The 72089-nt window shown below is 42.0% G+C and overlaps 1 protein-coding gene and 1 non-coding gene across 3 annotated transcripts; one reads left to right on the top strand and one right to left on the bottom strand.

Moving 5' to 3' along the window:
- Positions 1 to 14665: 14665 nt before the first annotated feature.
- Zbtb10 (zinc finger and BTB domain containing 10) lies at positions 14666 to 58118 on the bottom strand. Of its 2 annotated transcripts, XM_006977902.3 has the most exons (6): positions 57128 to 58114; positions 36628 to 37510; positions 21950 to 22048; positions 16687 to 16863; positions 16327 to 16499; positions 14666 to 16071 (listed from the first exon to the last, which is right to left on the bottom strand). In XM_006977902.3, the coding sequence occupies exons 1-6, from the start codon at positions 58088 to 58090 to the stop codon at positions 15766 to 15768; spliced, it is 2601 nt and encodes an 866-aa protein (XP_006977964.2). In that variant the 5' UTR covers positions 58091 to 58114; the 3' UTR covers positions 14666 to 15765. The 2 variants fall into 2 exon arrangements, with proteins under 2 accessions (XP_006977964.2, XP_076419909.1); XM_076563794.1 differs by lacking the exon at positions 16687 to 16863 and having other exon boundaries at positions 57128 to 58118.
- LOC121827678 (U6 spliceosomal RNA) lies at positions 19875 to 19979 on the top strand. Its single transcript, XR_006069997.1, has one exon. It is a non-coding gene; the product is annotated as a U6 spliceosomal RNA (small nuclear RNA).
- Positions 58119 to 72089: the final 13971 nt, after the last annotated feature.

The raw sequence follows: 72089 nt of genomic DNA, 5'->3' as shown, positions 1-72089 counted from the left end.
GGCCTTGAACTCACAGAGATCCACCTGCCTCTGCCTCCTTAGTGCTGGGATTAAAGGTGTGCACCATCGCCACTCGGCATACTTTATTATTTTTTTTATTTTTTCCTGGAGCTGAGGACCGAACCCAGACAGAGCCGTGCGCTTGCTAGGCAAGTGCTCTACCGCTGAGCTAAATCCCCCAAATGTTTCTTTAATACACAGTTAAGCTTTGCTCCCTATGAGCGCCTGATGCTGGCACTGGAGAGATGGTTCAGCAGGTGAGAGCACTGGCTGCTCTTCCAAAGGACCCTGTTTGGTTTCCAGCACCCACGCGGCAGCTCACAACTGTTTGTAACTCCAGTTCCGGGGGGTCTGACGCCCTCTGCTGGTCTCTGGAAGCACAGACTGCACACACTCAGACATATCAACAGGCAAATCCCCATAAAATGAGATGAATAAACTCCCCCCAAAAGGTTTTGAATGCCAGATACTCCCAAAATGAATTATGTCAATAAAAGCAGTAAGAGATGTACTTTTTTAAAAAATGGTGTATCAAAAAGAACAGGGGCTGCAGGTGTAGTGCACCCACTGTGAGTAAATTGTGGGTTCGATCCTCAGTGTGGCAAGACTCACGGGCACTCCCAAGGGACTCATGATTGATTTCAGAAACCATGACAAAGAGTGACCCCAGGAAGTTCTCCAGCCAAAGCCTTTTATTGGCACGCATGATTCCAGCACGAACCACATAACACAGGATCCAACTAGGCTTGAACCCCTGAAGAATGAGAATGCCCTGTTACTTCTCAGCCACACGCTGTGACCCACCCTGGTGATGTGAGCATGGACAGGATACCTCAGCATCAAGATGATTCAAGTTAGGGTATGTTTCATTCTCCTTGCCTGCCATCTGTACCTCTTCTAGAAGCCCTTGGATCTTACCGTCAAAAGAGACTTGGTCAAGCCGGGGAGATGCCTTGGCAGATCAAGCACCTGCTCTGCAAGACGGTCAACCTGGGTTCTGATCCCTGAAACCTACATAAAGGTGGGAGGAGACAACAGACCCCAAAGCTGACGGGCTGACCCCCACGTGCACCGCGGTACAGGGAAACCCAACCACCCACAATAATGAATGAGTGAAATTTTAAAGAGGGATGGTGGCAAAGCTCATATAAAAGTAAACTAGTAGTAGTAATAGTAGCCAAGCAGTGGTGGCGCACACCTTTAATCCCAGCACTCAGGAGGCAGAGGCAGGCAGATCTCAAAATTCAAGGCCAGCCTGGTCTACAGAGCGAGTTCCAGGACAGGCTTCAAAGCTACACAGAAAAACCTTGTCTTAAAAAACAAAACAAAATTATTATTATTATTATTATTATTATTATTATTATTATTGTTAGTAGTAGTAGTAGTAGTAGAAAGGGCAGAAAAAGAAATCAGGGTATTGAGAGCTCTCCTAGTCTGCACAAGGCTTCCGGTTTGATCCCCAGTTCCCAATCCCCCACCCCCACCACACAAAAGCAGGACAGCAGATGGGTGCTGTGGCCCAAATCTATTAATCACACACTCAGGAGACTAAGGCAGGACTTCCCTGAGTTTCAGTACATCCTGGGCTAATACTGAGTTCCAGGCTAGCCTACCAAGGCTCTTTTAAAAGGAAGATGTCTTAGTTAGGGCTTCTATTGCTGCAATGAAACACAATGACCAAAAACCAAGTTGGGAGGAAAAGGTTTATTTGGTTTATATTTCCGCATTGCTGTTTATCAGTGAAGGAAGCCAGGACAGGAACTCAAACAGGGCAGGAACCTGGAGGCAGGAGCTGATAGCAGAGGCCATGGAGGGGTGCTGCTTACGGGCTCGCTTCCATGGCTTGCTCAGCCTGCTTTCTTTTTTTTTTTTTTTTTTTTAGTTTTTCGAGACAGGGTTTTTCTGTGTAGATTTGCGCCTTTCCTGGGACTCACTTGGTAGTCCAGGCTGGCCTCGAACTCACAGAGATCCGCCTGCCTCTGCCTCCCGAGTGCTGGGATTAAAGGCGTGCGCCACCACCGCCCGGCTTCAGTCCGCCTTCTTACAGAACCCAGGACCCCCAGCCCAGGGATGGCACCACCCACCGTGGACTCGGCCCTCCCCCACTGATCACTAATTGAGAAAATGCCTTACAGCGGGATCTCATGGAGGCATTTCCTCAACTGAGGCTCATTCCTCTCTGATGACTCTAGCTTGTGTCAAGCTGACACACAGAGCCAGCCAGTACACAGGATATTAATATATGATTATATATATTAATATATGATATACTTGAAACATCATCAAATCTGACTTTTTTCAAGTTATTTTCTGCATGCATGTAAGAAGACCTTTTCAGTGGTAAACTAGTTTAATCCATCTTGATTTGCTTTCTGCCTGCCTACATGATGTGTGCTCATTTCCCTCCAAGAGCCACTTGAGTCTAGAGTCCCAATGCTAATACAAGGCTCCGTCTGCGTCCCTGCCCGGCATGCTGAAGCCTAGACTAACTCCCTCTCACAGCCATAACAGAAACCCAACAAGACGCAACCATATTCTGAAGAAATGGCTTACACAGAACTTAAAATCAAGGAGTGCCGGGAACTTGAGAAAAACCCAAAACAAGCTTAAATCCAACCATCGTCGCAGAGAGTTGTCACGCTCTAGTACAACAGGCTGCTTCTTTCGGAGTCAGAAACTGCTGGAAACGGCAGTGAGCACCTTGTTCTAGCCAGGCCCGAGGCCCTGCAGGAGCTTTGTTTGGTTTGCCCCGGATTTCGCCCTAGCCTTGGATTCGGTGACGGTCGAGAGGAAGGTGAAGTCTGTGGCAGTCTTTCAAGTGGAGTGCAGTTCATCTTGTGGAGCACATTTAGAGAAGCCATTGCCGTGACATTTCCTAACCCACATTTTACTTATTTATTTATTTATTTATTTATTTATTTATTTATTTATTTATTTATTTATTTATTTTGAGGTAGGTTCTCCCTTATGCACCCAGCCTGTACTCACGATTCTCCTGCCTCAGGGTTTCCTGAGTCCTGGGGCTACAGATATGTACTACCAAGCTCAACTTGACCCATATTTTTGAAGGTTGAAATTTAGAAATATACTGAGCAATAAATAACTTCAGGACTTAAGCTGGCTATGGAAACAGGCAATGCCGCCATTCTCCCATCATACAGACATGAGTGGCCTATACTTACATCTTTTTCAAAATGGTATAAAATTAACAGTTCTTTGTGGGAGCCCACAAAGGTTTCCTAGTGAGATCTGAGCTTGCTTTACACAGCAGGGCTGCATGGGGGGGGGGGGAATGGACTGACCACGGGCATGGTCATGAGATCTTTGGGATGGTCTGCATTTGCTGTGCTGGGGGGAGGCCTTTTGCCCCACCCCTTGGCATTCCTATAAAAGGCTTTAGTAGAGACCGAAGGGGCTGGTGGGTTTTGACCCAGGCCCTCCCCAGCTGTCCTGTGTTTTCTGTCTGTCTCTGTCTCTCTGTACTTCTATCTATAACTTTCTCACTTCTCCCTACTCAAGAGGACCCTGGGTCATAAAAGTGGCGACTGGTCCACCCCAGTTCTTCAGCTGCACAGCAAGTTCAACAGCATCAGCTCTATGAGACCCTATCTGAAAACAAAAACAAACAGGAGGCTGGAGATGCCAATGGGGTGCATTCTTGCTGTGCAAACACAAGGACCTTAGTTCAAATCCCCAATACTCACATTAAAAAGCCAGGCATGTGGCCGGGTGGTGGTGGCGCATGCCTTTAATCCCAGCACTCGGGAGGCAGAGCCAGGTGGATCTCTGTGAGTTCAAGGCCAGCCTGGGCTACCAAGTGAGTTCCAGGAGAGGCACAAAGCTACACAGAGAAACCCTGTCTCGAAAAACCAAAAAAAAAAAAAAAAAAAAAAAAAAAAAGCCAGGCATGAGGCTTTGCCCCTGTAACCCCAGCTTCTGGGAGTGGGGACGGAAGGACGGCCGGCTGTCAACCTTGGTTTAGGTTTGGGGAGAGATCCTGTCAAGGGAATCAAGTGGAAAGTGATAGAGCAGAACACTGATACCACGTGCGATAGACAGGTGCTTACAGGCATACTGTCATGCACATGTCCATAACCCCCGTGCCCAAAGCACACATGATAAAAATAGCAAAGGACGCACACTTGGAAACAGCGTGAGGACGGGGCATGGTGCTTTTCATACCTGTGTGCTTGGAAGGCACAGGCAGGCAGATCTTCATGAGTTTGAGGCCAGCGTGGTCGACATAGTGAGTTCCATGATGGCCAGGGAGGCATAGAGACAATCCGTCTAAAAAAGTAAAGAAGACGGGAGTGGGGAGGTGGGGGGTGGGGGTGGGGCTTGAGACTTTGAAATTTGGTTTCATAAGTATTTAATGTGAAAAATAATAATACTTCTCATTTCTTTTAGACTATGATCTGAAATGCAAGTGGAGAAAAAAGCCTCCCATCTTCTGTAATATATATTCTAGAATGAATTTAATAATCAAATGTGTATTAGAATTATGCTGCATTAACCCAATTATTAAATTCTTATATTTTTGGTTGTGAGTCTAGCCTTTAATAGCTGAGCCATCTCTCCAGGCCCCAATTATTAAATTCTTTTTTTTTTTTGTTTTTGTTTTTGTTTTTCAAGACAGGGTTTCTCTGTGTAGCTTTGCGCCTTTCCTGGAACTCATTCTGTAGACCAGGCTGGCCTTGAACTCACAGAGATTTGCCTGGCCCTGCCTCTGAGTGCTGGGATTAAAGGTGTGCACCACCAATGCCTGGCTCCAGGCCCCAATTAATAAATTCTTGAAGCACATATACATTCTGATTTTAAGTTGCAAGTTTAATATGAAATTAAGCTTGCTTTTCCAAGAGCTAACCTAGTACAGTAAATTAACATGCTGTTTATAAGAGGTCATTCTAGATGCTATTCTGTAAACTCTCTTGGGCATAATAGTTTTCTTTTTTCATTTCTTTTCTCTCTCTCTCTCTCTCTCTCTCTCTCTCTCTCTCTCTCTCTCTCTCTCTCTCTCTCTCTCTCTCTCTCTCTTTTTTCTTGAGACAGCGTTTCTTTGTGTAGCTCTGACTGTCCCGGAACTCACTCTGTAGACCAGGCTGGCCTGGAACTCACAGACATCTGCCTGCCTCTTCAGTGCTGAGATTAAAGGTGTGGGCCACCACCACCCGACTTCTAGGATTATTTCCTAGGTGCCATGAACTGCTAAGGGCCCAAGCATGCCTCAAACACATTGTACCGTCTCCCTCCTTCTGCTTATGTTACACACGTGAGAAAACATCACCTCCAATACAGACTTCTGGAGATGGAAACATTACCAGTGGGTTCTAAGAAAGGCAGATTTCCACTTGACTCAGTTCAAGGAAGACTTCGGCTAAATGACATGGTGTGAGGCACTCACGAAGAGGCAAGCATTTAAGAGTTTAACAGAGGCTGGGGGCTGGTCTATGGGAGCTTTTCCAGTGTCCTTCCCTGTATAGTTACAGAGACACAGGTGATGGATTCAGTTAGGCACATCAGTGCTGTGGGATGTCTTTCTGTATGCTATGAATATGTGTTACTCTGATTGGTTGATAAGTAAAACGCTGATTGGCTAGTAGCCAGGCAGGAAGTATAGGCATGGCAAACAGACGAGAAAAATTCTGGGAAGAGGAAGGCTGAGTCAGGAGTCACCAGCCAGACACAGAGGAAGCAAGATGTCAAGGCAGAACTGAGAAAAGGTACCAAGCCATGTGGCTAAACATAAGAATTATGGGTTAATTTAAGTATAAGAGCTAGTCAGTAATAAGCCTGAGCTAATGGCCAAGCAGTTATAATTAATATAAGCTTCTGAGTGATTATTTTATAAGGGAGCCATGGGATTGCGGGGGCCTGGTGGGACTGGAGAAATCTTCCAACTACACACCAGGGTGGCTTTGAACTTACTACACAGCCCCTTGAACACTTTAGGCTCCCTGCCTCCAGTTTTGGCGCCAGGATTACAGCTGTGCACAGCCATGCCTAGTTTTATGCCATGCTGGAAATCAAACCCAGGGCTTTGTGCATGCTAGGTACACATTCCAACAACTAAGCTACATTCCAAATGTGGTTAATTTTTCTCAAAGTGACTTTGTCATGTGGTTATCAGTTCATTATAATCACCATGGAGTAAAATATAAATCTAAAGACCTTTGACAACATCCAACAGAAACTAAGGAACTATTACCTAAATGAAGGTTGTGCCTCAGGATCCTGTGTGCACCAAACGATACATGGTGTCATCTAAATTTTTGTGAGCTCTGAAGAGAGGTTAGGGATAAATCAAAAGATTACTGACTGTGGTCGTTGAACTGAAGAATACCACAGAAAAGAATAGGAGGGATGTCCATCTTTCCTTCTGCTTTGTACTGGGTCTCACTATGTAGCCCAGACTGGCTTCAAACTAGATCTTCCTGCCTCAGCCTTCAAAGTAGCTGGGATTACAGGTATGGACCACTGGACCAAGCTGGCACTGCCAATTCTATGGGGTCAAGCAAAGGAGTGTTAAGGATGTTGTCATTACAATGTTTAATGGTGCAGAATGGGTGGACTGGCAATTAGATCTTAGAGAGCTTTTTAAGAATGATTCTATTTAACTAACTATTGATGCCAGAATCTAGGTTGTGATGGGTTGAGCAGTGTGTGATACCCATATAATAACCTCTGTCATTCCTAGTGATTATGCTCACAGCAGAATTCTACGATGTCTATTCCGATTACATTTGACATTCCTGGTGGAAGTCTCACTAGATGGAAGAGAAGCAGAACTTTTCATTTCTTAAATGTCTATTGATATTTTGCCTGTGTGTATGTCTGTGTGTGTCAGATCCCCTGGAACAGGAGTTATAGTCATGAGCCACTATGTGGGTGCTGAGAACCGAACCCAGGTCCTCTGGAAAAACAGCCAGTGCTCTTAACCACCGAGGTATCTCTCCAGCAACAGAACTTTCTAGTAGATCCTTTAGAACCAAACTGATGAAAATTCTGGGGGTTGAGCCCAGGGCCTGTACATGTAAGCCAAGTAATCCTTACTGAGCTACATCCATATTTTACCCCTAAATTTAAAGGGGCAAAAGACTTACACAATCTGAAAAGAAACCATAGTCCTTGACTGTAGTATTAATATGAAGAGAAATTCATGGGCCAATTCTAACCAATGTCAAATCACGTGGTTTAGTTTTAGTGCTTTTGAAACAGGGTCTTATATAACCCAGGCTGGTCCTGAACTCATGTAGTTAATGACTTGGAACTTCTGATTCCTCTGCCTCTACCTCCCTCATGCTGGTTTACTGGCCATGCATCACATATGGTTTTGAAATGTGTTTTAAATGGAAATGTGTAGAAAGATCCTGTCTCAAAGAATTTAAAAAAATTAGCATGTATTTATTGACAGCACCACAGAATGAGTGTCCATGGTGTGGGCTTACAATGGGAGATCAGTACATCTGAAAAGAAAAATGTCTGATTCAATTTTATAGTCTTTAGTGTTGGGAATTTATTCATTCAGCAGCTGGACAGAATCTGCAGGTCACATACTTTGACTCACAATCGTATGTTCTCAAGCTCTATCAAGATGGCAAGTCTGATTTAGTGGTGACACATTTTTATGAATATAGATATTAATGAAAGCCTGACATGGAAAGTCAGCAGTACAGTACTCAATCATAACTGAACCTAAAAAAGATGGCTCAGGGCTAGAGAGATGGCTCAGTGGTTAAGAGTACTGACTGCTCTTCCATAGGACCTGGGTTCAATCCCCAGTACCCACATGGTAGCTCAAAACTGTAACTCCAGTTCTAGGGGATCCGACACTCTCACACAGACATACACGAAGGCAAAATACCAATGCATATAAAATAAAAATAAGTACTAAAAAAAAAAGATGGTTTGGTTGGTAGAGCGTCTGCCACACAAACACAAGTTTAGATCCTAACATCCACATAAAAGGCCATGTGCACCGGCATCCCCAGCATTTGGGAGGTGAAGACAGATCTCTGTAGCTTTTGCTGGCCAAGTTTAGCAATGGACCCTGTCTCAAAAGGTGATGAGTGAGTGAGGAAGGTACTTCTGGCTTCTATACCTACACATGCATGTGTACTGGTTCACACTTGTAATTCTAGCACTTGGGAGGCTGAGGCAGGATTGCCACCTGTCCTGGGACAGCCTGAGCTAACAGGGAATTCCAGGTCAGACTGCTATAGTGAGACCCTGTTTTTATCAGCTTGTAAGTCTCATTATGTTCTGAATGAATTTCTGAACTTGAAGTATTGGTGATTTTCTCTCTTGGGAACCAGGGTGTCAAGACAGAGAAACATATTGGACAGCAGGGTACAGAACCATTGGGTTCCTATTAAGGTCTGACTGCTTAATCAATGCTGGGAGAGTAAAGATCTTTGGCTTGTCAGCTGAAATAGTGCCACTCTCTTGCCACTGCGGACTTCCAACTCCAGAAAGGCTTCATTGCTGTTAAGAAGGCATGGCATTCTTCAATGTACCATCAAAGGGAGAAGACATACTAATCTGGCCCACTGCTCAGGCTGGTCGGCATTAGGACATATTTGCTCAGGGCTACAGCTGGGTCTATACTGCTGGTTGGAGTGGTCTCATGGCCAGAATCACTACCTGTTTCAGTTTTAGTTCCTACACAGATCAGAATCTTGACTAAAAAGCAAAATACCTGCCTATGCATGCACATACTGATGATTGAAATTGGGCAAATATATTAATGAATGCTACACACATCAAAAAAAAAAAAAAAAGTAAATAAAGGGGGAGGGCACAAAGAGAGTGTAGTGTGGTGGGGCACACCTGTAATCCCAGCACTACGGAGGATCACGATGAATTCATTCCAGGCCAGCTTCAACTCCAGAGCAAATTTCAGACTGGCTGTAGCTACTTAGCAAGACCCTGTCTCAAAAACTTTTAACTGTGCTGGGAGTTGACTCAGTGGGTAAAGGTCTTTGTTAGTCCTTAGGACCCAAGTTAACCCCTGGAAGCCACATAAAAACAGAGAGAGAGCTGACTCAACTAAGCCATCTCAAACTTTCATATGGACCACAGCATTCATGCCCCCCCCCCCACACACACACACAGTATCACCGGAATAGACGGGGATACTAAGCTTCATCTTAACTTTCACATTATGTCTCTCATATATGTGACAAACATAAATGACAAGACCCAACACTCCTCTTCACAAACAAAACACTGGCAATGAGAGTATCCGGTCAATCAGGCTTGTAGCAAACGGCTAATCCTTTTGAGCGCTGTAATGCCGGAGACAGTGTATCTCAGATATTGTTAGGGGCGGGTTAGGTTTGGTAAGTATGGTCATCCACGGTGCACACTTGTTAGGATAAAGGGCCCCCAAGCTGTCGCCATATTTCACAACTGGCAACACGTCCAAATGGACCGAGTTCGACACAAACACTGAAATGTGGTTTCGGGAGTCCCGGGCCCTACGGCTCTCTGCAACGTCACTGTAATGGACTCTCCCGGCCTTTTCTACTCAGTTTCCATTGTCTTGAAGCTGTTTCAAATTGTTCTCTCTGCTGTGGTGTGCGCCAAGAAATCAGTCTTCTGTCCCTCACTGAGATCTAATAGATAGCAAGCTACACTTGAAAGGTTTTTTTATTGCCAAATTCAAGACTGACCATATTGTGAAAAAACTCAACTGTGTCCAGTTGGTAGGGAAGATGCATACAGTGAGGAAGACACCATGCTGTTAGGAGCCAGTGTGGGACACTGAGTCCGGCTCCGCCATGCAGCCCCGCATGCCTCATCACCCGAGTGCTGGGGGGTGCTCCGCCATGCAGCCCCGCATGCCTCATCACCCAAGTGCTGGGGGGTGCTCCGCCATGCAGCCCCGCATGCCTCATCACCCGAGTGCTGGGGGGGGGGGTGCTCTAGCGCAGCAGCCTAGTGTTTTGCTGCAGCTGTCGTCCAGCACTTTAGTACTCCAGAATTTACTGACTTCAGAATGACAATTATGGCAAAGACTAAACTCTACAACTAAAGAGTTCTTGTTTTTTGAGACAGGGTCTGTCTTGGCTGCCCTGAAACCTGCTTATTTAGACGAGGCTGGCCTCAACCTCAGAGATCTTCCTGTTCCTAACTTCAGGGATACTGGAATTAAAGTCATAAGCCACCATGCCAGGCTCAGTTCTAAAATCAATCAATCATAAATCAAATAATTTTTCTTTGACAGTTCTCAAACCCTGGTCTATCACAACAAAAAGCTTACAGAGCATTTTTTCATAAGGCTAAACTTGACTCTTCCAAACTGTTAGTGTCAAAACAAGCTTCTTTAAATATTTGCACATACATAGTACATGATTTATCAATTTTACTTCATGTACTACCCAAGGAGATAAAATGTTGGTAACTATGTTGGTCCTAACTCTTTAAAAAGTAACAAGACTCAATGTGAAACAAAAATGTTTGGCTAATACTGCTTTAGCCAAGGTGACTGTCAACTATCTTTTATACATCTAGAACATTCAGTGATGGAATCCCCACAGCCCCCAAGCAGCCCCATTTTACCTTTGGAAAACTTAAAACTGTTCTTTAATCTTAAGTGTTCACAATCATTCCCTCTTGGAACCCCATAAAACACATCTTCGTTCTGTTCCTGACAGTTCACAATGACATTTGCTCCTGCCTCCCACATCACCTTTGCCCATCACCAACCTGAAAACTCACTTCTCTAGGGAACTGGAGTTTGGTGGCTATTCCGAGTTCCTCTGCTCTACCAATGACTCCGCAAGTTGGGTGTAGTGCATGACAGCAACCATCTTGGCATTCCGAGGCTGGGACGTAAATACATAAGGACCTTGAGAGTTTGAGGTCAGCCTACACTACAGCGAGGCCCAGTGAGGAGGGAAGGAGGCAATGTCAACTGCTGTATGCATTCTCTATATAAATAAATTTCAAAGACTTGAAACTTATAATCTTATATATTTACTTGTAATCAATTTGTCTAATATACAGTATATACGGGATAGTGTTTCACCTTTGATTTTCAACCCATTTCCAAGAGAAATCACCAATGTGAATTCGAAAGCCTACAAAAATTCTAAAAGGTAAGTATAACGCATACAAACCACTGCTGTCCATTAATGAAAGCAGTCCTGCAAGAGGACTGGGAGGTAGTCTTATTTATGCACTTCCATATAAAAAACCAGACAAACAGAAAAGCCTCATCAGTCTCTACAATTCTAACTTGGAAAGTCCAAGTACAAAGGCATTTGAATGTTCCAAGTTTACAAAGGTGTTCCCCCTTACCCCAATGAGTCTAAACCAGCACACCTGCAAATAAATCAGAATTAAATATTAATAAAATTCACAAAGCCAGAAGCAGTTTAGTGCTCACAAGTTTATATTTTAAGTTGATAAAGATTCTTGTGTATTTTCTAAATACACAGACAAACAGGTTTTGGAGGTTTACATACATGTCTCAGGACACTTATATTAGGTAGGTAAATTACATTTAAAAAAAAAAAATTGGTCTTTGTAAAAGCTCTTCCCAGAGAGCTTTTACAAACAGCAGGCAGAAAAAGTGTTCTGTTTACAGTGTTTAAGATGCTGATTCTCCCACATCATCATAATGGCCTCAATCATCCCTTTCCTAAACCCCAAATTTTGTTCTTAATAGCTAGTGTATTCCAAATTTAGTACCTAGATACCCTAAAATTCAGGGCTAGAAAACTTCTTTGAAAGTGTGCTTATCCCTAATATCTTTTAAACTACCTTGTTCAACTTCACTTGAAGACTGGATACAGCAGGGAGGGAACAAAATAAATAATCCTATTTTAAATCCTAAATTGACTAAGAAAACATCTGGTAGTTCTAACTGTAGATTAGGTACCATAGTTAAGCTTAAGGATCCGGGTGACTGAACGGCACAAAAACTGAGGCTTACATCTAATTCTCCAGATTAAAAAACCATCCTTTTAAAAAGTGAAAATGTCACAGCCACTAGTAACACCGACTACAATGAGGTTGAGGTGTGTTTAAGTCAAAGTGACAAGAACAGCTCTAGCAGAGGACAAGTGTGGTAAGGATGCTCACTGGGGCAGAAAGGATACAAAATTCCTATGCAGCCGTTTTATAGGGAGGATATAAATTTACAAAAAAGGTTGTTTTGAGGCACCAATAGAGCCTCCTAAAAAAGAGCCAGGGCTTCAGAATCAGACCTGACCAAACCCAGATCTGGTAAGCTGTGGTAATTCGGCAAATGTCTGAGTTTTTATCTGAAAAATAGAATAGCACCTAGAGACTAGAAAAAATAAGGCAGACAACACAAAAGTGTAGGCATACCAAAAAGTGTGGGAGCTTCTGAGTCCTGAATCAGAGGCATGATTCTCAAGCTCTCACGCTGTTCAGAGACTTGAGTTCTCCGAGCTTGTCACTACTTCCCATTTTATACTCGAGTCCTCTAACTCCTCACTTCCCCCTTTCTACGAGCTTGTACTTTTTCCTCCTGGCTCACATCTGTACTAAACTACTTAGTGTGCTCTAGTATTCTAGGAACTGCAAGGAGTTACCCCACTCTTCACCAGGATGGCTCTACTTAAGACAGATGGTGTTTAGCCCCCCAAATTCAAAACTTCTGGTTATTGTCCAGTTTCCTCTTCCAATACTGCATACCCCCAAGCTCCTGATCCCTAGGGTGCTAAAATTTAGCAACTTGTTTAGTAAATAAGAAAAAAATAAGAGTTAGGAACCATGACAAATGAGGGACCATATGGAAGTGCGTCTGGGAGAAATAACACATGATCTGAATTTATGACATGGTATTACCACTGTGGAATATGAAAGTGTATGCTCTTCCCCTTCATTAAAATTAAAAACTCTAAAAATATTTTATTTAAAATATAAATTACAAGAAAAACTTCACCAAATGTACAACATAACTCTGCCAGACTTCCAGACAAAATTATGAGTATTCAATCCATTACCTTTCTGAGACCAATCAAAAGTTCTTAAGCGATTTATCAACTTCCTGAAGTTGTATTGTCAGAAAAGGAATATACTTAAAAAAATAGAAACGTCCAGTAGTATACCTTAGTACTAAAACTATTTTTAAAAAAAGATCTAGAAGGGAAAAAGGCAATCCCTCAAGATCATGAAACAAAATAACTTAGGCAGTCAGCGAGTAGAAAAATCTGTCAATTCTGTTTCTGGTAAAGTGTTTACTTACTTCAAAGGAACTTTTATATAGGCTGAGGCAAATATATATTCAAGAGTATAAACATTTTTTTTCCTTTGGATTACCTAAAAACAAACTTTTTAAAGTATACTTCAGATGACTAAAAATATAGCCAAATCTGTCACAACACGACATAAAAGGCAATGGACAATTATAGAATATTTTAAATTAACAGTAATAAGTCATCTACATCAAACCTGTTTCCAACTAAAACCAAAACAAAAGCACAACAATCCCGTAGTGTACCAAATGTGTATTTCAATTCACTGTATGCAATCTAACAAAAATTTGGTCATAATTTACCAGATATACATAAATGATTTAAGTAATAAAAGAAATTCTTTCTGTTTCAAGGTAAGGTCATATCTTGAGTAAAATAAAGTACATTAAGAATGTAAAGCCAAGTCCAGTTTCTATGCAATAAGTGAACTACTGTCTAATAAAGCAGATTTAGGTGATTTTTTTTAAATATATATATTTGCTCTTTAATATATATTTATATATAGACAGATCTACCGATTGTAAACTATGGTTTATTTTAAAGGAAGGGGATAAATGGGATGAAAGAAATCTTTATACTATACTTACATATTCACAAAGCAGAACATTTTACGTTTAAAATACTTTTTCATTCATAATATTTCTGCCCCACTATGTCTACTTTGGACTTCACTAGAGTTACATTGTACTCATTTGTTTCAAACACTGAGAATAAGGTGTACTCTTCATTTCCAACAAAAACCAAACCCACACTACTCTTCTGCCAGGCTCGCAGGGGTGCAGAGACTACCACACAATTTAGAGGGCCACGGGTACATCTCACACAGGACGCCAGCCTTTCGTCTCTGATCTACCCACGCACAAAGTCCCTGTCCAATCTCAAACCATCATTCTACTGAAATCAGAGGCAATGATCAAGTCTGTCTCTTTAAATGGAAATCAACTTTTCAACTTTGACCAGACGGAGCACCAAAAAGATTGTGTCTGTCAAAGCAGCTCGGTGGTTTCTTCCACACAACTGGCCTAATTTAGTTACTTGATATAAAATAGGAAAATATACTCAATTTGTATTTAAAAGAAAGTTGAAAATATGCTGTCTCTCAATCTTATATAATATACAATATGCTCCTGATACATGTCATCATGATAGCAAGTAAAAAGCTCCGAGTTCCACTATCAGCTAATTCTTCTATCACCAGACAAAATAAACCTAACAATTTCAACTCAATGAATCACTCTTTGACTCCTGAAGAATTTAGATAATGGAACAATAAAGGCTCTCGACATTTTATTTGTAATACTTTCGCAGATTGTTGAATCACGGTGACTATCAAGATTTCATCAAGGTGTGGTGACTTTTAGGAATGGAAAAATAAATTATCAGCCACAATTTAAAAAACACTCAATATCCCGGTAAGTATGAAACAAAAGAGAATGCACATTTTGTGTTCATTTTAATGATAAAAAAGGGCACAGGAGAAAAATCCTGATATTTCACTTATATTGCATAACAAGCTAACCAAACTGGACATGGAGGATAAATTATAAAACAAATCATTTTACGTATTTTTCTATGACTTTTCTTCAATTAGACTTCTGTATTTCAAATAAGGCTGAGGTATAGTACACTGGCAAACATATAAGAGGCAAACAAGAATAGTGCCAAAGTAACAGATACCCAAACCAAAACCATGTCAGAAAACATCATGTAGTAACCATTTATCAGATTAGAGCAGCAGGAGAAAGTCACTTCTAAGTCATAATCATTTTAGTGGTATGTGTCAGCTTCACCATGGTAACTTCGCAACATCATTCTTCATTTGTGAAGTAGTAAAATTCATGTCAAAAAAGGAAGGGAGGACAGGGGAGTCAGTTCATTCCAATAAATTACCTCTCCAGTTCTTATAAACATATGCCTATCAGCACAAAATTAAGAAATAATATCTAAGACTAGAAGAGACTTGGTTTAAGTTATGAAGCAAATAAAATGAAAAAAAAAAATACAAGAAAATAGAACCAATGGGGTTGAAAAAGCCCCTCACTGAAAATCTGTATTAAAAAAAATAAAATTAATAAAATAAAAATAGAAACAAAACTCTACTAGTACAAACTAGCCTGAGTGGTTTGATTGACAGAGTGATTGGGTCAACTGTCACTGTACTTCCATAAGTGAATTTTCTTCATTCATGTTAAAGTGGCACATGAATGTAAGCTCTATAAAGGACAAGTAGTATATTTTCATAGAACCCAAATAGTTAACTGTATATCCTATAAATAAAAAATATTTTACTTTGATAACTGACTGAATATGTGGGGACTCCATGTATCCAACCACATGGTTGTTTGCTGTACAGTCCTGTGCAAATATAAAAAAAAATTTTTTTTTTTGCTATAAGGCTTTAACCCTACAGTTTTTCACAGCAACATAACTACCATCCAGCATGTACCATATTTTGCAAGCCTTCAAGTTCAACAATCCAAATTGTCGATTCATAGTATGTCCAAATGCAGCATTCTTGAGGAGTATAGTAGGTCAGTTAATCATCCAGAGACATACAAACATCTCCTGATTCATCCCATCGAGATGCATCATTCTGATCTTCTCCATTCTCAGGCAGCTCTTCATCGGGCTCCCCGCCTTCATTCTCCTCGTACTCTTCATCCCGAGGGAACTCTGTATCCTGTCCCTGATCTGCACCTTCTTGCCCTGCTGGCTGTGACTTATCTGCACAGTCCATACACACTCCATAGCGTCGAGATCCATGTCTTATTCCAACACTGGCTGCTAACATGAAGATCTTCTTACACACCATGCATTTGTATTTTTTATCCTTTTTATGCACCTAATTGAAGGGAGAAAAATCCAAAATAAGGATAGTGCAGATAACACATTTGAGCCATTCAAATTAAGCCCTACACTTAGTAATGAATGGATAGCTAATTAATATTTTTTAGATGAAGTACAGTATCAGCTCAAAAATAATTCTGTTCAAAGCAACTCCACCATACCTCTTTAAATTTGCAAATAAAATGCTTGAAACATCACTGGCATAAAAACCCTTATCTCCATCATTAGCACTGAGTTTAAGGTCACTTACCAGGGAATGTCTTTTTACATGTTCTCTTCTAGTAAACAACTTTCCACAAATGTCACAGCTAAATGATCTTACTCCAGTATGAATGAGCAAGTGCCTTTTTAGTGTTCGTCTGTATTTGGCTACATAGCTACAATGAGGGCATTTTAACTTGTTCATGATTAGAGATGAGTCACCTTAAAGGGGAAAAAAAGTATTGTTTAACATAAATAGATCATTAAGCAGAAACCTTCTATCAATACTTCTATGTCCAGCCATAAGAACAGCAACTGTTAACCCCGCTGCTTATTTTTTAAAACTCAGAATACAGAAGCCTTTAATTAAAATTTAGAATTTTTACTTGTATTTGTTGATAATACTTGCCATTTTCCCACGTTTCTTGTTTGGACCAAGATTCTGGCAAGAATCCATACTTGAAATCATTCGAAGCACCCGGTATCAATCCATATTTGTAGTCATTTGAAGTACTTGTTAGTAACCCATACTTGAAATCACTTGAAGTGCCAGCCATCAAAGCATACTTGAACTCATGTGATACTCCTAGTACAATTGAAAAGTGATTTTGAGGAAATGTTTGGGGGAAAAAGTTTGTTATCTCTTAATTAGAGCCTGAGAAAATAAAATACAATTATAAGAACAACGATATAGATCTAATTACTATACCATGTACTGGCTCTCACCTGTGCTCCTAGCACTTGGGAGGTTGGGACAGGCCAGGAGTTCAGGGCCAACCTTAGATACACTATGAATTTGGAGTCAGATATGTTATCCTGTGTCTCAAAAACTACCCAATTCCCTCACTCTGTCTTCACTCTAAAACCTAAATAAAAATACCAGACCTGAGATTCAATTCCCATACTGTAACAATATAAATACAATTCCTGAATCTCCAAAAGTGTGAGCTTAACAACAAAAGCCTAGTCTATATAGTAACAAAACAAGGCAAATACACAGTCAGGAATTATCTCTTCCTGGATTCAATTCCATTTTACTTACACACACACACACACACACACACACACACACACACACACACACACACACACACACTCTTTATTGGGTCAAAGAATGTTTTTCTGTATGTAAGTATACAGAATCAGTTTTTGGCACTTGATCCCATCAACTATCAGTTCTAACATGTGGGTTCTTTTTCAGTGCCTGCCAACTTGCTACTCAGTTCCCGCTCAGTCACAATTCCATTTCCCCCCTTTGACACATGGTCTTATGCAGTCCAGGCTGGCCTTGAACTTGCCATATAGCTGAGAACAACCTTCAATTCAGCACCCTCCTGCCTTGGCTTCCCAAATGCACCACCACACCTGCCAGAGATTCTTTTTTAAGACAATAAAATCACAATACTGGGGAGGCTGAGGCAAGATGACACAAAGCCAGACTAGGTAAGAAATAAGACCCTGTTTCAAAAAAAAAAAAAAAAAAAAAAAAAAAAACAAATCCCAAACAAACTAAATCAGAACCTGTCAGGCTGCAAAAATCAAGGGCTACCCACCTAACTCACAGTGAAAAGTCTACGCTTTCAATAAGGGATCAAAGACCAACTTGATGGAGCCCTTCCTTCAGGCTTGAGGAATATAGTCAGTCAGTTAATCATCCAGAGACATACAAACATCTCCTGATTGAGCCCTTTGGGCTGCTCCATTCAAAATAAAGACCTCTGGGAGGTTTCTCCATGCATGGTAAATAGGCTCCCATTGCAAGGCGCTTGTAACTGACTTCCCTGACACACACCCTTTCAATATAGGCGTGTGCAGAACTCATTTATGTAGTAATACAGGTAGAACAACACTAATCTATAAAATCCCACAATCTCAAATGCTCACACATCTAGAATGTTTTTAGAATAGCATGTTGTGCTCAAAAAACCTTTTCAAGTTTTTAGATGAGGGAGGGATGTCAACTTCTATTGCAGCTCCTCCTCTTGGTGCTGAGTTAGCCATGCAAAATATGTCAACTTCTGAAAGACTCCAACATTTTAAACACATCGGGTCCCAAGCACTTCTGATAATTTTCTCCCCATCAATTCCTTTAGTTTTCATAAACCAGCTAAGTTTCCATTTACCATAAATATTGTCCCTTTAAAAATTAGAGTAAATGTATTTTCTTTGGTAAAAGAATATACAAGGAAGTTCAAAAGATCTCTGTGGGATGTTTTTCTAAAATGTACTTCATTACCATTATATGAACTGTCTTGAATTTGGAATATATTTATTTATTAGTCTTCTTTTTTTTTTTTTTTTTTTTTTAAATTCAAGAAAGCCCTCTGAGGCTATAACTGTAAGTACAATGCTGTTGGTTAAAAAAAAAAAGTTTCACAATTGTAAAGTGAGAACATCTGCAAACATGTGGGACAGGGAGGGGAAGGGGCAGCCTGGGGCAGTCAGCCTTTCCATTTCTACTTCTGCATTTCTAGTTGAGTTTGGGCTTTATGATTCCTATTTCTTCAATAACTGAGGACAAAACAAATTAAAGTTACTCTCGAGGACAGCGAGACCTGTCTTACCTTTGTGCTTCTAATTAATGTCCAAAACACATGACTTTTACTTATTTGTTGAATAAATGTATTTAGGAAAGCTAACATGTACCGGATGTTTTTGACTTGTTCAAAATACTTCAAAAATTGACCTCAGATTAGGTCCATTAATATATTCAGAAAAATAATACTGACTACATATAGACAGAAAATATTAAGAACAATTAATAAACTGACCATGCAAGATTTAGAATTAGATTTAAAAAAAAAAACTTCAAATTCCATGTTTCTCTGTATATGCCATTCATAATAACAGGTAATAAATACACAATTAGTCAGTCAGATGGCTCAGTGGGCAGAGTCATTTGCTGCCAAGCTTGATCTGACTTATCCCTGGGACCCACATGATGGAGAAAGTCAACTCTCGGCTCTCTTCGGATCTCAGTGACACAGCGTGTACACACAAATAAATCAAAGTATTTTTTTAAACTTTTAAAAGAAACTCTAACCCTAAATTTCATAGATGTCTTCTAGTTCTTAGTATCAGGAGAGATTACTTGAAGAAATTATGAGGAGCTGAGTAACGGCACAGCATTGTGATTCAACATACCTAAGAGGCATCAGGGTCTATTTCAAGAGTGTGATTAATGGTCACTAATATCTTTGCAATACAGTCCTCAGATTCAGAGAAAGCCCAGTTTGAGATCAAACTCATAAAGCGAGGGCTGACCTATGGTACACAACCACTTAGGGATCACAGGAGAGCCAGTACTGGATTAGCATGTGTCAGACCTCAGGGGGAAGGAAGGGAAATTAGGAATCAAAATGTCTCCGTATGGGAAATGGCCCTAAACCAAAGGTTTACTCTTAAAAATTAAACAATAAGCCGGGCGGTGGTGGCGCACGCCTTTAATCCCAGCACTCGGGAGGCAGAGGCAGGCGGATCTTTGTGAGTTCGAGGCCAGCCTGGGCTACCAAGTGAGTTCCAGGAAAGGCGCAAAGCTACACAGAGAAACCCTGTCTCGGAAAAAAAAAAAAAAAAATTAAACAATAAAATGGCTCGGGCTGCTTCGGCAGCACATAGACTAAAATTGGAACGATACAGAGAAGATTAGCGTGGCCCCTGCGCAAGGATGACACGCAAATTCGTGAAACGTTCCATATTTTTAAAATAAATAAAACAGCTCATTTTCCACAGAAAGCTGTTTATGCATATTGTTTTACAGTTTTATGTTCTTGGACCCAATTTCTAAACCAAATAATTGGGTTCTATAAATACCTTTAAGACAGTAGTAATTCTCTGTACAAACAATAAATAATTATTTTTAAAAATCTTCAGAATTTTATCTTGCTCAAAAAAATCCAAAGGCATGCTGCACTTGTTAGTACATGCCTTTAATTCCAGCACTTGCGGGGTAGGGGACAGAAAGATCTGAGTCTCAGGCCAGCCCGGGCTATACAGTTTGAACCTGTCTCAAGCAAAACAAAACAAAAAGGTGTATCTCAGAAGTACGCTGTGTGTGTGTGTGTGTGTGTGTGTGTGTGTGTGTGTGTGTGTGTGTGTGTGTGTGTCTGGCATATTCAAGGCCTGATGTTTGATTTCCAGCACCGAAAAGGGAGTGGCAGGAGCCAGTGACAACGTTTTGCCAGCAATGCCTCCTGTTCTTCCACCGTTCATTTTAGAAAGGAGTTCAAGTACAGAGTTGAAGCTACAGCTACATCTCACCTTTAAGTGTTAATTTCGCCACATTTTCCTGTGTATAACATTTTATGTGCCGCTGTAACATGTACTTTTTGCTTTATGCCTAAATACTATATATGTGTTTGTATACATATAATTCTAGAAACATTCTCCTAACAAAACCATGATGCACAAAAGTTTAAAATTGAATATTGCTAACAAATAATACATATCTACATTTCCAACTATTTCCAAAATGCCCTCTACCCTTATTCCTAAAAGGGCAAAAGCCCATGATCTAATCAAGACCCATGCTGCATGAAGAAGTTTAGCCTCCTTACATCTAGCGGTTCCTTGTGTGTCTTTGTCTTTTCAGCCATTAGAACTTGGACTGCCTGCTGTGTTTTTAAATTTTCTCCTCATAGATAAGATTCAAGCTAAACACTGTTCAAAAAGATACTACCTAGGTAATGCTGTGTGCCCCAAATGTATCACACATCAGTGGGCTCATGTCATTTCATTAAGGTGTTTTTAATGACAGTAATTCTAAACAGTTGGTTGTATTAATGCTCCTCAGATCTCTTTAAGGTATAGCTAACCTCTTCCTTCTTGGTAAGGCAGACATGCACACACACAAATAAAATGCAATAATTAAAAAAACAAACAAACAAAAAACCCCCTTTATTTAGAGAATTATTTTTGAGGGTTACAAAATAGGTTCCTTTCCTGTCCAATTCTATCAACCTTCTATTTTTTGCCATTTTAGTAAAGAAATCTTTCTTTTTATCTTATTTATAACTGATTCATGTAATTTTTGCCCTCATACCCATTAAGGTTTCCGCAAAGTATAACTATTTAAAATTTATCAACATTTCTCTTAAATTCATTTTTATGCTTTTTTTTATTGTGTGTGTGTGTGTCTGCATGTATGTGACATGAATGCAGGTACTCCTGAACGCTATGTGTCAGATCTCCAACTCCCAACTGGAATTACAGATGGTGGTAAGCCACTGGATGTGAGTACTAGGAATCAGTGTTCTTAACTGCTGAGCTATCTCTATCTACATCTACAGTCCCTTTCAACATTTTCTATAGCTATCAATGATCACAATTATTTTACAAAACTAATTAAAGTACACTAGTCAACTATTGTGATAATTAACCTTTTAGTTCCATCAACAAGCTGGCAGGAAGCTATAAACTCCATTAAACTGCCCAATATTTAAAAGTTGAAAATACTGATGAAGTCTCCTCAAACAAGACCAAAAATATCAGTTTGATTTACCAAGTTCCTAAAGTCCTCACAACCGTAACCAACCTCAGACTGGTCTCTAACTGGAAGCATCTGCACACGGTAGCAAAGAACCTACAGCAGACTCCAGTAAACATGTAAACATAGCACTCCACACTTCAGATCCTCTCAGACTCTTTCTTACTAAAAATCTCATTGTACCTACCAGCATCTCCTGCATCTTGTCCACTGCAAGCCTCGGCCAATAAATTTGGGTTCACGGTCCTATCAGCATCAGGCCCCGAGAGTAGCGCACCGTCTAAATCTGAAAATGACACAGTAAGTTTATTCACAAAGCACACCAAAACCATCCACCCAACAACACCAGTTTCTTCCTGGATCTCTTTTATTTATGATGCAGGCCAGTTGAGAGGCCTTTCAGTATTGGGTATCCACCACATGTTCAACACTGTAAGCCACAGAGACATAGCTACATCAGTACAAACACATATAATAAAGTCCAGGTGATGTGAAGACCACAACTTTTCCTGTGCAACAAACTCTTACAAGTCATCTCAACAGCCCTGATATTTCTGACTTGGTATTAATTGTGAAAACTGTGCTAATATATGAAAATACCTTTAATGAAATGTTTTTATTTTAAATGTTTTGTATGATGCTGAGGACTCAACCAAGGCTCTGAACATTCTAAACATCCTAGGTAATACTACCCTCTTTAAAATATAGTCATGTAGGACAAGATCGAAGAATATACCAAGAACAATGAAGGTTTACTTATTTTACTTTGTGTATGAATATAATGCCTGAACGCATGTATGTGCACCATTGTACATAGCTTGTTTGAGCTCCTGGAACTGGGGTTATTATAGATGGCTCTAAGCCACACATTGTGGGTGCTAGGAATTGAACCTGGGTCCTCTGCAAGAGCAAGCACATCTCTTAATTGCTGAGCCATCTTTTTAGCGTAATTTATGAATTTCAGTGAAAGTAGTTTTCAATCATAAAAACATGTGCAACTGGCTAGGAATGGGGTTTAAAGAATCAAGGTGTCTCAGGTAGTAACCCTAGTTGTTAACTGCCTTATTTCTGCATTTATACATCATCAAGAATTAATATAGGAAGTTTAGTTGAATAATGCAAGCCAAATGTTATCATCAGGTGCCTCACTGACACTCAACTGTTGCTGCTTGTAGTATTAACTACAAATACTAAAAACAGATTGAAGTTGTTCTCTTCTTGGTTCAGAAATAGAAGCAGTTAAAATACCAGGGGGAGCTCTCATAGAAGCAGTTATTATCATTGTTATTGTTGCTGTTGGCTAAGGGCTGATTTCATCTACTGGAAAGACAGAGAAGCAGCACTTTATTAAAGCCATGGTGATGACGTGCCCTTTTCTCTGGAATTTGCTATAAATCTGCTGAATCCTACTGACTTCACTCCTCTCATGCTAACGAAATGAGGTCTTCCTATCTCCTTGCTGGCCAAATATAGATCTTTCTGAAATGTATCTTTAATTTTTCAATGGTTTACTACAGCTTTTGATGATTTTTAAGCTTTTTAGTTAAAAACTCTTCCTTTTTGAACTATATAGCTCCTTGCCTCAAGACTTCCTTGGTATAATCATCCTTGACTGCTCTGGATCCTCCAAAGTAAATAAAAAATACAAACAAAAAAACTGCTACATATCCATTCATACAACGGACAGCACGAATCCAGTGCACAAGTATGAAGAGCGATTACTGAAGTCCTAAGAAAGTAGTAGTGGCACACAACTGTGAACCAGTGGTGTAAAATAATGGTTTAGAACAGGCAGTGCTAAGGGCTTTATTTATTTTTAGAGGGGATATAAGTAGTTTAAATAAGAAATAGCTTTTACCTGGATCCTAAAAAGTGATGTCATGTTGTTATGAATGAATAAAGGGAGTGTGAGAGGAGATGGAGACACCATTACAAAGTAATCCTAGGCTGCAGGCTCTAACACTTGCTGCCCAGTGTCTGCCCTTTGCAGGAGTGAGGCACAGAAGAGGGAGAGAGGAAAAGGTGGGCAGAAAGCAGTTCTCAGTAACCCAAGCTGAGGGCTGGGTGTGATCAACAAATGCAAGGGAGAAAGTGAGACCATTTGACACGAGGGGTGGTCGCAGAATCCACTGTTGGAAGAAGTTAGTTTCTAATGGCAGCAAAGGAAACCAGGAGGTGGAACAGGGAGGGTACAGAGTGACATTTAGTCGTAAGCACTGAGTCTCAGACACCTGCAAGTACAGTGGTTGGCATCAGGATGTTGGGTTAAAAGGGTAGGCTTGCTTCTACCTGGTACTGAACCCCAACTCTTCCACTTCCCTCAACAGGTCCTTTTGCTTTCTTAATGTACTGGTTCTTAAAGACCATACACCAGCACTGACAGGGATCTACACACACACACACACACACACACACACACACACAGAGCAAATTCTCAGGTTGACCCTTTGGATTTATGGCAGTAATCTGTATTGTAACAAGTCATCTAAGGAATTTTATCTAAAAACTAAAGATAGATTTTTCCATGACAATTTTTTGTAAAAATGAATTTAAGGTTCTAATGCCACTTAATGCTCATTATTATTATTATTATTATTCCATTTGTTTCCAAGTACAGAAATTAAATGATGACTGTAGATCTGGTGCTTGGGCTGCAAACAAAATGGTCTGAGTTGTCAGATAATGAGAAACAATATCAGCAAAGAATAGGACCATGAAAAAAGGCCAAGAATATGAAAGGACCTCAGAATTATTTTTAGCTCATTCACAAAGTATCTATAACACTCTGGGGATAATACTTGAAAGGTTAACAAAGGCAATTGGAAAGAAGAATGGCCTGTGCTGGGAATAAAAGAATGGGGGGATATTTTAAGAAATTTGACTATAAGATGGAAGAATGAGAAATAGACTAATAATTATTTTAAAGGGGTAAAAGTAAACATCTTTAAATGCTGCCAGAAGTCACTGAAAGACATGAAGGACACTGAACATATATCAACAAAGAGAAAGAATATTTTTAAGAATCTAGAACTTGGAGCTGGAGAGATGGCTCAGTGGCTAAGAGCACTGGTTGCTCTTGCAGAGGATCTAAGTTTAATTCCCAGCAAACACATGGTGGCTCACAACCATCTATAGTGGGATCTGATGCTCTCTTCTGTCATGTAGGCATACATGCAGATAGCACACTCATGGACATAAAATACATAAAATAAATAAATCTTTTTAAAAAGATTCTACAACTTCAGGTTGGAGTATTCAAGAAAACAGTGCTGAGTGTGCTAGGCTCACGCCAGTAATTCCACACACATACCTCTTCTCTACTAACTAACACACACACACACACACACACACACACACACACACACACACACACACACGCGGGGAGGCAGGAATATACAGAGATCTGAAGTCAGAGTTTAGACACATTTCGAGAATGTTAGTATGTTTTCTCTGTAGGAAGCACGTGCGACTATTAGCTAGAGTAACTGGGGAATACCAGCAGCTCACTTGGAATGAACGCCCTTGATAAACTCCTTGAGAGCAAGGTCTGTAATGTTTTCCCAGGATTTATTATACAGTGCATGACAAATAAAAGGATTTTAAAATATTCTTAAATATCAGCTAGAATAAGTCTGATCTTTGCAACCTAATGGTAGTAATTCTAGTAACTATACTAAAACATCCCCAAACTGAAAATATCTACCCAGAATTTAGTGGTTTTTGCTTTCTTAAAAAGTACATTTAATTCATCAAGAAGTAAATTTTTAAACATTATCCAAACTACTACTTTTCTCAGTGTCTGGGGAAGGTCATTATTCTTGTTTTGAGACAGTGACTCACTAATGTAGCCCTGGCTGACATCGAACCCATAGGAGCTTCTGCTTTTCAATTTCTAGGATTAAATAAAGGCTGTGCCACCATGCTCTGCTGGAAGCAATTTCTTAAGTGTTCAGACCACCTCTTATCGCAGTTTCTGTCAAGGTGGTTTCTAGTAAAGGGCTGTTCTGTCCCTGAATTATTCCACTATAGTGATTTGCTGCAAGCATCCTCAACCAGCTGGCCTCATTCATGATCTCAGGTATGAACTAGTTCTTTAAATGAGGCACTTCCTATCTCCTACCCTAAAGTATTAGGTTTAATTTGTGGGGTCTCCTGATGTAGGCCAGTGGGAAAGCACCTGGGTTCAATGCTCAGCACTGCAAAAAATGGAATCTTCAAGCCCTGATCTTAATCCTACATGGATACTAAGTACAGAATTTCTCACCCAAAATCAATACACCGTTTCCCTTCACAACTCAAAAGTACACTATGGGATAGTTATTAAGCTATGGACCAACTACTTGGTTCTTGATATCAAAATCAAATCTCAATGAGTGAGTTTTCCCAGCCGATAATAAGCTTTCACAGTAGGGTACTTTACTTAGGAATTGGTCTTCTTCATTATGGGGCGTAACTCTTGGGCTGGAGAGATTGGTGTAACAGTCAAGAGCACTGGCTGCACTTCCAAATGTCCTAAGTTTGATTCCCGGCACCCACAGGGCAGCTCACAACTGTCTGTATCTCCAGTTCTAGGGGATCTGACATCCTAGCTTCTGCCTACACCAGGTAAGTAAGTGGTGCAGACACACATGCAGGCAAAATCTGCATACACACACACACACACACACACACACACTACACACACACAAACAAACAAAAAAGCAAAGCTAACTCTAAACCATCTTTTTCTCTAAAATTAAGATTAGAAAATAAACTCTTGGGTATCTGTTTCTCCCTTCATTGCTCCCCAAAAAGATGAAGGGGTATTCTGTGAGATGGCTTAGCAGGTAAGGGTGCCTGACCCCAAATCTGAGGACCCAAAATCTGTATCTAAGAGGTAACTAACTTAGTTATTCCCTCATCTCCAAATGAGGACCCACACAGGCACATATACACAATAAACACGCACACGTTTGTTTACAAGACCAGCTAATCAGGAAACTTAGGTGGGAGGATGTCTAAATCCAAGGCCAGTCTCAGCAGTTTAATAAGACTGTCTCAAAATGTTCACCACAAAATGCACTGCGAAACTATATTAAGTGAAATGATATAATTAAATGAAATACTGAGCTATAAAACACAGGATGAAACAAGGTACTACCAGCAAATCAGGTTAATCTTAGTACCAGCAGTCACAGCAGGTGCGCCTTGGACAAGAGTAGGCTAGTGGTCACTGTGAACTGAGGAGGGGTGTGTACAAAGCACCTGCCTGTGCACACTGCACTGCAGCTGGGTGAGGAAGGTCTCCCCGACATCTGGTTGTGGTCCCCAGCTTTCTTTAGGATACCAATACTCTTGAAAAGAATGAGATATGAGTAAAGAGAAATTTTAAAATAGCTAAAATTCCCTTGTACAAAAACTCTGCGACTCTGATCTATACAAGTTTCACTTTCATATAAACATACTCCATAATTTATTATCACGGCATACAAAAATGTCTGCATATAGTTTATTAAAAGCAAGCCCATTTTTCATAAACAGGCACAGGCATTTTTCTCTCTTCACTCTTTCCTATTCAGTAATTTCATTTAAAACAAAATGTTAAAAAAATGTTGTAAGCCGGGCGGTGGTGGCGCACGCCTTTGATCCCAGCACTCGGGAGGCAGAGCCAGGCGGATCTCTGTGAGTTCGAGGCTAGCCTGGGCTACCAAGTGAGTTCTAGGAAAGGCGCAAAGCTACACAAGAGAAACCCTGTCTCAAAAAACCAAAAAAAAAAAAAAAAAAAAAATGTTGTAAATGCTAGTTCCTGTAACATCCTAGAACTTGTTTTCCTTCCCTCAAACTACTGTTTCAAGGGACTGATTGCCCTGTCTTGCTTATACTAGCCTCCATAGATTCTTCTTCTCACTATTCAAATAGTTTTATTCTGCCAACAAATAGTCCTTAACTAGTTTCCTCAGCACACTCTGTAACTCAATCCTCTCTAATTAAACAGATCAAATCTCTGCTTGAGAAACTTCTATTTCCCGAGTCATAAAACAAAATTCAACTTATAATCTGGCATACAAATACAATTATAATATAACCCTAAACACATCTGAGTTCTCTTCCATTCACCATTTCTCCTATTCTCTTGTCCATCCATCCCAGTCCCTTGCCACCTTGCCATGAATGTCTTTCTTCCTCTCCCTGCAAATACCCACACACCACCGTACCAACTCTCTTTCCCAGGCTTTCTCTTCTCAACGCCAGCCCACCTCCCACACTTCAACCTTCCCCGTAATTCCTATACAGCCAATACATCATGAATTACTACTTACAAGTTAGTTTCAGGTAAGATATTCTTAATCTTAACTTCTAGAATATGCTGATACCTTGAGATTTAAAATTTTTGTTTCCAGAGTCCCAGGAAAAGTATCATTTACTACATTGTAACATTTTTCAAAGAGTACAGCTTTGAGAATAAAAATTTTCAAGTACTGTGGCTGGAGAGCAATAGCTCAGTGAGCAAAGCATTTGCCTTGCAAACACAAGAACATGATTGTGATCCCCAGAAAAAAATTTTAAATTAAAAAAAAAACAAACAAAAAAAACAAAAACAAAACCAGGTATGGGTCCAACACTTATAACCCGTTGCTGGGAAGGTGGATACAGAAAGATCCCTGGTGCTTCTTGGCCAACCAGTCTAGCCCACCTGGCAAAGCAGATCCCAGGCGAGTGAGACCCATCTTTAAAACAGAAAACAAAACCAAACAAAAAAGGTGGATGTGCACACCTGTCTACAGAGACAGACATAGATATTCAAAACTGGAGAGAGCCCAGCGGCGGTGGCAGCACACACCTTTAATCCCAGCATTCGAGAGGTAGGGGACAGGGACAGGTGGATCTCTGTGAGTTTGAGGCCAGCCTGGTCTACACAGTGAGTTCCAAGACAGCTTTGGCTGTTATACAGAGAAAATCCTGTCTTGAAAAAAAAATGAAACAAAACAAAAAACTTTAAAAACGAAACAGGATAAATGGCTCAGTGGTTAAGAACACTGGCTGCTCTTCCAGAGGACCTGGGTTCAATTCCCAGCATGCGCATGAAGGCTCATGATCATCTTTAAAGTTTCAGTTCTTGTCTAGCTTCCATGGGCACCAACCATGCACATAATGAACATACATGCAGGCAAAACACTCAATGTAAAAATTTAAAAAGATAAATTTAACAGTCTGGTCAACTTACTATATTGCTGTCAGAAACTAAATATTCAGTATTATATAAACTTGAGGGGCGGGATACTAGCTCTGATAGATGCACAATAGCTCTGATAGGCCCCCACCAGTTCATGCCTTGCACTACCAAATCAGAACAAACTACCTCTTCTCCAAACTTAGAGGTCCACCTTAATGGTGTTCAGACCACCTGATGCCTGCAGCACACAATCACAAAATGCCCTTATGGACTAATCTGCGTATGGCTTTCTTCAGCTCTCAAGTTCCTTTAGTCTCACCTCCGTCCCTGGTGTTTCTAACTTATAGGCAGTAATCACCAATACAGCCAAATGAAGCAGAAAAGAAAGGAATCCAGAATTAAGAGCAAAGTAAAATCTGAGCACTGTGACAAAGACCTATAATCCCTGTACTTGGGAGGCTGAGACAGGAAGATCAGTTCAAAGCCAGCCTCAACCGCCAAGAGATAGTCTCCAAAAAGAAAAATAAAAAAATATCAAGAGCAAAAGTAATGGGGGGGGGATGGTAGACACTTTTATAGTTTCCATCTCTTTAAATTATTTTAAAATTCTTATTTAGTACCATTTCATGACCCAATAACTACCAATTTTTAAAGTGAGCAATAAACCTTCCTCCTAATGAAAATGGCTTTTTTTTTTTTTTTTTTAAATCTGGCTCATTCTTCCCAACATAGTCTTTAACAAAGATGCCCGAAAGTTTTATCAAACATCTGGAATCCAGCCCAAGTCCATAAATGGAGAATGCACATTAAGTCCAACATCCTATTGGGGTATAGGCAGTACCCTGCAACCACAACATGCAGCCCCAAAGTGGTGGCCAGGCCTGTAACTCCAGGACTTGGGAATCGTATTTTCTTAAAAAAAAAAAAAAAAAAAAAAAAAAGAAGAGGTTTTTAAGAGATTTTATATAATTTCTAAATTGAGCTGGCTGCCTTCCTCCTTTCCCATTAGAGATTGCTTGAGGTACACTAGGATTCTTAAGTAACAAAACCATACCTAAAACTCACATCTCAACCAAAGTAAACTCTATAGTTCTAGACTCTACTTTGAACAGTTCATACATACTATATGACAAAGTCAAACAGTAGGAGAGCTCAAAAATGTCTAACAATCATAAAACTATCATTTTAATGGCATGTGAACTATCTCAGTGGGTAAAGGCATGACCTGAGTTCAGCCCCTGTGAGCTACATGATAAGAGAATAGACCCTCCCCGCCCCCCCCCCCAAAAGCTGGGTGGTGGTGGTGGTGGTGGTGGTGGTGGTGGTGGTGGTGGTGCACGCCTTTAATCCCAGCACTCGGGAGGCAGAGCCAGGCGGATCTCTGAGTTCGAGGCCAGCCTGGTGTACAAAGCGAGTTCCAGGAAAGGCGCAAAGCTACACAGAGAAACCCTGTCTGAAAAACAAAAAACAAAAAAAAAGAGAGAGAGAGACTAGACTCTCCATAAGCTATCCTTTGACTTCCATGCATAAGGCATGCATACATGCACGCACACAAATGTGTTGATTTTTAAGAATATGTATGATTTAGAAAGCATTTCAGAATTTTACGATGCCCAAAGTAATAATAATCAACAATTATCACCACAAACATGGGAGAACAGAAATGCTGGCTAGCGTATAACTCTAATTAAAAGTTTCCTATAATTAGAATTACTAATTATTTTTGGACACATGCTTTATTAGGATTCCCTAAAGGTATGTACTTTGAGCACTGTTTCCTCAAAAACTGCTTTCTAAATACCAAATTATATGCTATTTCACTAAAAGGCAATTATGCAAGTTAAAAATGTGAGGCTAGGGTCAGTGAGATGGCCCAGTGGGTAAAGAAGCTTACTACCAAGTCCATTGTCCTGAGTTGGCTCCGTAGGACCCCTGAGGTGTAAGGTGAGATCCAGCTCCTGCAAACTGTCCTCTGATTTCCAAATGCACACTGTGGTACCCTTTCATATGTAACATGCAAAATTAGAAATGTAATAATAAAAAAGGCTAGAGATGGCTCAGAGGTTAAGAGTACTAGCTGTTCTTCCAGAGGTCCTGAGTTCAATTCCCAGCAACCACATTGTGGCTCACAACCATCTGTAAAAAAGATACAGGTTGTGGTGGCACATGCCAGTTACCAAAATGCTTCAGAAGCGGAGGCAGGAGGATTGCAAGTTCAAGGTCTCCCTGGGCTACACACAAAGTTCAATGAAAGCCAGGACATGTGTCAGAATTAAAAAAAAAAAAAAAAAAAAAAACCCTTAAGAGCTAAATGTATACTTCATTAGTAAAGTTTTTTGCCTAGCATTCACAGGGCCCTACATTTAAACTCAATATTGAAAAATAAATTAGTAACTAAATCTTAAATCTTAGATTTCACCTAATTTGGTTAAAATTTAATTCACCAGCAACAAATCAGTTAAGGAAAGGATTTTAAAAAAATCCTTAGAATTTTTTCCCTTTACTTGACTGCCAAGTTTTCAGATTGTCCTATAAATCCAATATGAAAGGACAAAAATTTAAAATATTCCAAGTTCCCCTTTCATGTATTTTGGTGTATAGATACATCAAAGATATGATCAAGACAATCCAGTTAAGTCAAACAAGATATGCTAGCTTAAAGAATCACAATGTCCCACCTCAATAAAACCTCCAGAAAAGGTTATGCGATCCAATTCCACCTTCACCATTATGACAGAAGAAGACATTTTCTGAGCCGCAGTTACAAACTACAGACTTATGACCTGAGGCTTATGTCCTTTAAGGGATTCACAAGTCCAAATGTGCCAAGTGTTGATTTTGGATTTCAAAATATTCACTAGTACTTTTCAGATGTTTGTAATAAAGCTTTAAATCCATGCAAAAACACTTCACTAATTTTTTTCTCTTAATAAATAAAAATTTAAGCACCAATAATGATGTAGAAGTTTGTGAATTTTTTTAAGGTTTTAGCATGAGACATGAATTTGAAGACTCTCCTTTCACTAGGGAATAATCTTGGGAAAGAAAGGCCTTCGCCTTAATACACACATGTATTTGTTACATTGATAAGAACTTTCCTGCAAAGTTCACTTCTCTATATTCAACAGAGTAGAGGGAATGGCACTTAAACTAGAAAGACATGGATTCAGGTGTTATTTCAATTTCTAATCCAATTAAAAGGATTAAAACTAGGTTGAAATTACAGAAAAAATGGCAGAATGAGAGCATTACAGAAGTTAATTCTGGCTCAATATAAGGCAACTTCTAATAACACTTATCATATACACAGGCTGTTTAAGAAGGTCATGTTTGTCAGTATTCAAACAAGCCAAGCTATGTAAGACCAATTATCTAGCATTTGGCAGAAAGTACCCAGCACTGGCAAACTGTTATAAATAACTTCAAAGGTCTTTCCCAACTTTAAGGGCACTAGACATGACCACAGTAGATCCACAGTAGATACATGCTTTTATGCTTGTCATTTATTTTCATATGCCCCTGTAAAACAGCAATGTATTTCAAAGAATAAAGACACTCACAGCCTCAACCTAGTCAATCATACCAATCATAGTCATAAAGTGGGGAGTTGGTTTTCAATGTCTAACTGAACCTGGGCTCTTACTTCATCACTTGATCCAACTCTAAGTAGATTACCTGTAACTTCAACTGGAATCCCTAAAAGGTTCCAGCTATCCTGATACAGGGTTCCAATCTGGAGCGAAGAGCAAGAGCCACTCTTTGACAAGTACTATCGACAAATCTTCACTGGAGCTGTCGACAGTGCCTTCTGTTTACATACATGTGGTCTATGACCTTTCAATTTTACAAACCACAAAGTACAGCTTTTTGGTCAATGCTGCATCATGTTTACAGCTCTTTACATTAAAAATCCAGCCAGGCATGGTAATGCACACCTTTAACTCCAGCACTGGAAAAGCAAAGGATCTTTGTGAGTTTGAGACCAGCCTGGTCTACATAGGGAGTTAGTCCTGGTCAGCTCTTTAAAGCTCCATAGTAAGACACCGTCTGAAAAAAAGGTCAGCCTCATGCTTCCTTTCATACTATTATTTCTTGATCATAAAGTTCTTAATAAGGTCTATTTTCCTTTCTGTTTAGAAACCTATTTTATTAGTTTTCCCTGCACGCATGTGCACCACTTCTCATTTTGGTGCCTGTGCGATCAGAAGGAGTCAGGTCCGAGGACTGGAGTCACAGCCTATTGTGAGCCACTAAGTGGGCGCCGAGAATTGAACTCAGGACTCGTGTGAACGCAGACAGTGCTCTGCACTCCACCCCCCTTTTTGAGACTTTATTTTGATTTTTATTACATAAAAGGCATAGGAACTACCAAAGATTAATGATTGTACTCTAAAGGTATAAGAAAGTGTCTCATGCCTTTAGTCCCAGCATTGGAGGAACAGAAGCAAGTGCTCTGAGTTCAAGGCCAGCCACCACAAAGAGGAAACTGTCTAAAAAACAAAAATCAAAAAGTCACGATCTATTCCTGCTTCTTTTTAAAAATATATTGGGAGTAGCAGTTTGGATTACTCTGGGGCAAAGTGGGAAAAAGGAAGCACACTGGATAACATTGTATAAGTAACAATTATGAAGCATTTTTAGAAGCTAGTATAATTTGCTTATTAACAAAATACAAGACTACAGTTCAGTGCTGCTATTAGCTACATTTTTAAGGGATTTTTTTTTTTTAAAAAAAAGTCAGCTTCAGATATTGAACATTTATTTTTATTAGATGAATACCACAGAAAATGAGTGGCCTCTACAATCTTCCATTCTTACTTTCTGTTCTAGGCAGCTTTGATAAAAGCAATGCCTACTGAAACTGTTTTGTGAGCAATCACAAAATGTAGACAGTGCAGTCACCTCTAATTCTCAGGCTTGTGCTTTAACAGGGCCTCCCAATAGCAAGGCCAGAGTATGAGCTGTCTGTCCATGAATGCTGTACACAGACCTGACTGGTTACTTACTTCCCCGTGCTGACATACTAGTTGGTGAGAGAAGACCCACTTTTCTGCCACTGAGTGATGTTCTAGAGGCACTGTGAAATTACAAGTTTCACCAGCTGATATGCAGCTTCTCACAATGAAACCAAATTTGTGACTGAAGCAAGTTCAGATACCCAAGTGCTATAAATGATGTAAAAGCAAGAAAAAATCATTTTTAGGATGAGATTAAACTGCCATGGCGAGAAGATTAAAATAATTGCTAACAGTGTTAAGACTTTTCAAAGTATTCACCATGAGTCAACACTATTGTGTTTGTTTGTTGCTGGTTTTTAGGTCACTCCAGTCCTTAGGTGCCAACTTTAAGAACAGGGTTCGCTCTGATGAGTTATGCCATCACCCAAAACACCTGCTTATTTTCCAAAGAGTTAGTATATGCACGTTTTCAAGTTGTCAGTGTGTGTGTATGTGTATGTGTATGTGCGCGTGCGCCCATATATTTTTAATTAAACACTCTAGAGTGACTACCATATTGGAATACTACATTACCATTTTTGGCCAGGACCTCTACATTAGTAAGTCAATACACAAAGTGCGAGCTGAAGCCAGGCAGTGGTGGCACACCCTTTTAATCCCAGCACTTGGGAGGCAGAGGCAGGTGGATCTCAGTAGTTTGAGGCCAGCCTGGTCTATAAATTAAGTTCCAGGACAGCCAGGAAGAGTCCCACAGAGAAACCTTGTCTCGAAAAACAAAACAAAACTCAAACAAAAAAACATCTATCATCTATCTGAGGTATCTATTATTAGATAAAAACTGCCTCAGAGTCAGGAGTTTTGACATACCCCTATAATCTCAGCACTTACTTGGGAGGTGGAACCAAGAGGATCAAAATGGATATAAGGGTGATCCTCAGCTACATAGTCAATTAGAGGACAGCCTGTGCTACTTTAGACTGTCGCAAAAACAAAACAAAGATCTCATCAGGGATTTGCTGATAAAAACTGATATAAAATACAAGGAAAAAGAACAGCAGTAGTGCAGGGTGGCACACACCTTTAATCCTAGCACTTGGAGACGGAGGCATGCATCGCTATGAGTCTGTGGCCAGCCTGGTCTACATATGAGTTCCAGAACAGCCAGGGCTAATAGGGAGACCCTGTCTCAAAAACAAACAAAAACGAACCAAAAGAAGGACATCCAATATGCATGCTCATTTCCACTAGTGAAAACTAACTCAAATCCAAAAGGCCAAAAACCATTTCACAGGCTTGCCTTCTGGAAAGGAAGAACAATTCTGTGACTTGCAGGATGGCTCAGTGGGGAAAGGTGCCTGACTTGCAGGCCTTGTAACCCAAATTTGATTCCTGGAACCTTCTGAAAAGTGAGAAGGCAACAAAGCAGTCCTTTGACTTTCCCATGTGTGTGGATGGCTTTTACTTCACACACACACACACACACACACACACACACACACACACAATATTTAACAGAAAATACTTCATCCTCATTATCATATAAATCAGACACCAAACAGGCATGGTGTTTGTTTGTTTGTTTGTTTGTTTTTGAGACAGTCTATAATGGAACATGCTCTGAAGACCAGGCTGGCCTTGAACTCAGAGACCTGCCTGCCTGCTGCCTCCAAAATGCAACCCTGCCCAGACGAAGGATGTTTTGAGGTAAACAGGCATCTTTAAAAAAAAAAAGATCATACAATTAATAGTACACAAACCTAAAATACGGGTAGAAAATCTCAACCACTCCTCCCCACCACCCCAGATGCTTCAAAGTTAGGAACAACCAGTTTAAACTAAGGTCAAGGAAAATGTCCGCTCTATTTCTTCTATTCTTTAGCAGTCTTTTCCATTTTTTAAAAAGGTCTTTACCACCAATAAGACATGCTAAGATTTTTGCATATACTCTCTTGGGAATATACTGAAAGCAAAGGTCTCTTTGGCCTACATTTGAAAAGAAAAACTGCAATTCTCCAAAAACAAACAACCCCACCAACCTCCTCAGCTATACAAAGGATAATGAGACTCAGGTGACAAGAAAAACAGTCCTGCTTCTGAATACCTGTGCTAAGCAGCGAAGCTCTAAACAAATTAAGAGTAATCTCTGAATTGGCAAACTTCTATAGCAATAAATATGCTAAAATAAAAAGAATGTTAACTAGATCCTACAAATATTTCAAAATGAAAAACTACCCACCAAAACCAAGCACTCCCTCTAGTCATTGTAAAACAGCAGAGGCCACCAGCAGGAGTCAGAATCCTTGATAACACTGAAGGGTCTAACTCAGGAACTCAATTTTACAATTTTCCAAAGTGCTGTGAAACAAAAACAAGCTCTACAACTATTTTACTTTCATTATTTATCACTTATAAGATAGAGCTCTTGTTGGATGATTTGCCTAACTGATGTTCTGGCTACGTTTTTTAAAATGCATTTCTGACTGAAAGACAGCTTCATCTTATGCGTTTCAAGAGATTTAACCTTACCCTAAGACAAAAAGAATCTGTATATGTAATGCTTAGGTATTCATAAGGCTTTTGAGAGACAGTACTTTAGTTACTACCCAATCTAAACTTAAACACACACACACACCACCACCACCAAAATTGGAGTACCCCTCTTCTATTACTTTTCATAACTAAAAATCAATTTCAAAATTACTTTTGAACTACAGTTAGAGTGGAAACAGATACCTTTGCACACATGATAGTTACCTGGTTCTTCCTTGATGAGCAGGGCCTTATTTTCTTCTGGAAAGGCAACAGGTGGCTGCATCACCGAGCAATCTTCTAAGTTTGTTTCATTATTAGGTGGTATATTATAAACAAATCTCTTTGTAGTTTGGTTTTTCCTCCTTGCTTTGCCAGTCTCTTGAGAGCCCATATTATTCCAAATAAACACTTTTGCTTTACTTTGAGACTCATTTTCAGCCAGTTCAGGAGAAGCGTCCTGGACCCAGTTACTGTCATTCATCTGATAGTTTTCTATTTGGCCCTCGTCGACATTACAACCATCATTTTCAATTTTTATATTACTTGCTAAATTGGTAAGATTCCGTGTCGCCCAGAAGCTGGCAATTTTTTGTTCCCGTGATGAAGTCAGGCCATCTCTATTAACTGGTTTTCTATTATTATAGTCCACAACCACAGACTCTGGAGCTTCTGACTTAATGCTTATATTTAAGGCATCTTTAATGAAATTCCGGCAAGTTTGAACAACTTCACTCATTTGAAGGTAGCTGGCCACTGTCATCACTTCAATGGCATTTTGGCTTGTGAGCACCAGGTTCCCAGAATACAGGAAGTCCAAGATGACTGAAAAACCTTGAACTGCAGCAATATCTAAGTGGGTAGTATTGTTTTGGTTAGGGCTTTCTTTGTTTGAAACACAATATAAAGTCTTAAAGAAACGGCTGCCTGCAACCAGGATGTTCTTATGAGCTTTAAAGATTTTCCCGCTCACCACAATGCTGACATCACAAAGAATATCTTTCTTTCTCTGTTCATCTAGTTGTCGAAGAAGTTGATAGCAATAAGAGTTCTCATTTGGCCTACTATTAAAGTCACAGTACCCCTCCTCTGACGGTATTTCTGACTCCTGTAATTGGAGGGAAAACATTAACATTAAACTTTATTTTCATTGTAAAGCCCCCAAAGAAAACAAATGTAACTGTCAAAATAAGCAGTTAAAAAATACTCAAGTATATCAATTCATGAATTATACATTTTGAGACAGAAATGTTCACCATACTAAACACTGAAAGGAATGAAAAAAGAGTGTGTGATGCAACTCATTAAATGAACACATCTTAGGATCAGCAGAATTTCATTGGTCCCTCTTTTCAAATATAAGCTATGGATATGAATTAAGAAAATTTAAAATGAAAAGAACAGTTATTTTAAGAAACTTTCATTTATGTGAACCAAATTAGTCCGCTTTATCTGATAGGAAAGCAGAAGCCCTCCTCTTCTCACTAAATTTAAAAAAAACCCTAGTCATAACACAGCAGGCATATCACCTTACCTAGTACTGTTAGAAAAGGTAAATTTTAAGTCTAAGCAAACACTGAAAAAAAACAGTTTAGGTCAATGAAGTTAATTAAATCTAAACTAGTGGTAATGTTAAGGTGGACAGGAGAAAGACTGCTTCTACTACTAGCATATCCAGTCATAATTCAAAATGCTTTCTCTTTAAGGTCACAAATATTATATCTCATCTATAAGGTGTTTTAAAATTCCTGAATTCAAGAGGCTTTAATGTATATAAATTTTACATCTCATGAGGCATACAGGTATTCATTATAGTTCTACTTAGCATGATTCTTATATAGCAATTAAGCTACACCTTACAGCTCAAATGGATGAACCTGAGGCAGGAGGATCAGGAGTTCAAGGCCATCTGACTACACAGTATGTTCGAGGCCAGCCTAAGGGGAGAGGGGAAGTTGGGGGCTGGGAGCTCTGGGTTCAGTCCCCAGCCCTGCAAGAAAAACAAAACATTATGATATAGGGCTGGAGAGATGGCTCCGTGGTTAGGAGCATTAGCTGCTCTTGCAGAGGACCCGGGTTCAATCCCCAGCATACACAAGTGGGCTCACAACCATCTGTTAACTCTAGTTCCAAGGGATATAGCACCATCTTCTGGGTGCAGAGCAACTGCATCCCCCCAACACACACCCACTAAAATCAATCTTAAAAAAAATTACATGACATAAATAAGAGTATGATCTAATTTCAGAATGTGTGTCCTTTGGCAACTCACTATCCGTGAGGCCTTCCTTAAATGATAGTGATATTGTTAACATTAGTTTTAATTAGTAACTGTGGCCAGGCAGTGGTGGCGTACGACTTTAATCCCAGCACTCCTTAATCCCAGCATTCCAGAGGGAGAGGCCAGCCTAGTCTATAGAGTGAGTTCCAGGTCAGGCTCTAAAGCTACGCAGAGAAACCCTGTTTTGAAAATAAAAAATAAATAAATAAATAACTGTGGCTTCATTCAGTTAATAGGTAGGCAAACGCTCCAGGCAGAGCTCTATTCCCACCACTTTCAATATGGCTTGCGTTATTTCTGCATTCTTTCCAATTTTTAACAGTCTAGTAACGAATGAATGAATGAATAAATACATATAAAAAAATAAAAACCCCACTGGGCAGTGGTGGTGCACGCCTTTAATCCCAATACTCGGGAGGCAGAGCCAGGCGGATCTCTGAGTTCAAGGCTAGCCTGGACTACAGAGTGAGTTCAAGGAAAGATGCAAAGTTACAGAGAGAAACCCTGTCTCAAAAAACCAATAACCAAAACAAAACAAAAAAACCCAAAGTATTGGTATTTTAGTACACGTCAGTGCTTCACAGACTATGGAACAGTATGGACCACCTGTAAACCTATGTGTGGTGGTATTCTAATTGTACTGAAATGTGATTTTGATTGTATGTTAATAAATAAAGTTGCCCGGGGGTCAGAGCTATCAGAGCCATAGGCAGAGTGTGGCGGTGGTGGCACACGCCTTTAATCCCATAGATCTCTGTGTGTTCAGGAATACAGCCAGCATTGGAGACATACGCCTTTAAGACCTGGGGGGCTGTACATTCAGACAGGGACGAGGCAGTCACGAATGAAGAATGTGAACTATAGTAGAAACTGAACTGCAGTATACCGCTGGCACTCATCTTCCACTGACCTTAGGACCTTCGTTTCATGAGGCCATTCTACTACAGCAAACCCCCCAAGCCCATCCTTTCATACTAGAATGTTCCATGCTGTACATTAACTATTTCTCCTTTACTAAAACTCTAACAGTCAAGAATAAAATAGGTGAAACAAATCTCTTCTTTAGAATAAGTCCAACCTTTGCTTTGAGAGAGAGTGAGACTTCAAAAGTAAGGTGTAGCTGGAGCATGCATGGTACAACGACTCTTTAATCCCAGCACTAAGGTAGAGGCAGGTGATCTACAATCCAGACCAGTGATCCACAGTGAGATGCCTAAGGATGGGTGCTTCACTATGTCCCTTCTCCCCCTTCCCTCTTCCCTCTTCCTGCACACAACATGCATGAGATGAGGTCCACCCCAGTACTAAAAGGCTATTTTTTAAAAACATAGATCTTGCATATAAACATTACAAAATCTCAAAATATTTAAGCATAAGAGTAAAAATATTTGACTTATGTAAATACAGAAGACAATTCTAAAAATGCCTATGATAAACACTGTTACAACGTAACTTTCTATGAAAAAGCCAACCACACTAACCTGATAAAACTTAGGTCCTTTTAAAAACAGACTACCTGAATAAAAATCAGTAACTTCGCCAAAGCTCTCCACAGACAGTAGGAAACACAAAAAAGGAAGGGGAATTTTAGGTACAGACCTAGCTTTAAACTGTGTATGCTGTATACCTGGCTTACAATCAGGCTCATTTGATCGCTTCTACCTAGCAGGTATTGTAGTAAAGGTGTGAACCCTTGGAAGAGGCCAAACTGTTTGACATCTGACAAAAGGGGGCAGCACTTCCATGCAGGGTCTCTGGAAGCCGTGAATTAGCATTTAAAAGTAAACTGCTGAAGTTTAAATAACAAGCAGCATGATGTACAGACCTGTAATCATGGAATTTGGAGAGCCAAGGCAGAAGTTCACAGTTGAGGCCAGTCTGAAATACACAGTTCAGCCAATGTGTGGGTACTGGGAAGGTGAACCCAGGTTTCTCTGCAAGAGCAACAAATGCCCCTAACCACTGAACCATCTCGACAGCTCCTTGAAGGGCTTTCTTTATAGCTGTTACACATAGCATAGTCCTTCAATAGTAGTGAGAAAGGAAATTACTGGTGTTATTTGTAAAAGTAGATATTATTGGTGCTATTCTACAGTTGTAATGAGGAAAAAAAATGGTTACAAAGTGATCTGTATAGTATGGGTGTGTTTTTGACTGAGTATTTTGTTAAAAAATAAGGACATTCTGTGTGACAAATGCCACAAATCTTATACAAATTGGTTGTAGAACCCAGTGATGTAGCTTAGAATGGCTGCAATAATTAGATATAACTACCTCCATTTGTGGATTTTGGGTGAGATCTATGTATTCCTTTAAATCCAGTTCTAGGGTATTGATTCAGGGGTTAAGAGCACTGGCTGTTCTTTCTGAGAACGGGGGTTCAATTCCCAGCACCTACATGGCAGCTCACAACTATCTGTAGCTCCACTTCCAGGGGATCTGACACCCTCACAGACATACATGCAGGCAAAACACCAATGCACATAAAAATAAATAAAATAGGGTAGGATGATGAACATTCTAAATAAATGAGATATCATTTTAAAAAGATAACCAAGATGATCTATAGCATCCTTAAAATTCTAGATTCATACAAGAACTGCAATCTAATGTCCATAAAGCACAAATCAGCACTTAACACATTTGCCACATGTAAATGCCCTCACTTCCATCAGACTATAAACAAGCAGCACTTCCAGGCTGTGGCACATGCCCATAATCCTAATTCTTAGGATATGAGCAGGAGAATCATAAGGTCAAGGCCACCCTGGACTATATATAAAAGGGCTGTAATCAATTAAACAAACAGAGTTGAGCCTAGTGACAAAGGCCTATAATGGTGGCAGTGACTGGGGTAGCCATGGCAGGAGAATTTCAAGTTCAAGGCCTGTGTGGGTTTTGGTTTTCAAGATAGGGTTTCTATGTGTAGCCCTGGCTGTCCTGGAACTAGCTCTGTAGACCAGGCTGGCATCCAACTCAGAGAGATCCACCTGCTTCTGCCTCCCAAAAGATAGGTAGGTATGTGATGGAACCCAAATCCAAGCTTAAAAAAAAAAAAAAAAAAAAAAATATAGTAAGTATTGGTTTGGCAGACAGACGGAAGAGATAACTACGGCAGCAATGTGAAGAGGAATCAATACCACAGAATTAAGACAAGAATTACTGTGACCAGTTGGGAACCTACTATTAATAGTGTCAATTGGCAGAGTGCTCGTCTGGCATGCATAAATTCCTGTGTTTAATCCACAGCATTGCATAAAAACTAGGCAAGTGGCATATATCTGCAACCCCACCATTGGTGTAGTGAGACAGGAAGATCATGAGTTCAAAATCATCCTCAGTTGTGGGAGCCCGTTCTCAGGTTCCTCGTGGCTTTACCCAGCAGGTCCACATAGAGGATGATCAGGACCACGGGCCTGAATGCAGGTGTCTGAGATGGTCTGCACTTGGCTGTGCTGGGGGAGGAGGTCTTTTGCTCCACCCGTTGGCGTCTCTATAAAAACCCTGGGCCAGGGACAGTCAGGGCCCATTGGAATAGGTTCCAGGCCCTCTCGAGGCTATCCTTTATTTTCTATCTGTTTATCTCTGCGATATTCTCCGCAATAAATCCTTCTATCTAATATTTCCTGCTGATTGCACTCAAGAAAACTCTGGGGAGCTGTGGGGGTGGTGGGTAAACGCCCCACAGAATGGTGCCCGAACAGGGACTAAAGAAAAAAGAAAAAAAGGGACTAAAGAAAAAAAGGGACTAAAGAAAAAAAGGGGGACTAGAAAAAAGGGGGGAACTAAAGACAAATGAACAGGGACTAAAGACAAAGTAATAGGGACTAAAGATAAAGGAAAATAATAGTTTTATTAGAGTTTTTTTGTGAAAGTGCTGAGTCAGCCCTGCCAGTGGAAAGGCATGCCGGTGTTATGGAAAATATATATTTTTTATATATATTTTTTGGGGAGGCAGGGGTTTTATCCTCGAGAGAAAAGGAAAGTGGACTGGAAGGATGTCCGATGCTGCAGCGAAATTCTCTTCTTGTCAAAATTTTCTATCTTCTATCCCTTTCTCAATTTCTATCTGTGAAAAATAAGTATAAGATATTGGGTAATATAGTTTAGGAAAAACTTAGAAGTGTAAGATTGTGTAGGAAGAAGTAAGGCAACTAGACAGAAAAACTCTTCAATTTTCTAACATTGGGAGCTATAAACGTAAACTGGGGGAAAAAAATCTTTCTTTGGGCTTTATGGGTAGTAAAAAAGCTCTTCTTTGAGCTTATGGGGAAGAAAAAGTTTCCTATGGAAGCTTTTGACCTGGGGACAGCTGAAATGCTAAGTCCAAGCAGCAGGAGAAAGTTTTCTCCCTGAAGCAAAAATGGGGGTGTAAGAAGTCTAAGTTTAAAGTTGAAGTTTTGGGAAAAGTTTAATCTTTCGCTTAAACTATAAAGCTTTTCTTGGAAAATTTGGGGGGGGGGAACTCTCTAAAAAGCCTTAATCTTTCTCAAAAGCTCTTAAAAAACTTAAAAACTAAAGCCTTTCAGAACTCCCTCTCAGAAGGACAAAATTTATAATCACCTGAAGATATTAGTATGGGGACTACCTGTGATTAGCTCTAAGGGAAAACAAAACTCTTAAGACAACAGCAAAACCTCTCTAAGTTCTCTTTCAAGATTAAAAAATCATCCCTGCAATGCAGGAGGCAGGGACAAGTTCCTAAAAACCTCTTCTAAGTTCTGTCTCCTCAAGCTAGTAAAAGACAGTGGGTCAAAGTCCCTAAGGGAAACGCTTGGGGAGAGTGTGGGTAAAGAGCTACAGAGAGCCCAAAAGGGCTGGAAACTTTACCTGAGAAAAGCAAAAAAGTCAAGCTTTTCAGTTACAGCCGAGCTGAGGCAGCAAAGGTTTTGAGTGAGCGTTTCAGAATGAAAAGGTGCTCCTAATTGTCCAAAGCAAAGATTCCCTGAAACTGTTAGCATTGTATCCTCGCTTCTGACCAAAAACCCAGAGGTGACTGGCCAGCATCTCTGAGTTGGAGTGCATTTCGGGGATACTAGGGTTCCTGCAATTGTGAACTTCCTGGAGCACAGAGCTGAGGCAGGAAGGTGCAGGACCCAGGGGAAGATTGCTAATGAACAAACAAAACTAAAGCCAGTGGGAATGGCACAGTTGTCCACTTTCCTACAAGTCCCAGGTTGATAGGTCCACAACTGCAAAAAGAAATCTGAGAAAAAGCTTCCTACCAGAGAAAGGACCTTTTTGGGAAAACAGTAAAGCAGAACTGTGTCTGAAGCAGTTGTCCTGCCAAGTCAGAACGCTGTCTGGGGAAAGAGCCCAGCCAGGGCAGAACAGAACTATCCAGGAGTAAAGCTTTCTTTTCTGTCAGAGAAAGCATCTCTTTGAGAAAAGCTTTGTTTCAACTGACTCCCGAAGAGATGAGGGAGTGTAGCCCTGAGGGGTGATTGCCTCTGGCATAAGCTCTGTCCTTGAGCACCCAGACAAGCAAAAACAACCCACTGGTTGGGCCAGGTGAAGGCCTGATGAGGCAAAGCACCTGTTCTAATGGGAGTTTAGAGATGGCAAAAAACCTCCCTTGTTAGATTTTCAGTCTGTATGCAAACCACACAGACCCCGAAAACAGAAACGGACAAAAAACCCCTACCTTCAATAGCAGGGAAAGCCGCCGCTCTAGTGTCGGAAACCATTTCTGCGGTAGAGGGGATAAACTGAGACCAAACTGGGAACTGTCTGGGAGAAAGACTCTGAAGAAACAGAGGGGACAGATTCCTCCCCAGAAAATGCATGACCTGACAAAGCTGCTAGAATTGGAGGTGGCAGATTCAGGGGGAGAGAAAAAGCCCCTACCTCCAAAAGCAGCTAGCAGAGGAACAGAGCCTCAGATACCTGAAGCTCTGCACCTGGGGGGGGAGGAACAAGCAAAATGAGAATAAGATCAGTGGGAGAAAATCTCTGAAGGAGCTATGGAAAAGTTGTTGTAAATGATCTTGTTTTGTTTTTCACTGACTGGCTAAAACAAACACAAGCCCCGAGGAAAGTTGCTATCAGAAATGCCAGCCTCAATGCACGCTAAGGTTCTGATTTGGGGGCCAGTGTATGATGAAGGAGAGACACCTGTTGAAGCCAGCTGAGAGACCAGAAACCTCCCAATATCCCATAGCTGAAAATGTAAAATGCTCGTTCAAATGTCCCATTGCAAAAGCAAAACCTCCCGGGCAAGAATTTGTAAGCAAGTCTGGTAAAAGAGAACCAGTTGACTCTCAGACCTGATATGAAATATGGGAAATGATATAAGGGACTGATATAAGGGACTGATATGGGACTGATATTATTATGGACTGATATAAGGGAAATGCATTCTGGGAAAGGTAGTTTTTCTGCTAAAGATGGCGACATTGCCCTAAAACACTTTTGTCAGCTCGAAAATACATTCATGGTAAACTTAAAATACAGCCTTTAAAAGAAGAAGGAAAGTCGTCTAAGTTTAAATATCAGTTCCAATGAAAGATTGAAAGGATGTGGAACTAGGTGCTTTGCGGTTTGGAGCTCCTTTGGTAAAATGCCTTATTTACCCTAATAGTTGTGCAAAGTTTTTACGGTAGCTGGATGACAGAAAGCTACCTGTAAGAGCAAACAAGCCACTTTAAAATCCTCAAAACAAGGGAAAACAGTTTATTAGTATTTCTGAGGTTTTGTCACTGGTTTAATGCAAGCAGTGAGGAAATAAAGAGTTTGGAGCTGTACCACTTTTGGCTTTACTAGCTTTTGGCTTTAGAAAAATACTTTATATCACCTAATAGCTGTGCAGTATTTGGCGAAGAGCTTTACAGCAGCTAAATATGGTAATTTCACCCTCAAGGTGAAGTGAAGTTTTTCGGTAGAAAGAACCAAAAATACTGCTGTAATAGAAACGTTTGTCTGAATTGGAGCATTTAGGGTAACTACTATGAATTTGGGTGAAGGGACAGCCTTTAGTTAAAAACCGTTTACTGATGACAGTGCATCTCTGCCGGTCCAGAAAGGCTGAGAGAACTCGGCAACTTTGGGGTGTGGCTTTGTCCGGAGAATGTTACAGCCCCCTAGCAACAAGTATCACAACTCTATAATGACAACACTCACTAAATCCCAGTGCTTTATAACAAAGCTAACTATAAACTCTAAACTTTAGAAATGATGTACGTACTTCCTGTCTAGTTAAAAGAATCTTTCTAATAGAGATGGTGATAATAATTAAGAGTAAGAAGTAGAAAGATTGGCCGGGCGGTGGTGGCGCACGCCTTTGATCCCAGCACTGGGGAGGCAGAGCCAGGCGGATCTCTGTGAGTTCGAGGCCAGCCTGGTCTACCAAGTGAGTTCCTTTCGGCGCAAAGCTACACAGAGAAACCCTGTCTCGAAAAACCAAAAAAAAAAAAAAAAAAAAGTAGAAAGATGAAAATAAGATGTGAGTTTGTAAAAATTCTATCTTGTTTGCTAAGTTAGATATATGCTAATGGTAGCCTATATAAGTTTGTAAAATAGATCTATAGAGTTCCTTTAAGAATATAAGCTTGTAAGAAGTATCTAAGGTAGTCTTAAGACATGTAGTAATAAGCTTGTAAGATGCTAGTTGTAAATGTAAGTTTAAATAAGAAGATGGAATGAATATAAGTTTATAAGAATTAATAATATATTTGCTAAAGTAGTTCTATAAAGTATAAATAAGTAGATGTTAATATGTTGTGAGTTTGTAAAAATGTGTAAATGCTGAATATGAGTCTAAATGCTTTGCAAGGCAAAAATGTTACATGTGAGTTTGTGATAAAGTGTAAATGTTAAGTGTGAGTCTATTAATGTATATGGTGAAAACACCTGAGACACAGGAGATAGTGTCCTAGTAGACTGCAAAGTAGGCAGTCTGAATGGTTTTAAAAGCTCCAGAAGCCACTAAGAAGCTAAGAATGGCGGACGCCAGAACCAGCACAAGGCATCCGCAGCTGAGATCTGTGGAAAATCGACGCGACACAGAAAAACCTGAGCTAACAGCAAAAACGGTGCAGTTTAAAATATTACTATACTAAAAAGGTCTGTCTGTGAGAACAAAAGTTGCAGAGACGCTTGTTTGAACAAAAATTAACTGCAAAAAGTTTTGGTTGAAAAACGTCTCTTCATATTTGGAAGTGAAAGCTTGATACCAGAATTTATTTCTTGTTTGAACTTTTTGAACTTAAAATGAGATAAAATTACAAAAAGATTTTGGTTATGGATTTCTCATATTTGGAAGGCTAGTACCAGAATTTATCATTTGAATTTTAAGACTTAAATGAAATAAACCATAGAGATTTCATTGCAATGGGACAGTTTTGAGTAATGACCTAGGAACGGTTTTCTGGAATTGGGTTAAAAATGGAACTGTTTAAATGAAGAAATGTATTTCTACTTAGAATCAAGATGCAGTTTTGTGTATGCATATATGCTTTATTAACTGGTGATTTATGAATTGTTTTGTGGAACTGTTTATGTAAAAATGGAATTACTGCCGGGCGGTGGTGGCGCACGCCTTTAATCCCAGCACTCGGGAGGCAGAGCCAGGCGGATCTCTGTGAGTTCGAGGCCAGCCTGGGCTACCGAGTTCTAGGAAAGGCGCAAAGCTACACAGAGAAACCCTGTCTCAAAAAAAAAAAAAAAGAAAAAAGAAAAGAAAAGAAATGCAAATGGGGTATACTAAGAGACTACTTTTAAAGTGTGTAAAGAGTTTTATTAAGAAACAGCTTTTGGATGTTTTGCTAAAAGTTTTCAAAGTGTTAATGGTTAGATTGAAAATATTGCTTTTCAATATGGGTTTGTAGGAATTGCATAAGTTTGGGTTCCTCTAACTAGGTTTGAGTTTTTGTTTAAAAATTATAAAGAAAAGGAGGAGCTATGAGATTGAATTATGTTCGCAGAAACCTATTGATATTAATGCACCCTTGTTTTGTGGAGTTGAGGAAATGTTTAAGTTTGATGTGAATACATCGAAGTTTTTCCTATGTTCTGTTAACAAAAAAATTCAAATGACTGAGTTAAAGTTGTAAGACGGAGAAAATTGTTAACTATATATAGCACCATATATGCTAATTCAAATGGTTCTGTTAAGAGTTTGCTTTGAGTTGTAAGATTGAGAGAATTGTGACTATGTATAGCAATATTTATGTTAACCTGTTAATGGTAATGACGAAGCTAAGGGATTCTTTAAGTTTGTAGTCGCCTTAAGAGTTTTTGGTTTAGAAAGGGCTTGAGGCAGCTAAGACTGCTGTGGTCACCTTGGACCTAATTCAAAAGAGAAATGCCATCTATATCATCCTCTACTCCCATACTGGGAGGTGTAACAGCTATGGAGATTGCTGTGTAAGCCATTAATAGTTATTTTTTTATATATTAAGAAGGGGGGACCTGAGGGAGCCCGTGCTCGGGTTCCTCGTGGCTTTACCCAGCAGGTCCACATAGAGGATGATCAGGACCACGGGCCTGAATGCAGGTGTCTGAGATGGTCTGCACTTGGCTGTGCTGGGGGAGGAGGTCTTTTGCTCCACCCCTTGGCGTCTCGATAAAAACCCTGGGCCAGAGACAGTCTGGGGCCCGTTGGAATAGGTTCCAGGCCCTCTCGAGGCTATCCTTTATTTTCTATCTGTTTATCTCCGCAAGATTCTCCGCAATAAATCCTTCTATCTAATATTTCCTGCTGATCGCACTCAAGAAAACTCTGGGGAGCTGTGGGGGTGATGGGTAAATGCCCCACACTCAGTGACAAAGAACTTGAGTTCAGGGGCTGGAGAGATAGCTTAGCAGTTAAGAATATTTTTGCACCGGGCAGTGGTGGCGCACACCTTTAATCCCAGCACTCGGGAGGCAGGGGCAGGTGGATCTTTGTGAGTTCGAGGCCAACCTGGGCTACCAAGTGAGTTCCAGGAAAAACACAAAGCTACACAGAGAAACCCTGTCTCGAAAAACCGAAGGGGGTGAAAAAAGAGTACTTTTGCTGCTCTTGCAGAAGAACCGGACTCGGTTCCCAGCACCCATACCATGCCTGTAACTCCACCAGTTCCAAGGGATCCTGAAACCTCTTTCAGCCTCAGTATACAAGTGGTGCACATACACATACATGAAGGCAAATACTCATACACATAAAATAACTTTTCAATCTTAAGAAAAAAAGAATTTGGGGGGGGGTAATAATGTAAGGTATTTAGAGGAAACAAAGACCTTGAAACTGCAGAAGATGACTGTTAATGGGAAATGAGACAGCCTGTAAAATAACTTAAGTGATGAAACATGGAAGAAAGAACAAAGGATTACTATCTTGTATCATTCTACCTTGGGGAACTATCCTCCAACTTGCAGACCACTTGTAGACCACTAGCCAAGTCACCTTTTGAGATGAAGGAGAAAAAGCTTAATTCTAAATAATACAAACTTGATCATAGCTTATCATCAACCCATTAGCAATAAAAAATTATCAAGTATTTCCTTCCTCACTCAGAATTTAGTCCTCTTATGATAATCAGATAGCAGAAGAGACATTTTCAACAATCACCAATATGTAAACTTAAAGTACTAAAAACATGAAATTCAGTACTGCTTTTGTTTCAAGAACTCACTAGGAACAACATGTTGAGAGAAAATAAATAAGTTCTGCTTCCAAGTTTAAAAATCAAATTCAGTTTCTAGGATGTGAGGACAAACAAGGTCATAGCAAATATAATCCCAATCTTCTAGTGGTATTAAATTTAACCACTGATGGAAAAAGACAGCTCTCTTTTGCAGTCTATCATCTCTATAGTGCCCTTGCGTGATGAAGGTATTCTCTTCTGAGGCTTAAACACCCAGAAAGCCTACTTCTGTTTGGTTTATTTTTCTTCAAGTCAGGGTCTCACTATGTAGCCCTGGCTGGCCCGGAATTCACTATGTAGGCCAACTCAAAGATCTACCTAAGAGTGATGGGATTAAAGTCGTGTAACACCACACCCACCATAAATTCTAATTCTGTGTTTGGGGAATAAGAAGGTGAAAGTCAGGTGATTACAATATCCTGGCATTTTTGGTAATCATATATATATATATATGCTTCCTCCTCAAATTCTAAACCCACATATGCATTATGCTGGTGTCTCTAAATAGCAACACATACACATTTGATTCTTCCCTACTTAAAATGGTGTTGCTGACCACTTGCTAACAGAATACAATGCACTCCTTTTGTTTTCATTTGGTTTGGTTGAGACAGGGTCTCACTCTGAACTCCCACAGACTTCCTGCTTGAAGCAGTGCCTAGGATTGTAGACACGTTCCACTGCACCCTACAATGCAATCTTTATAGCATGAAGAGATCCTTTGAGATCTGGTGATCTACCTTTTAAAACCTGAGTTTTCACTCTGCTCAGGAATTAACCCATCTCTCTGGCAGATCAGCACTATTTTCATTCTGCAATCGCAGAACACCCTTTCTTTCCTTCTCGGTCAAAACCGAAGTCAGCATCAGTTCCCACTCAGAGTCAGTTTTGTAAGTCTCTCAACCTCTGCAGGCAGGACTCTGAGCCGAACTGTAGTGTGTAGTGTCTTCATTGCTTTCAACACACAACCCTACATGATCTCTATACTATTTCACTGTGACTGCTCCTTGAGGGAAGGGAAGTCTTGCAGGTTATACCTACCTAATATAGGTAAGCTTAAGGAGAAAGAAGCCCCTTCTAGATATATAAAAGTGTATACTTCTAGAAATTTGAAAGCCACAAAGGAAACAAACCACCTTTTTTACGAATGAACTACAGAATTATACAATACTAACTTTCCCTCCTCTCAGAAGACTTTTAAGAGCTGAGGATGTGCGGATCATTGCTTAGCATATATCAGGCCCAGGGTTCAATTCCCAGTGCAGAATAATCTCAGTGCTCAGGAGGTGAATGAAGAGACAGGAGTTTATCCACAGCTACATAGAATATGAGTTCAGCTTGGGATACAAGAGAGACCCTGCCTCAAAGACTTTCAGGGCCCACAAGTTGTCTCAGCAGCTATAAGAGCACAGGTCTGACACTAGAGCCCACCGTAGAAGAACCCACTCCTGAAAGCTGTCTTCTCCATACACACGCTGTGTAGCACACAGGCACCCACACTCGCACACATACGACATATGTACACACAGAACACAATAAAAAAGACTTTCAGAATTCTTTCTAAGTTGTTAAAAACTAGCCAACCAAATAAAAGTAAACACCAATCAACCTTTGGGACTTCCTGTTTCCAAAGCAAAGGCTGGCAGCCCTGCCTCACCTTCCTCTTCTCCACCTGACAGCATCGTACTCCAGCCAGTCAGTAATTTCAATCCCAGCACTGGGCTGAATCCACTCTGTAATCTCTGGAAAGGTTAACTAAACTTACAATAATAATAATTTGGGTGCATGCTGTAGGCTTAGCAGATGGCACAGAGTTGACGGAACGAATGATTGGAGCTCTGAGAATTTCACAATTGGGTAGAACGTGCTCTGAACCAAGCTACAGTGGTAATCACTGTAATTAAAGCAATTTTAAAGTCTTTCTGGGCCAAATGGCCAAATTCTGAATGAGATAGTTCTTGAAATTGACTCTGAAGACACTCAACACTATATATACAGACCTCCAGCACCAAACCAGTGAGTTTGCCTTCCCGATACTTTCAAATGGAGGGCCCCTCTTACTCACAAAGCCTCAACTTAGATTCACAAAGGATCTTGAGGATTCCTCCCAGGGGCTGTGGACTTAGGCCAATGGCACTTGACTAGCAAGCATGAATGAGGCCCTAGGTTAAAAATGCCTCCCCCAAATAAGAAACCTTTCCCCAACCCAAGCCTGGTGATATACATCTGTAGTCTCAGCAACAGTGACAGAGGCAGCAGTTTAAGAGTTTGAAGTCGGCCCCATAGGTTGCCAAGCTGGTAAGAGTCTTATCACACCTGACAACTAGTAGTGCACTCTTTAGAAGGCCATAGCTGAGAGACTGACATCCATAAAGCTGTCCTCCAATCCCCACATACATATAGACAAGTGTTTTAAAAATAAAAAATATGGGAGTCTGAGGCCAGGCTGAGAAACCCTGCCTCAAAAACAACAAAACTCCTAACTACCACCACCACCAAAACATTTCTCCTTAGCAGTCCTTAACTAAGGTCTAAATAAAAAGACAAATATGGAATCCAAGTGCAGGGATACTCTCCTAAAGTTCCAATGACTGGGAAGCAGACAGGAGATCACCGGAGGATTGGACTTCAGCCAGCCTGTCCACCACCACCAAGGAACCAAAAGGACTTTTCTTATCTATATAAAGCATGAGAAGAAACAGGTCCTGGCAAGGAACATGTCTGTAATTCCAGCAACTCAGGAGGCTGAAGCAGGAAGATCAAACGTGCAAGGCCTGCCTCGGCTTGCAGGGTAAGAGTTCCAGGCCAGCCTGGGCAATACCTTGGTGAGATCCTGTCTTTAAAGTTAAAGTGGGGCAGGGGGCAGCTAAAGATGCAGTTCAATGGTAAAGCTTTCGCCTAGCTTGTGAGAGGCCTTAGCTTCAATTCCAGTACCTGACCTCCAAGGAACGAGAAATAAAAGTGAACTTTAGTAGTGTACAAATACCTGCCCAAATGCTCAAAAACCCAGCAGGAGAGAGGATGGCACGTGCCTTTAACCCCAGCAACTCATGAGGCAGAGGCAGGTGGGCATCTGGGAGTTCAAGGCCAGTCTAGTCTACAATATGAGCTTCAGATCAGCCTTGGCTACATGATGAGACCTTGTCTCAAAACACTAAAAACAAAACAAAACAAAAAAAAACAGCATGATACAAGCTGGGAATCCCGTCACTTAGACTGGAGCACTGGGATCTTCTGTAGGATACTAGCCTGGGCTAAAAAAGCACAGTAAAACCCTGTCTTTAAAAACAACAAGGGCTGCTCTTTTCCAAAAGGCTCAAAGCTTGTTCCGACCACCCATCAGGTGATTTACAAGTCCCTGGACTGAGTTCCAGGGGGATCCCAAGCACTTATGTGTACATATCCACACAATACACACACACAATACACACACACACACACACACACACACACACACACACACCCCTACACATGTAACATTAACAAAGTCCTTTAATAGAAAAAGGAGGCTTTCAGGTGCAGCTCAGTGGAAGAGTGCTTGCCTAGCATAAACGAGGCCTCGGATTCCATCCTTAGCTAAGAAAGAAAGAAAAGGAGAGCTGAGTGTGTTGACACCCTTTAATCCCAGTACTCAGATGGCAGTTAGGCAGATCTGAGTTAAGAGGCCAGCCTGGTGTACAGAGTTTAAGGAGAGCCAGGGCTACACAGTGAAACCCTATCTGGGGGTGGGGAGAGAAAGGAGGGAGAGAAAATGATTGAGGAAGCAGGGTGGTGTGGTGGTTCTTCACATCTATAATCCTAGAAATCCAGAGATAAGAGGCAGGGTGATCATGAACTCAAGGTCAGCCTGGGCTACAAAGTGAGACTCTGTCTCCAAAAGCAAACAAACAAACCGCAGGAGGGAAGAAGTAAACCTTCTGTAGCCTACAGGGTCTCACTATGCAGCCCTAGCTGGCATGGAACTGGTGTGTGTTAAATCTGACTGAGCTCCTGCTTCCTTAATCCCAGTGCCTTCCAGAGCTAGAGGAAGTATGCCACCATGTCCAAGTCAAATTCAATTCTTGCCTGAATTTTAGAACTCTCATAATGTTTTTCATTTTAAGATTGTGTCTCGGGTAGCCCAGGCAGGCGCTCGCGCTCGCGCTCGCTCTCGCTCTCTCGCGCGCTCTCTCTCGCGCGCTCTCTCTCGCGCGCTCTCTCTCGCGCGCTCTCTCTCGCGCGCTCTCTCTCGCGCGCTCTCTCTCGCGCGCTCTCTCTCGCGCGCTCTCTCTCGCGCGCTCTCTCTCTCGCTCTCTCTCTCTCTCTCTCACACACACACACACACACACACACACATACACACACACTTGAGGATGACCATGAACTACTGACCCTCATGGTCTCATGTTTCCACTTCCCAAGTGCTGGGATTACAGGCATAAGGTAAAATTTATTTTATGTGTATGAACACTTTTGCATGCATATGCATAACATCACATTTGTGCCTGCTCAATCCCCTGGGCTGGAGTTACGGATGGTTTTGAGCCACCCAGTGGGTGATGGCAATCAAACCCCATCCTCTGAACAAGTGAGCAATAAGCATTCTTAACCACTGAGCCATCTCTTCAGCCTCCATTTCATTTTTTTAAATAAGGAAGCTAATACAAGATACTCTGAAATTACATTAATAATGAGGAAAACTCAAGAATGCCCAGGCTGATGGGCCTTGGCCTTAGACAATATGAAAAGGGAATACGGTTGGCTCTCTAGAATCAAGAGCAATACCATGACAAATTGGCTTCAAAACTGATGACACACTGGGTGTTGGTGGCACACACCTTTAATCCCAGTGCTCTGGAGGCAGAGACAGGCTGATCTCTGTGATTTCGGGGCCAGCTCGGTCTACAGAGTTCCAGGACAGGTTCCAAAGCTACAGAGAAACCCTCTCTCGGAACGCCCCCTCCAAAAAAAAAATTGATACTGAGAGACTTTGAAGTCAATTTGTGCTAAGAGATGCTGCTGCTGCTGCTGCTGCTGCTGCAATAAAAGACAATTTGTAAAAGATGCCACTGATGAACAAGGGACCAGGACTAACTAAATCTTGGGCCTAGGGAGTGAAGCTTGGCGGTAAGAGCGCTGATCCAGCACAGGTAAGATCCCAGATCAGATACCCAGCACTGCTTCAATACATGTAAACCTTCAGCTGGGTGTGGTGGGCATGCCTGGAGTCCTAACATCTGAGAAACAGGTAAGAGGACCAAAGAATGTTGAGAGGTAATGTTGAGGCCAACCAGGCCAGCCGGGACGACAACAAGGCACTATCTTAGTTTTTTCCTTAAAGTAATCTATAATAAAAATAAGCACAACAATAAATAATAGTATTTACTAATTGATTACGTGTAGATGCTTACCAGCTTTCCTACAGTGAATCAAAGTGGAGGATTAGGACCCAAGACCGACCTTGGACCCTTACAGACTGTGCTACACTGCCTCCTAAAGGTAATCAAAGGCTACAGAGCAACAACCAGCACCACCACAACAAAACAAGATCAGATTCTGCTCAAAGTACTAGGAAGCTGTCACAAGTATTAACAAGGGAAAGAGGTTTTCAGGTGTTTCTTGGAAGAGCAAGCTATCCCTCCTCTAAGGTTAGCTACAAACTAAGAAAAATGGTGAGGATCAATTCAAAGTGGTAACACCTAAAATTCAATCCAGGAGACCAATATATAGCCTGGAAGGATTTAACAGAATGTCCTAAATCAAAGTGGATGGCTCCTAGATCACATTAAAGGGCAGTGTCGTTAGGGATGGGAAGGGGTAATTCAGAAATCAAGTTTAGAAAATGTTTTTACCTAGGAATGAACTCTGAGATCCAGGTACATGCCTGCAGGATACACCCATACTAGTTCTACCATAAGGTTATCCAACTAATCCCCTCTTCCTGAGTTCAGGATCACTGAGCAGCTAATTACAATCTTCAGCCCCATTCATCTTTGCCTACAGAACAGAATATTCTGGAAACAGTACTTGATCCACTGTAGATTAACAAGCTCTGTCCATTTTTTAAATAATATTTCTAAACTTACCAACACTTGGAAAATTCAGCTTTCCATTTTCACCAGCCACAGCATCTATCATCTGACTAACTACCTTCAGCATTATACTTAACCCTTTAGTGCCTGAAATGCATCTTCTGTAAAACAAAACTACTTTCCAGAATAATGAAAATGAGTCTGGCACACCTAAAACAAGACAAATGTTAGGCCTATCAAACTCCAGGACAAACTCCAAAGGTAGTGATGCAGAAAGCTGAGAGCTGAACCCAGATTTGCTCAAAACTCATCCCTTTTTTCATTACAACACCCCTTATAGGCACTAGTCTCAGCTGTCACCCAGGATTTAAGACAATTTACTAAAAATGTCTAGGCTTTTTATCTTTAAAATGAGGGGCCTTCAGCAGGCGTGGTGGCACACACCTTTAATCCCAGGAGGCAGAGGCAGGCGGATCTGAGTTTGAGGCCAGCCTGGCCTACAAAGAGTGAGTTCCAAGACAGCCAGAGCTACATAGCAAGACCCTGTCTCGGGGAAAAAACAAACAAACAAACAAACAAAAAACCAGTAATCTTCCTTATAAAATTTAGGAAAAGTAATTTATGCAAACAACAACATCAATTCGAAAACAAACCCTGTTTCCCTGCCTTCTGGGAAAAACAAAACCTCCATGCCCCTAATAACTAAAAGCCTCTAATAGATAAGCTGGGTTACTTGTGTGCCGAAGAAACTAGAGTGCACGTGGGCTGAGAAACAGGCTCGCTCCCATAAACACAGTGAGGTACTAATACCTGAATGTTGGCTTTCTAAAAATCAATGACTGGCTAGCAATACAAAAGAATGAATTCCACCCACCACCACAAGTTGTCTGAGTCATAAAAAGGAGGACTGATCAACATCTCTTTGCCTTGAAAAGGACTATCAAAATGGTTAGGCTTCTATCTTTAGAGTAAGACCGTTTTAAGAAAAGAAGGAATTAAAACTCATAGGTAGGCTTGTTTTGTAACTAAGGACTGATCGTTTTCCAGTAAGTAAATGAAGTCCAAATCACTTCACATTAAACATTTCCAAAGCTAAGCTTAACACACAGGCAGGCTATTCACAGCAAAGTTTTTGAAAGGGGTAATAGATTCTCAGAAGAGAAATACGGATAAAAGTAAGTAAAACGTACAATAATTTTACCAAAGCCAGCCTTGGTAAGAAGGTTCAAGTTTAACAGAGATGGTCATCGTAAAATTATTCATGTTATTCAACTAACTTCCTCCACATTTACATATGCCTCTCATATTTCACATTATCTCGACGTGACACGAGAATTTCTTAAGAGTGGGCTGCCAGTAGCACCAAAGCTAAAGGAAAACTGTTAAATCCTCTCTTCAGACTACTTCTGGCACTTTCGTGTATACGAACAAGGCAGCAGGCTGTTCTAAAATCTCCGCTGATAAAAATTAAGTCAACCCTAAGGTTAAAATCTCCAAACTCTTTCGGATTCAATCTCCTAGACAAACCCTTAGTCATTAAAAAGAGAAGCAGCAGCAGCAGATAAATCCAGCGCTATCATTAGAAAACTGTCGTTCCACCCCTCCCCCAATACATCCACAACTTCGGGAAACTTTGTTCCCAGGCTTTCTAAACCCCTACGCAGAAGCTCCCCGGAACCTCTCTCGATGGGAACGACGCCTTCACCCCGGGGACCTTTATTTTTTCTCTCTCCGCTGTCGTCTTCCCCCCCTGCTGATAACCCTTTCCCAAAAGATCTCCAAAAGAGCGAGAGCCGGCTCTACTGTACCTGGGCGTTGGCTTCGTGGAGTTTGTGCTCGGTGGAGACGTGGTGCCTCAGGAGCAGGGTTTTCTTGTAGTTGCGGGTCCCTCGCGAAAGCTCATCGTGCCCCAGCGGGGGAAGGTCCACGCTGCCCCCATCCTCGGGGGTCTTTTGGCACCAGCCGCAGAACATAAGGCCGGTCTCCTTGGAGTACCGCAGCCAAGGGAAGTCCTTGAGCCAAGCGGTCTGGAAGGAGCACTGGAGCTTCTGCAGGAGGGACTTGGGCCTCGCGAGCGGGAAGTGCTGGACAGTCTCTCCTTCGCCAGCTCCCACGCCGCTGCCCTCCGCTTCGTCCCCGCCATCGCCTCCCGACCGCCTGCTGCTGCTGCAGCTGCCGCCTTCCGCCCCACTGCCGTCGCCCGGGCTCGCCCCCTCCTCCTCGTCCTCGGTGCTGTCGCTCAGGGACGCGCCGTCCTGCATCAACTCCTTCCCCTCCAGCGCGTCCAGCTCCAGCTCCACGGCCGCCGGCCCTCGCCCATTGAAATGCCTGAGGGGCCACGCCGAGGTCTCCGGGCGGCCGCGGAGGCTGCCATTGTTGCCGAGACCCCCGGCGCCTCCCCCGCGGAAGGCCAGAGTCCGACGGTTCCTTTCCGCTAGCAGGGGGCCCCCCGCGCCGCCGCCCAGCGAGGCGGGGCCGCCCGCGTCCTGAGGGAGCAGCAACTCCTTGGCGTCCTCGGCGGCGGCGGCCGCCCCGGCGGAGGCCTCCGAGTCTTGGGGCTCCAGGCCCTCCGATTCCATTTCCTCGTCGGCCCCGCGCCCATTGGGCTGCAGCGGCGCGGGCGGCGCGGGCTGTCGCGGCTGCGGCTGCGGAGGCCAAGCCGAGGCCTCCCCGCCAGCGTTATTGTTCGTGGGGCCGCCGCCGCCTCCGCCGGTGACCAACCCGCCTCCTCGGAACGCCAGCGTCCTGCGGTTCATTTCACTGAACGACATGGCGCGCGCCGCCGCCGCCGCCGCCTCCGCCGCCGCCGCCCGGTGCCTCGGCTCGCGCCCGGCCTCGGGCCGCGTCCCGCGCGCTCGCCGCGGCTCCCCCAACGTCTCACCCCCGCCCCCGCCCCCGGCGCTGCGCTGCGCTGCGCTCCCGCCGGCCCGGCCTCACCCTCCCGCCGCCGGCTCGCGCTCGCTCCCGGGGGCCGCCGCACGCGTCCGCCGCCGCCGCCGCCGCCTTCGCTCGCCGCCTTCGCCCGCCGCTGTCCCGGCCGCGTCCTCTCCACCCCCGCCCCGCCGCGCTCCGGGCAGCGTCCCGCGCGGAGAGGTGGGCGGGCGGCGGAGCGGCGAGCCGGGGCGCGTGCGGCCTTCGAAGTTGAGGAGGAGGAGTGCGGGCGCCCCTCCGCTGCCCCGCTTCAGCGCCGCCGCGCGCACACACCGGCCCGCCGCCGGCAGAGCCCCGTCCTCGGGGAGCCGCGCCGCCAGCCGCCGCCGCCGCCGCCGCCGCCGCGGGCTGCCGAGGCGCGGACGCGAGAGGCGCGCTAAGCCGCCGGGCTCCGCCACATAGCGAGCCGACAATAAAGCCGGCGGAGCGTTTCCGTCCGACCAGGCCCTGGCGGAGGTCGAATGGCAAATGAACAACGGACCGTGCGCCCACAATGCACCGGGGTAGCAGTAACCGCTGGAGGGGGAGAGGGTGGGGGCCGGCCGGGGGAGGGGGCGGGCTGGGCCGGGCTGGGCTGGGCCGGGGGCGCCCGGGGACCGGGAAAGGGGCCGGCCGCTCGGGCCTGCGGGCGGGGGTGCGGCCGCGGGAAGGAAGCGGGCGGCGGGCGGACGCGGGCGGGGCGCGGGGCCGGGGTCTCGGGGCGGGGCCGGCTCGGCCAGGACAAACAGCTGGCGGGTGTCAGGGACCGCCTCGGCGCCGCGCGCTCCCCGCCCGCCCGCCCGGGCGCACCGTGCCCTGCCTGCTCTCGCCACGACTTCACCTGGGACTCCAGGAGTAACTGCGGTGGGAGCGCGCAGCAGCCTTGTCATCGGCTGGGCGGTGGGTGGCCGTGCCCGAGGAAGTGAACTTATTTTGTTCCTTTCACAAAAGACTGGACCAGGCGGTGCCTTCCTCGCGAGGACACCTCCTTGGGCGCATTGTGTGCGCCGGGCAGCACCTCTGGCCCGGGGCAGTGATCGGTTCACAGAAAATGCACCGCCCCGAGTGTCTTATTGCTGTGATGAAATGGAAATTTAAATAAAAGGTCGAACACGTGCGTTCACTGGGAAGTATTGACATGGGTGTTACATCACCAGCAGCCAATCAGATAACTCCAGTCGTGTTTATACTTCTACAACCACCTTGTGAGTATTACAGTATGTCATAGCGTTATAAATATTAGGCAGGGTTTTCCCCACGAGCGGGGAGGAGTCAGCTGCTGCGGGCGCTGCTGCGGGCGCCTGCGAAGAGAGTGCAGCTCCGGAGACAGCGTGTGCAGGCAGGGCAGAATTCATTTTTAGGACTTGGAGGAAGAGCTGTTGGCATCGCGGAGTGGAATTTAGAGCGATTAGAACGGTCTACGCTGGAAATGAACCTCCCGTCGCTGTATTAGTCGAGTTTTTCAGGAAGAGGCTTGCCAATTAGGAGCCCTTAAACTGAGCCTCCCCCTTCATTATGCTCTATTTGGAAAACATTAACGCGTTTAGACTTTTACTAATTGACAAAGTGATAGTTGTTTTTTATTTACTTACTTTTTTTTTTTTTTTTTTAATTTGGGATTTTTTGAAGCAGAATCTTCCAAGACGCGGGCGGATCTCTTGAGTTCCAGGCCAGCCTGGTCTGCATGGTTTAGTTCCAGGTCAGCCAGGGATACACACTTGAGACCTTGTCTCAAAAGAAACAGGGCCCTGCTGTCTAGCCCAGGCTGATCTCACAGCAATCCTCCTGCCTCAGTATTCCTAGTGCCTAGGATTACGGATGTACACCACCATACCCCATAAGATTAATCTTAAAATTCTTTTGTTCAAGCATATTTCGGGCTTTTCTTTCCTTTTTCTTTTCCTTTCTTCCTTCCTTTTTAAATTTTCTTTTCCCTAAGACAGAGTCTCTGTATGTAGCCCTGGCTGTCACTAGACCAGGGTGGCCTCGAACCCCAGAGATTCACCTGCCTCAAGCCCCCCGAAGGTGTACACCACCATGCCTGGCGCTTTTTTTTTTTTTTTTTTTCCCTTTTGGGTGGAGAGAGGAGCTGGTAAAGGGTCTCTCCACTTTCAAGTTTTAAAGATGCTGGAGGCTGGATCGATGGTGGTTCTTCCGGAGGACCTGGCTCCCTCCCTGTAACTCCAGCTCCAGGAGAGGTGACTGCTCTTAGGCACCAGGCAGCACATGACACATAGACATACTTGCAGGCAATATACAAATGCACATTCTTTTTAAATTTAAAGCCTTGTGTTATAATTCTCCAAAGTGTTATAAATGACTGTTTGCTAATACTTTTTTTTTTTTTTGAGATGGCTTTCTGTGTAGTCCTGCTGGCCTTGAATTTATTCTGCCTCAGCCTCCACAGTTTTGTCACTGGCCCAGCTACCTCAATGGAGTTTTTGGTTTGTTTACTTTGTTTAGAGGAGGCCTCGCTTCATACCCCTGGTTGTGGTGATATATTGTGTACCCTAATAAAATTTGCCTCAAGATCAGAGGACAGAGCAAGCCACTAGATTAAACACAGATGCCAGGTAGTGGTGGCACACACTTTTAATCCTAGCACTCTGGAAGCAGAGATCTGTCTGGATCTCTCTGAGTTCAAAGCCATCTTGGACTGCATGAGATTGACTCAGTCTAGGAGAGAAACAGAACCAGGCAGTGGTGGCACACACCTTTAACCCCAGTGCTTGGTAGTCACAGGCTTTAATCTCAGTACTTGGGATTTTATTCCTTTGCTACTAGTACTTGGGAGGCACACATGCCTTTAATCCCAGCACTAAGAAGGAAGTAATGCAGCTAGGCAGAGAAAGGTATATAAGGTGTGAGGAGTCAGGAGCTAGAGTTTTTTGTTGGCTGAAGCTTTTGGCCTGGAAAGCTTTCAGCTGAGGACTCAGAGACATTCAGTCAGAGGATTTATGGAGTTGGCGAGGTGAGACATGTCAGTGGCTTGTTCCTTTAGCTCTCTGGTCTTCCAGCATTTACCCCAACATCTGGCTCTGGGATTTTTTTATTAAAAGACCATTTAACATTCGTGTTATACCTGGTTGTCCTAGAATTCGGTGTGCAGTCCAGGCTGCCTTCTACTCAGGCAATCCTGCCTCACTTAAGTGCTAAAATTAAAGGTGAGGGCCACCATGCCCAATTGCCTTAACATTTTTAATTGAACTAAACACAAGCATGAATGTTGAGATTTATGTATTGATTTAGATTTTTCAAAGCCACTTTGACTTAATCCACCTTAATTTTAGTACCTGATGTATTACAGTTTTGTATATGAAACACAATTGGTTTGTTCTAGTGTGAGCTTGTATTTATTTCCATACATTTGCCCATCACCATAGCTGACAACATAATTTCACTGTGAAGGCTGCAATTCCACAAAATGCCGTGGAGTTTGAGATGTCTTCCCACCAGTAAACATCGAGTTACCTACCTATATTGTTACAGTCATCAGATGCTATAGGCCACTTATTCTAATAAAGGTCCTCAAGTTGATACTGTTGGTGAGTTCTGGTTGTTGATTTTAAGACTGAACTGTGGCCTGCACCTGCCTTTTTCCTTGGAATAAGAAGAGAAACCCACCTGCTGTAGCTGCTGCAGTATAAGAAAATATAACAACATGCTTGGTTTTCCATGTATTTTTTTTTTATTCTAGGCAGTTTACAAGTAAGTACAGCATTGTATTTTAACCACACAACCTCTTCCCCTTGAAAAAGTAGGTACTGATATTAGTTATCAGATTAAGGTGTTGAGAAGTGTTGTCTGTGTGTCTGTTTTATTCCAAAACCAATAAATCTCACTTCATCTCAATCTTGTATCCCTAATTAATGTATAATAGCTACCATATCAAGTTTTGCTAGTATTTGCTTTCTAGTAGCAATAGAGGTAATCAAAAACAAGTTGGGATCCTTAGTGGCACTTGCAGAGTGCCTTTCCTCACACATACATCCTTCCTTATTTTTATAAAGTCTACACTGTTGTCACATATGATGGCACTGTACCGTAATCTCAGAACTGAGGAAGCTGAGGCAAGAGGACCGGTTCGAGCTAGCCTCTGTTACATAGCAGACTTTAGGGACTTTAGGCCAGCCTGGGCTACACAAGACCCTGTCTCAAAAAATAAATTCATAACAAATATTTAAATTAAATCAAATAATTTCCACATTGTCTTCTTTCTGGAATTATATTTAAACCGGAGCTAATTAAGAGTGAATGATGCTGGGGGGAGGGGAGATGCTAGCGACTCACAGCTAACTGCCTACAACTCCATATCCAGGAGATTAAACTGCTGTACTGCACAGGCAGCCTGCCACTGACACACACACACACACACACACACACACATAAAAATACTTTTTTTTAAAGAGTGAATGATAGGATACTCAGGTCTGAGTATGTTGTCATGTTTGGTGGAATGCTTATCTAGCATGAAGCATGCCCTTGGTTAGATCCCCAGGATCTCATATCTCATAAACCAGGCATGTTAGCACATCCCTGGGATTCCATCGCTTGGAAAGTAGAGGAAGAGAATCCCAAGTGGAAGGTCGTCCTTAGCTGCATGGTAAGTCTGAGACCAGCCTGGCATTCAGGAGCTCCTGTCTCGAGAAAGACAATGAATGAATGGTTGAATGATACTGGATTGATGTAAATGATTTAAATTATACAACCATTGAACTAATTAGTAACCAGACAGTAGCAGTGAGAGGGGTAGCTGTGTGTGTGTGTGTGTGTGTGTGTGTGTGTGTGTGTGTGTGTGTGTGTCCTTTTCGGCTGTCTGTCTCTAAAGCCTAAAGCCAATGAGAAACCTTAAAGGAATCAGAAGCAGATCTGTGCCTCCAGATACCCTGTGCAAAGGGAACTTTGAATCACAAGGGGATCTCTGCAAATGGAGTTTTTAGGAATTCCCCCGCCCCTCCCAGTCTCCCACTAACAGGCAGGGACCTGTTCTCCCCTGTAGCCCCCATACTTACTGTTAGGGTTCTGCCATATTCAAGGGAATTCCCCCTGATGCTTACCAGGGGAACCCCTGAAGAATGGGGCAATCCCAAGCAATTTGTCCCCTAATTTCATCTAAGCTATGTAAAACTTCTGGAGGTGATGCTTCAGGCTGTCCTGTGCGCCTGATAGTGATGAACCACAAGACCTGCCTTAGCGGATGCTTACCCAGGCCAGACTGGCCACTAGTGCCTTGGCAGAGGGCTTGTGCGCTCAGCACTTTGCCTGTTTAGGCTTCAGAAACAGTGGCCCAGGCTTCTGTGAAATTGAAATTGTCCTCTCCTAGGAAGATAGGGATCATTTAACTGTATAAGCTGCTAGGCCCAGCCTGGTAAAAGCAAGCCAAGAGTAGCACTTTGGGAAATGACTTACCATGTCTTTCCTCACAACCTACTTCAATAAACTTTTCATGTGTTTGTTGTTATTATTATTATTATTATTATTATTATTATTATTGGTTTTTTGAGACAGGGTTTTTCTGTGTTGGTGCCCAACGAGAAGGCAAGAGTTTCCACCTAAAACCTGAGAAAAGATTCTAAAACGGAGCTAAAAACAGCTTCCTAATTGTCTCTCTCAAATGAGCAGCAGCTTGCTGGTCAAGTGAATTAGTGGGAGTGGAGAAGGAAAGCAGGAATCACTGCCGGCCGCCGCCAGGACAAGCAGCATGTGAAAATGCCGTAAGCCACGAGCCTCGTGGCAAGGTATAGATTTATGGAAATGGATTAATTTAAGCTATAAGAACAGTTAGTAAGAAGCCTGCCACGGCCATACAGTTTGTAAGCAAAATAAGTCTCTGTGTTTTCTTGGTTGGGTCTGAGCAGCAGTGGGACTGGCGGGTGACAAAGATTTGTCCTGACTGTGGGCCAGGCAGGAAAACTCTAGCTACACTGTGTATCACTGGTTGTCCTGGAACTCACTCTGTAGACCAGGCAGGCCTCGAACTCGCAGAGATCCTCCTGCCTCTGCCTCCCAAATGCTGGGATTAAAAGTGAGCAGCTCTAATGCCCGGCTTTCTTTTATTTTTCTTATCTAAGGAAGAGTTACTCTTTCAAAAATATTGAATCAAGCCAGGTAAGGTGTTATAGTTGTATGACCCCAGGAGGAAGGAGGATCAGACATTCAAGTTGTACCTTGAATGTAGAGAGTATTTTCAGCTGGAATAATACCTTCCTGTCAAAGCCAAACTTTAGATACAAACAATGTTACAGCTACAGAACTATAAGCTATGCTATTTTTAATTTTTTTCTTTGCTACATTAAAATTTGAACTTATTTGTTCAAATATAGTTATAGGGGGAAAAAATCTCACTATTTCCAGTACCCAGAATTAAGCAATATCGTAAAAATAAGTGTATCTGTCCATACCTAGCATTTTGTTTTGATATTTGTGAGTTGGATCTTATCGTGTTTGTATTTTTAGTACTTCATACATTTTGATATCATTAAATATCGTGTGTCATTTTAATCATTTATCTTACCATATATGGACATGGTTGACATAACCAAGGCATTGTATACTGTCTGGTTTTACTGCTATAAGCAGCTCATCGACTTTTTCCCCATTATAAACAACTCTTTGTCTTTTATTTATTTATTTTCAAGGTAGGGCCTCAAGCAGCCCAGGATGCCTCTACCTTCCAAGTGCTAGCCCTATCATGCCCAGTTAGCCTCTAAACAACTCTTTTTTTTTGGGGGGGGGGGGTGGGGGGGTTTCCGAGACAGGGTTTCTCAGTGTAGCTTTGCACCTTTCCTGGAACTCACTTACTAATCCAGGCTGGCCTCGAACTCACAGAGATCTGCCTGTCTCTGCCTCCCAAGTGCTGGGACTAAAGGGCCTCCAGCATACTAGCACTCTCCCAATGAACTAAATTCCCAAGCCTGCCTCCTCCTCTGTTCTGTTTCCTTAAGACAGATGCTAAACATGAACATTGTGTGTGTGTGTGTGTGTGTGTGTGTGTGTGTGTGTGTGTGTATTTCCATGTATATGTGAGTGTGTGTTCATGTGCATGTCCTGTCTTTATTTCCATGTATATGTGGGTGTGTGTCACAAGCAATGTGTGGAGGCCAAAGGACAGCATGCTAGGAGGGAGTCTTTCTGCCAAGCGATTGAACTTGGTCTCCTGGACTCTGGGTTTTTGTTTGTTTTTATTTTTATTTTTGTTTGTTTTTTTACGGGATCTTATTTTACTGGCCAGGAATTCACAAAGTAGAGTAAGGCCCTGGGGTTCTGCCTGCCTCAGCACAGGAATTACAAGCACACCCCAACACACCCTCACCACCACACCTGACTTGTTTCAATGTACTCTCTGGTGATCCACCTCACCTGGGAGGCTGAGACAGGAGGATTGCTGAAAGATCAAGGCCAGTCTAGGCTACAGAGAATGTCTCAAAAAAAAAAAAAAAAAAAAAAAAAAAAAAAAAAAGACCCTCCACCCCATGAAAACCAACAAAATAACAAAATATCACTTACTAAACTGTCTCCACAGCACTCTAAAGAATATAAATACATTCATACATACACACACACACACACACACACACATACATATGACAAAAGCTGGTTCACTGATTTACAAAGAACCATTGCAAGTCAATGTTGTCTGTTTGTTTTTCGAGACAGGGTTTCTCTGTGTAGCTTTGGTGCCTGTCCTGTATCTTGCTCTGTAGACCAGGCTGGCCTTGAACTCACAGAGATCCACCTGGCTCTGCCTCCGGAGTGCCGGGATTAAAGGCGTGTGCCACCACTGCCCTGCCACAAGTCAATTTTTAAACCACAAATCTTAAGCCAGACATGGAGGCCCAGACTTACAATCCTAACAACTGGAAAATAGAGGTAGGAGGAACTCCAAGGCCAGGTAAGTTCAAAGTCAGCCTGGATTGTGAGACTTTGTCTCAGACTGGAAAAAAAAAACTATTAGATAAATAAATAACCACAAATATATTAGAATGAAAATGTACAAAAAGGTCTATCAGAAAAGTAAACTTTTTTCTGATTGTATCAGAAAAAGTTACCGAAAAAGAAAAGCAAGTCTGGCCGGGTTGGTGGTGCTGCACACCTTTAATCCAGCACTCAGGAGGCAGAGGCAGGAGGATCTCTGTGAGTTCGAGGCCAGCCTGGGCTACCAAGTGAGTTCCAGGAAAGGCGCAAAGCTACACAGAGAAACCCTGTCTCTGAAAAAAAAAAAAAAAAAAAAAGTGGTGTCTTTGGGGTGTGATTAGAGCATAAGGAAAGAGCCCTTATAGAACAGTACCAGATTTGGGGGCTCAAACCTCTAATCTCAGTACTGGGGAGCAGAGGCTCCTAGGATGATAAGCAGTTCAAGGTCAATCTCAACCAAGCCAACCTTGGCTACATGAAATCTGGTTTAAAAAATAAATAGAGTGGGTGTAGCACCACTGCCTGGCTCCGTGAAGTTGTCTTTTCAAATAAACTTATTTTCTATAGTCTAGTGTGTGGAAGGATGGATAGATAAACGGAAAGACAGACAGACAGATACATTGATGTAGTGCAGGTTGAGCAGAGTGCCTCTTATGCTAGATAATTGCTCTACGGTGGAGATACATTCCTTACCCCTAAAATACGTAACTAAGTATACATTAGGAAATAATGATGATAAAGCTACCTTTGTTTTGGAAGAAAAAGTTAACAGTTAACCCCAGTCATCAATGATTTTCCCAAGGAACTTTTGGGGAAAAGGTCCTGTTCCTTCCTTTTCTCCGCTGGTTAGGAACCAATTGTACCCTGTTCCCCTCCACAAGAACACATAAAAGAGACAAAACTGGAAACAGTAGTGTTTTTCTTCTGTGAGAACTCTTAATTCCCTTAAAGCATTACCTATCTTGCAAAAGCTCAAGTTTACATGCGTCTTTTCTGGGAAACACCACAATGTACTCTTCTTGCCCGTGCCTTTTAATCCATTCCATACAGAAACTAGTAATCTTTTCAAAATGCAAATGTGATCCTGTCACTCACCCATGCATGCCCGAATGGACACTCCTGATCCCCTCATGCCTTAAACCCTACAAGGGCACCATCACTTTTCATGGCCAGCATTTCAAAATGTTTTAAAGAGCCAGACATGGTAGCTCATGTCTGTAATTTCAGCCTTTGGGAATATGAGGCAGGAGGATGGCCAGCTATGGCTACACAGGGAAACCTGGTTTCAAGACAGTAGACAACCCCTATGTCTCTATGTACACAAATAAACAGCATCTTATCAGTGAGTTCATGTTTCCAGTTTAAATGACTCCGAAAATAAAAGCCCTCTGATTGCCAATCTGATGAGCCGAGAACTGAGTTAATTCTCAGACCCCATGTAAAGGTGGGAGAGAGCCAGCTCCCTAATGGTATCATCTCATGTCTTATGCATGCACTGGGACACAAGTATGCCTACACACACACAATAGTGACTTTTAATTAAAAAAATTAAAAGTCTAAACTAAAAACTTAACATTAAAAATGTAATGCTGGAGGCGGGTGGTGGTGGCGCACGCCTTTAGTCCCAGCACTTGGGAGGCAGAGGCAGGCAGATCTCTGTGAGTTCGAGGCCAGCCTGGTCTACAAAGTGAGTTCCAGGAAAGGCACAAAACTACACAGAGAAATCCTGTCTTGAAAAACCAAAAAAAAAAAAAAAAAAAATTAAAAAAAAATTTAATGTTGGGGATGGAAAGATAGCTCAGTAATTAAGAGCACTGACTGCCCTTCCAGAGGACCTGGGTTCAATTCCCAGCACCCATATGGTGATGGCTCACAACCATGGATAACTCCAGTTCCAGGAGATCCAATACCCTCTTCTGATCTCTACAGGCAATAGACATGCACATGGTACCCATGCGTGTATCCAGACAAAGCATACACATAAATCTAAAAATATTTGTAATGCTAAGCTAACCATTGTATGATTTGAATTTCTCTGTATTTAGTCACAAGGACTTAATGTATTCTGAGAGGAATGAAGGAAAAGTAAACTGTTTTGTGAATATGAATTATAAAAAAGTAGATTATTTTACAATGTGGATTTTTATATAAGCCAGACAAAAATGAAAACAGTGAAGGGTTTGTGGTGGTTTGAATAAGAATGGACCCATAGGCTCATATATTTGAATGCTCAGTCATCAGGGAGTGGCACTACTTGAGAAGAATTAGGAGGTGTGGCTTTGTTGGAGTAGGTGTGGCCTTGTTGGAAGAACTGTGTCACTGGGGGTGGGCTTTGAGGTTTACAAGCCCAAGCCAGGCTCAGTATTGCTATCTCTTCCTGCTGCCTGTGGATCCAGATGTAGAACTCTCAGCTACTTTTCCAGCACCATGCCTGCCCATGTGCTACCATACTCTCTGCCATGATGATAATGGATTAAACCTCTTAAACTGTAAGCAAACCCCAGTTACATGGTTACTTTTATAAGAGATGCTGTGGTCATGATGTATCTTCACGGACAGGTTAGATAATTATTTTTTTTGTGTGAAACAGCCTAGAACTCCTGATCCTCTTGCCACAACCTCCCAACTGCTAGGATTCCAGGAATAACCCACCATGTTTGGCCATGTTACTGATTTCTACTCATTGGGAGGATGGACCTGGTACTGTTTGGCTCACAGATTGATCGCCTGGGGAGGTAACTTGGTTCTTTTCAGTAGCCCCAGGTGCCACAACAGTTCCTCTTTCTCATAAATTCTTAAGAGCAAACCAGTTACCTTCATAAAGCTCAGGTGAGAACCTGTGGAAGAGAGGAAGACCGTGCGGTGTGTGACACTCTGCTTCGTGCCAGCTTCCTACACAAGTCCCTGCAGCAACTGGACAGGGGGCTTTCGTCGCGAATGGGGTAACTCCTGTCTCCCTGAATTTGGGGATAATTATATATATTGTATACACACAAACGCAAAGAAAATGCTACACTTGAAAAACACATGGATCAGGCTTTGGCGGTACATGTCTACAGTCCCCTCACTCCAGAGGCTGAGGCACAAAGCCAGTTTGAGTTATATAGCATAGCCTTGCCTTCCAAAGCAATCCTAAGCCAAAAGAGCATCATAGTGCCTGCTTTCCAACTCTCTTACAGATCCATAGTGAAAAAACAACACACAAACATAAAAAGCCAGCATGGCAACGGCATAAAACCAGCCATGTAGACGAACAGAACAGGGTAAGAGGACCAGGAATAAACCCAAAGGGCTACAACCATCTGATTTTATTTATTAGTTTATTATTTTAGACAAGATCTCATGTAGCCCAGGATAGCTTTGAACTCCTTTGGTAGCCAAGGGTGACTTTCAATTTCTGATTTTCCTGCCTCCACCTCTCAAGTGCTAGAATACGGGAATGGACACACCACTGTCCTTTCTTCTTTCTTTGTGTAAACTCACAAATTCCAAACCCTGACAGAGCACTGGCCTAGGAGCAAGGTGTGTTGTTATGTTTGTTGTTTTGCTTTGTTTGTTTGTTTTCTTGCTATGTAGACCAAGTTGGCCTCAAAGTCACAAGATTTGTCTGCCTTGCCACCTAATGCTGGGATTAAAGCATGCACCACTGTGTCCAGCTAAAGAAAATGTTTTATACAACAAAATGTTCTGGGCTCAGTGAGGAGTAGAAACAGCCATCTTACCACAAAGTTTAGTGCACAGAGTCATCAAGTCACTTAAAGGCCTTTTCTGAGCTCGACTGTATCAGGAGTTAGGATTTAGGGCGGTTGAGATGACTCAGCCCATAAAGGCCCTTGCTGCGCAGGCTGATGACCTGAATTCCATCCCCAGGCCCCACATGGTGGATGGAGAGAACCAACAAGCTGTCCTCTCGACATGTGTGTGCTCCTTCCCACAATCAACAAATGTTTCCTAAAGGATTTAGTAACTAAGATTGTCCCAACTCTCTAGAAACTCGAACTTGACTGATGATGGAGTATGTCCAAATCAGTAATGTCTGGAAGCTAGATCAGTGATAAGACTGATTTCCTATACTTGAGATTCTGGGTCCCATCTCCAGCAGCAAAAATAATTATGAAGGTTAAATGTTAGTAGACTTATATATAAGTTGCTATGGAAACATGGACTGCTGCTAGTAGCTTGAAAAATGAAATATGCTTTTTTCTTCTCTTTGGAGACAGTTTCCCTCTGCAACTAAGGCCAACCTGAACTTCACTATGTAGCACGCAATGCTCCTGCCTCAGCCTCCTAAATGCTGGGATTACAGGCATGAGTTACTGTACCCAGATCAGAAAGAAAGCCTTGAAGCTGTTTTTTATTTTTTAATACAAGTGAAATTTTTAAAGTACAAGTTATTTCAAGCATAAGCAAATGTTACGGAGGTCAGTGTATTTGGAGAGTAGGAGAAAGACTTGAGGTGAGCCAGAGTGATCATTACGAGAGACTAACAAGGGACGTGGGATTGGAGTTCAGTGACAGAAAGCTAGCCTCAAATGCAGGAAGGGCTGGGTTCAGTCCAAAACAAAACAATAAAGGCTTTGATTTTATCCCAGCAAGATAGAATGAGGAAACCAAAAGGTTTTTAAACATGGGACTGACTGCATCAGCCCTTACGAATATCTGTTTCCTTCATACTAGCTTTATGGTCATCAATCAATTTTATTTTTAAATTGGCCTTGACGTAGATTCACCTGCCAGGAAGAAATTTCTTTTGGAAACAAGGTATGTTGCCTTGCCACATTTGTGAATTTGAAAAGTAACAAAACAATTGTTTCTTCTAATTTGCTTAGTATGAGATGGTATACGTGAATCTCACATGTTTCAGATTTACTCATCAGGCCCAGTTCAGGGAGCCATGCCAGAGCTGCAGATCTGAGAAATACAACACTTAAACCCCACCCCTTATAGTCCTGCCCATGAAGCTAGAGACTCCATGGTACTCAGTGGATTACTTCTTCACGGGGACACTGAGAATCCTCTAGTACTTTGTCCTCTTTTTTCTCTATTTATTCGTGTGTGTGTGTGTGTGTGTGTGTGTGTGTGTGTGTGTGTGTTACTCACACACACTAAGCAAGCCCCTTCCAGCTTGGCAATCAAAACCACAGTAATTTCATAATATGGCAGTCATATTTTAAAAGTCCTTAATGTGGCACATTTAGGCGGCAGAGGCAGGAAGATGAGGTGTTCATGGTCATTTTCAGCTACATATAGACAGTTCAAGTCCAGCCTATGCTCCTGTCTCAAGGGGGAGGGGGACTATATGAAAAAAAAGTATGAAAATCTGCAATTTTGTAAGCTAATTAAGTATAATTAAGCAATTTAATGCATAATGATAAATGAATAACAATAATGCCTAAAGTCATTAACCCAACTTCCAATAAATGAAGGTGGAGCCCTTCATGATCAGCCCACATAAGGTTCCCCTCAAATACTTTGTCCTTCCCGTCCCAGCAAGACTTGCCGAACTGCCTAACATGGTTGTCCACTCAGGAGACTGAGGCAGGAGACTCTCAAGTTTGACTCTAACCTGGCCTGCATAGTGAAACCCTGTCTGCAAAAGGAAACAAAGCCCAAACGAGACCGCTGCGCACAGGCTGGGCCAGGTAGTGGAAGAAGAACACTCCCAAGCACCTTTGCAGGAACTGCTCTGAACAGTGGCCGCGTTCGGACTCACAGTGAACCAGTCTTCCACAGCGTTAGTGTGGACAAATCTTGAGTCAGTAGCAACATCTGAATGGACAGGGATGGCCAACGGAAGTGAGGCAGGCATGTTGTTTTCCTGCTACCGAAATGAATCCAAGTCTTTATTTCGGCTCACCAGGTTTCTTGACCCAGCTCTGTTTTCCCAGGCCAGTCAGAGCCAGAGGTAGGTTATGCAAAGTTATGATGCCTCACCAGTCTGTGGAA

This window comes from Peromyscus maniculatus, chromosome 2 (genome assembly GCF_049852395.1).
Source record: "Peromyscus maniculatus bairdii isolate BWxNUB_F1_BW_parent chromosome 2, HU_Pman_BW_mat_3.1, whole genome shotgun sequence".
NCBI lineage: Eukaryota > Metazoa > Chordata > Mammalia > Rodentia > Cricetidae > Peromyscus > Peromyscus maniculatus.
Note: the sequence above shows the minus strand (reverse complement) of the source record. Positions and strands in the feature narration are given on the sequence as shown.

Coding starts and splice junctions, on each gene's coding strand:
- Zbtb10 (XM_006977902.3), bottom strand. CDS start 58,090: ATGTCGTTCAGTGAAATGAACCGCAGGACGCTGGCGTTCCGAGGAGGC. Junction 37,511..57,127: donor TCCACGAAGCCAACGCCCAG/GTACAGTAGAGC, acceptor CTCCAATTACAG/GAGTCAGAAATACCGTCAGA. Junction 16,864..21,949: donor ACAAGATGCAGGAGATGCTG/GTAGGTACAATG, acceptor CAATTGTACTAG/GAGTATCACATGAGTTCAAG.